Below are 60948 nucleotides of genomic sequence, written 5' to 3' on the forward strand. Positions count from 1 at the left end.
ATATGGCCACACTGAAGCATGGTTGCATGGAATAATAGATGGATGGATGGATGGATGGATGGATGGATGGATGGATGGATGGATGGATGGATGGATGGATGGATGGATTTTATTTGTTCTTTCTTAACGCACTTTAGCACGTTGAGGACCGCTGCCACGCCGTAACAGAAAGATGATGCACTTCTCTCTGATGCGTCGGCAGTCCGTTTTAATGCCCATAAGTTTGGTCCTCCTCTGTCCAAACGCAATTCGGCGCGCATATGGCACTGAGATAGATAGATAGATAGATAGATAGATAGATAGATAGATAGATAGATAGATAGATAGATAGATAGATAGATAGATAGATAGATAGATAGATAGATAGATAGATAGATAGATAGATAGATAGATAGATAGATAGATAGATAGATAGATAGATAGATAGATAGATAGATAGATAGATAGATAGATAGATAGATAGATAGATAGATAGATAGATAGATAGATAGATAGATAGATAGATAGATAGATAGATAGATAGATAGATAGATAGATAGATAGATAGATAGATAGATAGATAGATAAACTGAAAGTGTTTGCCATACGCAAAGAAATGCTAAATTAGGGAGACAGATGGTAGTCAGAATCGATCGCTTTGTGCAATCTACACAAAGAAGAAAGGACCAATACAAGGTTTTGTGACACTAGCGATTACCCCGATTCAAAAAGAATGCTGTAACACTCGTCCAGTCATTGGTAACAGCCCATATTGTAGTGTTTCTCGGCTCCAAAATTGTTTTTGACACATGCACACATCAAAACTCTAGCCTTTATCAGATCCCCTATACAAACAGAACATTCTCTGGAATGAAAATGGAATCGAATGGAAGGAAAATTCTTTTTCTCCTGCTGTCGAGGAGAAGAATTCGAGCTGGCGCAGAACGTGGCGGCCCGCCTTTGTGGTTCTGAGTCTGGTCGATCACTCGTTCCTCAGTCCCAGCGACCTATTCTAGCGTGTTGTGTACGCCAATCTCGAGGAGTTTTTGCTTCGCAGTTGTGATAGCGAGGCCGATGGCTCATTTGACGCCCTTTGGAACAAGTGCATTGAGGGGATCGCGCTCAACATGTGGACATTTGTATATCACGGTGACGTAAATAAAGTGGTATAAAAATAGGTTTTTAAGTTTTTTTAAACCATACTGTGCGCATATGATTCCGATGGTACTGGTAAGATGCCCTGTCCGGCAGAATGTTTTTATTTTACAAATAAAGGCTACGATTTTGCTTAAAAACGAAAAGGAAGTGTCAGTGTATTACGCACTTCTGTCTTCTTTCTCTTGGTTCGGCTACGTGGCTCATCGGGGATCGGCTCTATGTCGAGCGGCAGGATCCTTGTAGCTAAGATTTGGTTTGCTTTTCATTCCTCGTATTTTTTGTTAGTTTCTCTCAAATGAAACGTTGTTGCAGCCCTTTGGAGGTCAGGCGAGTCAGAATATTCTGATGTCTTTCTCATCATTTGGCCAAGGGCACTCCCCTTGGCTGGCCTCACTACCGGTCAAGGATTGGCCGCTCGATATCTTGCTACGCAGTGGAGATAACTACGTCCCTGTGGCTCTGGTTTCTACAAATGGAGGTTTCATCCCAATGAAGAATCCGAAGGTGATACAAGTGGAGCTTCAGAAAGCCTCGTCGCTTTTCCAGAAGATTACGGAGGTCCGCCAGTTCGGCCGAGGGGGTATCTTGTGCTGCTCTGCAGACCAGGATTGCGTCCGAGAGCTTCTCAATTGCTCTGAATTTGCTGCACAGCCGGTGAGCCCGTTTATTCCAGCTCATCTTGCATGTACGAATGGCATAGTCCGGAGGGTGGATACGACTCTGGCACCTCAAGAAATTCTTGACTTATTTGCTGTAGCTGGGGCAGTTTCAGTCTATCGATGAACCCGAACGACTGATAAAAGAAAATCGCCTACTGAATCAGTTATAGTAACTTTTGCAGGAAGAGTGGGCCAACAGAAATTAAGGCATGGCCACTAACCTACAAAGTAGAACCACTTTCCCTGAAACCTTTGCAGTGCTCAAAGTGTTGGCGATTCAGCCACAGCATGAAAGGATGCAGATCACAGGCTAGATGTCGTCTGTGCGGAGAGAGTCATGACAGCTGCGAATGCAAATCCGATGACCAAAAGTGCTGCTTGTGTAATGGAGCGCACCCTGCAGACTCTGCTGAATGTGGCGCAAAAGAAAGAAAAATGGGTGTTCTAGAAATCATAGAACGCAGTCGTTGCTCTAGGAGGGAGGCGGTAGCAGAAATGTATGAAAGATCGAAAGGTTACGCAGGCATAAAATCCTGGCACACAGCGGCAATGGATGCATCGCTCGCAAAGTCGATAACTGAGGCTATTGAAAAGTCCACTGAAAAGGCCATGCAGCATCTGGCAGCTACTCTTTTTGAAGCCTTGGCTTATATGTTAACACAACAGCTGACACAAATCATTGGTACAGTTTCTGTTCAAAATCGGGATTCGCACGCTCTGTTGATTTCAAGGGGTACAGAGGAGGAAAATCAGACAGTCAATCAAAGATCTATCTCTCCGAAAGCAGGACCTTCAAAAAATAGAGTTCAGACTGAGTCAAAACCTGTGACAGATGATTCAGGAGACTTAACAGATATGGACACAGAATCTCTAAGAACTTTGAAATGTAACAGATCTCCCCCTTCTAAAAAGTTTTCTCAGAACCCAAAATCCAAGAAATACTTGTCAAAGAAAGACTTCTTTGAGAACCTTTCAAAAAATGATTTCTTGAAAAAAGATATTCTGGATCAGGCAGTTTCTTCTGCCGGTATAGCATGAAAATAGGTTCCCTAAAATTTATGCAGTGGAACTGCCGGTCTATTTGGTCGGCAACTACAGATTTACAATATATTTCTTCGCAAATTTCTCCCGACATAATTGCCATTCAGGAAACCTGGCTTGGTAACGGTAAAAAATTTTACATGAAAAATTATTGATTAATGCGGCTGGATCGACCGAGTAGAGGTGGTGGTCTGGTTTTCCTAATATCAACTAAATTTAGTCACAGAGCCAAGATATCGTATCAGAGTATGGATACGAATTACAAAATTCTGGTGTTAGACATAACACTACCAGACTGCTCGCCTTTCTCTTTTGCAAATGTATACTTTCCTGCAGGAGTTCAAGACACGAGATGCCTCGATATTATGGTAGCTTCATGCAGAAAAGAAATAGTACTGTGGGGTGATTTAAATTCACACTATGTGTCTTGGGGCTTCAAATCTGATGTATGCGGAAGACGTTTGTGGGAATGGACGCTTGATAATAACTTTTCCTGCTTGAGCTCACACGTTGCTACATTGTTAAGAGGTAACTCTAAATCGACTATAGATTTAACATTTTCCAGTTCCACTTTAAGCATATCCTCGTGGAATATATTAGATTGGGCTACAAACAGCGACCACCTTCTCTTTCCGTTTGAAATCAAGTTCCCGAGGTTTAGTTTGGAAGGGAACGTTGGCTCATTCGTAAATTAGGCTAAACTACAAAAAGACTTAAAATCTACGTTAACGTTTCGCGAGGAAATGCAGGAAGACCTTAGGGCTATAAGTCTATGTGTGGTGTTGAAACGATCACTAAAAAATTCAACGTTTACTGTAAACTCGAACACAGCGGGATCTTTTAGCCCGTGGTGGAATCTAGAATGTGTCAGAGGGTATAGAAAGCGAAAAGCAGCTTGGAAAAAGCTGTTAATTAACCAATGCCCCAAAAATTGGAGTGATTAAAAATTTATGGCCGCCGATTTTGAGCGTCTAGTGCGCAAAGCAAAAGAAGACTATGATACGAATAAATTTAATTATCTAAGTCTGAAATGAAGAAAATGCTTTTCAGGTTTGTACGTGCGAGAAAAATAATTCCACAGACAAAAAGCAGTCATTCCACCATTATGTCTCCTCGCGAACTCTCTGAATTCTTGGAAAATATTGCTAAAGGCTTGCAAACCAGGTTTACCACAATTATGCCAAAGGCCATGATGAAACTAAGAGGGGATTGTGATTTCCAGGAGGTATATTTAGCTGAAGTGGCGGATGTGATGAAGAGCTTACCACCCGCTGCTCCCGGACCTGATGGGGTGACCTCTACAAAGATTAAAGTGCTATACAAAATATCGCCACATGAAATCCGTAATACAGTTAATTATTCACTGAAAAATTCTTGGATTCCGGCTGATTGGAAGCTTTCCAAAATAATTCCGATACTTAAGAAACAGGGAATGGAGCTTACTCTGGATAACATAAAGCCTATTTCATTGACATCTAACCTGGTCAAGCTTGTAGAGAGAGTCTTAAATGCCCGTATAAAAAAATACATCAATGAACATACAATACTAAACCCCAGACAAATTGGCTTCCGATCGGCATACTCCATTTGGTGTGCACATGTGGATTTGAAAAGTCGCATACAGCTGGCTCGGCATCGCCGCGAATACTGTGCACTAGTCTCTCTAGACTTAACTAAAGCGTACGACAAAGTGGAATATCCTATCCTAATCCAGCAGATGCAAGACCATCGCTTTCCAAAATATATAACAGCATGGATTACAGAGTTTGTGAAAGACAGAGAATTTTATTGCTTCTTGGATGAATGCTCTTCTGAAAAATATAAGCAGACGCGAGGTGTACCTCCGGGCTCAGTATTATCCCCGGTGTTATTCAACATATTACTAAGTTCCATTCCAACTCATCAGGATATCCAATTTTACGTATATGCAGATGATATTGCTTTCTTCGCAACAAACAGTGATCAGCACTCATTGTATCAGGCATTACAGAATTACATGAACATGCTAGAAGGATGGCTTGACAATATCCATATGTCATTGAACGTCAAAAAAAATGCGCTTCTGCCATTCTCTTTTAAGGATCCTGTCAACATTTCCCTGATGTATCGTACCGAGCTCATTCCCCAGGTCGATTTCCTGAAATACCTAGGCATCGTATATAATAGGACGCTAAATTGGAAAAGCCATATAGACGAGGTTGGCTGTAAAGCGTCATGTGCCTTGGGGTGGTTACGCAAATTGGGAAACAGAAAAATAGGATTGCATAGGAGTTCATTGATAATGATTTACAAGATGTGTGTACGGCCTATTATGGAATTCGGATGTGTATTATTTTCAGGCAGCGCAGCTTACAAGATGAGACAATTAATATTATTAGAAAGAGAAGCTTTGCGCTTGTGCCTTGGACTCCCAAAATTTGTGGCAAACACTGTTTTGTATGTGTAAGCGCCCCTTACACCTTTGTTAACTCTGTTTAGAATACTTACAGTTCAAACTTTCTTAAAAATATACAATTCACCTCTGCGACAAGCTTCATACGTTTTTATTCAAGAACCAACCGCATTCTTTGGAACCCAATGGTCGAGACTACACTCCCCTCAGATTAGGTTCGTCCACGCGTTGCTAGAGCCTCTCAATGTAAATATTTATCAGATTTGCATCACGAAGACACCAAATTCAAAACTTGAAATTATATTTGATGATATTTTCCCCTCTAATGCGAAACAACTGCCCCTTCAATATTTAAATACTCGGTTAAAAGATTACTTGACTCATCTGTCTATAAACAACGTTATTGCGACGGATGCATCCGTATTGAACGAAAAGGCTGAAATAGGCATATTCTGTACTTCTCTCGACTGGTCTTTCTCAGTTTGATTACCAGATTACACGCCTATATTCATCGCTGAATTATTTGCAAGCGAATCAGAAGCGGTCATACTTACCGATTCTCTCTCAGTATGCACTGCACTATCTACAGCAAAAAATTTCACATTATTGAGTATGATTAGCTGTTGATTACCAGAAAACCTGAAAAAATTTCACTTGCTATGGATACCCTGTCACTGCGGGATTTATCCAATTGAGATGGCAGACTCGTTAGCCAAAGCATCTTTAAGCGGACCACTCTTACCTATTTTACCTGATTTCGCCTACGTGACAGCACTCAGATATAGAAAGGCTTGTTTGCACAAAGAAATAGAAAAATTATCATTGGATAAAATCAGAGACTTCGTACATCTAAGATATTGCTGGAACAAACAGTGGTGTGTATCTCGGCAGTTAGAAATTACAAGTACCAGATTACGATGCAGAATTCCGCACCTAAATTTTTACAACATAAAGCTGGACTAACAGCATCTCCGTAGTGTCTCTTTTGCAAGGAATCGGAATCAATAGATAATTTTTTTTATCCTGTAAACGTTATGCTTATCAAAGGAAAAGATACCTGGTAGAACCAATTGAGAAGCTAGGTTTAAAAATAAACGTGGAACTAATTTTATCATTCGGAGGGATTACATTAGGTGATAGCCACATGGAGGTTTTCTCTTCTGTGTGCGAGTACATAAGGGCAAGAAAGAGCCTATTGTTACTGTTAGCCTATTCTAATTATTTACGGCTACGAGACTACCTGAATGCCTGACTTAGCACACTTAATGATCCTGCCGCCCGGTTTTTGGCCGATCCCCCTTTGTGGGCCAGTGCCAGCAAAGACAAAGGTTCATCATCATCATCATCATTATCATCTTTCTCTGTCACATAATCGCGAGGCATCGAGCTGGTGGGAGTGCCGACTCTGTTTGAAAGCTGACGTTTCTTGGTGCCTGGTTTTCCGTCTCATGGTAGGCAAACCTTTCACACCTTGTTCGTCGGCGCTGTGTTTGGACAGCATCGCAGCGAGGACATGTGGAAAGACGAACTGTCTACCCCCGTGCTTCCCTTCGGGACATCGGACCTACCCAGCTGCTGCCACAGACAGTGGTACTCATGCCGTGGCTTATCGTGCGGCTTCCACTTTTGCACGCTACAGCCTAGCATCCACATCATACAGTTGTCGCTTGACGCAAGTGGACGTAAACTGGCGTATGTGTTTGCGAAGTACCCGTTTTTGAAGATGCCTCCGGTGCCTTCGACCAATCTAATGTTCAACATGCCGATTTTCAAATATGGGTTAAAAGACCGAAGCATGGGCAAGAAGGAAGAGCGAGAACTCCCGGATAACGAGTGCAAGGCCGCCTTCCCACCAGCCTTTCTTGGAGACCGGACCAACCATTCACGTTGCGTCCAGGCCGTCAATAGTCATCTTTGGTCCGACACCACTGTCCAAGCCAGCGCCAGAGTCACAGCTCAATGACGTCAAAACTCTCACCTGGTTTTCGTGGACGTTGGAGGACCTCTTCCAGACTACAGGCATGGTGTCAGTCATACCGGGACGTCACTATTGCAATTAATTGAGCATTATTTATGTAGTGTTGATTGATATAAGTGTCATATCCTCGTAATTTTATGTTTCCTTAGACTGTAATAAACAAATTACGCTCGAAACTTTTGTTTTAGAGTTACCATGCTTTTGCCATACTTCGCAAGAGACATATTCGACATGTACAGGTATGATTATTGAAAATCATCTGCCCTTTTAGGCTGTAATATAACAGATATAGGGAGTCAACAAGTTCTCGCTCAGGTAACCTGTACGTCAAAAGCTGTTAGAAACAGCAAGCTTTGTGGTGCGTGTCCAAATAAACAGAAAAACACATCACGAAGTTTGTTGACACCTAGTACTGCGAGCACTTGTCTAATACGATGAACTCCTGAAGTTGCATTTTCTGCCGTGGTCATTCAGTAGGCTGCTCTATATATGCTGGTCAGTAAACTCATGAGTGTCTCGGCTTCTCGGCGTCACGGGTCTTTACGGTGTGCCATATAAGTGACAGTTCGTCATGAACGAATTTGTCCCGCAGACATCAGATGAACCCCACTACTCGCCACTGATATACCAAAAAAGACTAAAACAACAGTTACCCCACCGAATAACTGATCATTTTATTGCATCTGAAACGCCCCTCTCCACAATGCCGGAAAGAACTGAAACCGGGCATGTATGGAAGAAGAAGACGAACCTTAGGCTAAGCTGCAGCCCGACGCGGTCTTTAGATGGCGTTATAGTTTACCGAAAATGCTCTTCCCTACGTGCTCGGTTTCAGGCTTGACACCCGCAAGTGCCTGATCAAATAAAACTTTCTCGAAACACTGGATGCTTCGCGCCTACATTGGTTTTACATTAGTGGAGCTAAGATACTGTTGCCTATATGCTTCGCCTTCGCCTGTTTTTTTTTTTTTTTTTTGTACACCCTGAAGCTGTCTTGATAATTTTCTGCAAGCGGTTTGACACGGTTTTTTAACTTCGGATAAATAACAGACCACCATTTAGGCGTCATGGATCTTGACTTATGAAACAAAAATTTTTTATGCGATCTTTTGTAACGATCAAGCACGTATAGCGCTACACGTCAGTTTTCAGGCACACCTGTTTTTAAAAGCGTGCCATTTACTTACTACGTTGCACGCACTCAGACGCACAGTGATAATAAGAGCGGTGGAGCTGTTTAAACAAATAATATGGCCACACTGATGCATGGTTGCATGGATTGATAGATGAACGGATGGATGGATGGATGGATGGATGGATGGATTTTATTTGTTCTTTCTGAACGCGCTTCAGCACGTTGATGACCGCTGCCACGACGGAACAGAAAGATCATGCATTTTTCTCTGATGCATGGACAGTCCGTTTGACTGCCCATAACTGTTGTCCTCTGCAGTCCAAACAAAACTCTGCACGTATACGCTAGTGAAATAGATAGATAGATAGATAGATAGATAGATAGATAGATAGATAGATAGATAGATAGATAGATAGATAGATAGATAGATAGATAGATAGATAGATAGATAGATAGATAGATAGATAGATAGATAGATAGATAGATAGATAGATAGATAGATAGATAGATAGATAGATAGATAGATAGATAGATAGATAGATAGATGGATGGATGGATGGATGGATGGATGGATGGATGGATGGATGGATGGATGGATGGATGGATGGATGGATGGATGGATGGATGGATGGATGGATGGATGGATGGATGGATGGATGGATGGATGGATAGATAGATAGATAGATAGATAGATAGATAGATAGATAGATAGATAGATAGATAGATAGATAGATAGATAGATAGATAGATAGATAGATAGATAGATAGATAGATAGATAGATAGATAGATAGATAGATAGATAGATAGATAGATAGATAGATAGATAGATAGATAGATAGATAGATAGATAGATAGATAGATAGACTGTTTGCCGTATGCAAAGAAATGCTAAATTAGGGAGACAGAAGATAGTTAGAATCGACCGCTTGGTGATATCTACACGGGGCAGAAAGGACCTATACAAGGCTTTGTGACACTAGCGATTACCCTGATTCAGAAAGAATGTTGAAACACTCGTCAGCTCAATGGGAACTGCCCCTATCTATAGTGTTTCTCGGCTCCCGAATTGTTTTTAACACATGCACATATCAAAACTCTAGCCTTTGATCAGCTCCCCTATACAAACAGAACATTCTCCGGAATGAAAATGGAATCTAAAAGAAGGGAAATTATTTTTCTCCTGCCGTCGAGGAGAAGAAGCCAAGCTCGCGCAAAACATGGTGGCCCGCCTTTGTGGTCCTGAGTCTGGTCGATCACTCGTTCCTGAGTCGCGGCGACCTATTCTGGCGTGTTGTGTACGCCAATCTCGAGGAGTGTTGGCTTCGGAGTGGTGATAGCGAGGCCGATGGCTCATTTGACGCCCTTTAGAACGAGGACATTGAGGTGATCGCGCTCAACACGTGGTCATTTGTATATCGGGGTGACGTAAATAAAGTGGAATAAAAAAAAGTTTTAAGTTTTTGTTTAAACCATACAGTACGCATATTATTCCGATGGTACTGGTAAGATGGCCTGTCGGGCAGATTTTTTTTTCATTTTGTAAATTAAAGGCTGCGAATTTGTTTAAAAAGTAAAAAGATGGGTCGATGTATCACGCACTATTAGACGAGCGAGACCATGGACTGCTTCGAACGAATACGGCTTATTAGAAGAAGCGAAGTAGCACGTGCTCGCTCCAGGCAGCAGTCTTCTTTCTTCTTCTTCCAGCGTTTGATGATGACATTTGATAGGCTCCCGCCCGCCCAACTTGAAATGGGATAAGCTCTTGTGGGCTAATTGAATCAACCCTCCTTCGTGTATATGTGGTTCACCGATCTTCTTAGAAGTTCTTTTTTGCCTGTGCGAAGGAGACAAGCTCTTGTTATTCCGTCTTGCCCATGGTAGAGTTTTTCAATCTGGCACATTTTCGAAAATGTTCTTGGAGCCTTGTCCTCAACCAACACGGTGTCACCCGGTGAGAGTCGTTTTGTTTGCCGCGTCTTGGCTTTGGCCGTAGCTCCTGTTTCCTTGTTGTATTCTCGATGCCATCTTTTCCACCAAGCGCGCACGAGTTTGCATCTGCTTCGCCATGCGTCTTCAATGTTACCGTTGTATAGTCTTCTTTGTCCGTCTTGAAGCTGTCACCGTCTGCCTATGATATCTATCTGCCTATGATATCTGCCGTCTGCCTATGATATCTTTCCCTGAAAGGAAAGCCCTCGTCCTGGTCTTATAAAAACATTTAAAATAAAATCAGATGATGTAAGGTCACCCTGTTTATCTAAAAGAATTAAAAAATCGTCAACGTACCTAAAAACCTTTAAAACCTCCCGCCCCTTTTAAAAGCATTGTCCAAGTCCCTATCTACATCCACTTAAAAAATATCGCAAAGGACCGGTGCGACACAGGAACCAATGCAGATTCCTTGCCGCTGTAAGCGCCCCTTCAATTTCGTTATTACCAAGCGAACTTCAGTTTATCGCTCTAAGGCTATGATATTGATTAGCTGTACGTTTTGATAATGTATGCTGTTGGCTTTTTTTGGTGTGTGTGCGCACAATGTGTCCTGTGTATATTCAAGCCTTCGAGCTATGAATAAATCAGTTGAAAGTGAGCGCTGTGTGTTTGATGCATGGGTGTGTGCATGTGTGAGTGATCGTGTCAAGTTTTCGCGCTCGAATTAACTTTTCGAAATGCTCTACCAACTAGCCCAACAACAAGTTCTCTTAGAATACATTTCGTGTCCATTAATTTTAAATGATTGAGTGTTTGAATAGGCCTCACCCTTTGTTAGTCTCAGTGATATTTGGCTCTGTCTTATTCAGTATTTCTATGCATTTGTTACTTCTTTCCTGTCAACGGCCCTTTGTGATTTTCCTTTCTTGTTTTGTCTATGAATCTGAACACACATGCTGTCACTCTTACAAGCCGTCCGTATGATGAATACCTTTCGATTTCCAAGATTGGCTGAATTTCGGCTCTTCCCATGCATTGATGACATTGTGTTTTATGCTAGTCTTCAACGTCTGTATTTGTGCCAATTATGCTTACTAAGTTCTTTTCCAGTGATGTTATCTATTCGGAACCATTCCACCACAACTGTGATGATATCAATGCCTTTGCGCTTATTCCTCGTGTAGGAAGATCACGATGAAGCAAAGGAACAATTGAAATGAAAAAAAAAATGACCGCAGTTTCCCGAGTGGTAACACTGGTTAGCATGCGAAGCATATATGTTGAACTGCGATAAATGTGGTTTGTAATTTGCGGCATGCGTTTGTGTTATGAGTGAACACGAGTGAACACGATTGAACAGGCAGGCACGTATGCTGCGAAAGACGATGTTTATTGGTGAGACGCTTTGGGTATTTTGAGCGAGATGGCTTTATGGTCCGTAAAGTGAAGGGTGAGTGGGTGTGGTTGCAGCGGTCGAAGGTCGAAATTTGCAAAGACATGGTCGATGCACGTCCCGCGAACCGTGGTCGGATGATGTTTGCCGTTGTGCGTTGCTCGTTTCAACGAGTGCGTTGCTCGTTTCAGCAAGTGCCGCGACTCCATGTAGTCGACCACCCAATCCTCCTTGATGACGTCGACATTGAAGTCGCCAACAATCACGAAGGGTCGTCGTTGCGGTCGTTTTTTCAGGTATTCTTCCATGGCTTCGTCGACGTACTTCTCCACGGTGGCACGCGATAGGTGGGCGCGAGTTACATCGTCATGACGTCGACTCCACAGACGCTAGCGACGCAGTGCTAGCCGTTGGCGCGTTGTTGAGCGCCGGGCCGCAGTTGGAGGTCTTCGACGGATTCGACGTCGTCACGCTTGACGTAAATTCCCATGCCGCCCGCATGTCGTTGGAACCCGTGCGTGAACGCGGCCGGAGCGTATCCCGCAACGTCGACGTCATCGGTGGCGTTCCACGTCTCGGTGAAGCAAAGCACGTCCACTCTGCGGAGCACGGGGTCTCGCACGACGTCAACCATGTGGGCGACCACACGGTTGACGTCGTGCCGCTCGCTCGCGCTCGGGGGCGGCGTCAACGCTTGCACGCGGCTTCACTGTCCGGAATCTCTTGCCGATGCTTACGTACCGCAGCTGCTTCACGTTGGGGATCCTGCGCTCGACGCTGACGTCTCGCAGCTGCTTCACGTTCTCGGAGCTGGGGATTTTCCACTCGACGCCGACGTTTGCGTTTCGCATGGCGAGCTTTTCTCAGCGCGGCCTTGTCCACGGACGAAGTGTCTTCGGCATTGCTTGCGGTTCCGCCAACACATTGGCTGACGCTATTGGAAGGGACGTCAGTAAGTGTGTTTGCGGATTCGTTAGCATACATTTTCACCAGCGACATCGGATGGGGAGCGACCGCACAAACCAACTGACGAAGGGCGCGACACTCAGTTATTTATAGCGAGCGCCGACCTCTACCTGCGCATGCGCGCGTTAGCATACAGCTGGCGCACGCGGAGGGGAGAAGCGAGCTCAGCGCGCGCTGTGCTGAGAAAAGGAAGGGAGGCCCAGATGGATGGTGGAGGTGGAGGAGAGGCTGCGGACGGCGACGGCGCATGACTAGCCCCAATAAAAAGGGACGCGCAGCACAGTCCCCGCGTAAGCTTCAAGAGCGACCTTTCAGAGCCTCGTCTAAACATTCTTTCGGATGCTACAAGCACACTACTGGGTACTACTACGCCATAAAAAAATGAATTTTCTGTAGTAGTCCAGCATTTACTACACTTATTTTTATAGAAAATACACAAAGGAGTTTTTGTCACGGTTACTTGGCGACGGCTACCCCTTTCCACTTGATTTGTACAAATAAAAAATAATAAAAAAACAATAGCTTATATACATAGGTACAGTCCTACATAGGTGAGAGCAAAAGTTCTCCTATGGGCAGAACAAACACGCAGACGCCACGCTCACTTTTAACTTTTGTCCGCTCAGTAGTCATCCCAAATCTTCGTTTCTTCGAAGAAGTGTTGCAACACTTTCATTTCTTCGCCATTTGTTGTGGATGGTCATGGACCTAGTATTTTGTTCAACACAAATGACCATCCTTCGTCATTCTTTGGAGAAGAGCGGTATCCGCTGCAGACTTGTTAGGAATTTCGTGCAATTTTTTCTGCAGTGGCTGACAACGATGAAGAAATATGCCTGAAACGGGTATGCGCCGTATAGGTGAGAGGTAATCAAGAACAAGTGTTTAATGGGTTGGAAAATTAGACGACCCACTCGTGGGTTGGAAAATTAGACGACCCACTCGTTGCGCAATTCGCATTGTGTGACGCCTGGATGTTCCTTTGATGTTCTGTTCTAAAGTGATTTATTACTCATATCAACGCGATTCCGTTCCCGACATCAAGCCTGCCTAAGGCCAGCTTAGAAACCAGTTACGAGCGCTAGCCTGGCTCAGTGGTCAATGAAGACAAAAACAAAACAACAAAAAGCCTTGCTCATTGGTAGAATACTGGGCTGGCACGCCGCGGACACGGTTTGAATCACATTGTGTCGTTAATGTTTTCCATTTACTGAGTTTTTTTTTTTGTTCAATTTTGGTTACGGACACCGCTGGCGGCGCACAACTACGGCACCGCGCGTGACCCGTGTTTTGTTCTCGTAACAGCTTTCGCTGTAAAAAAGGATATGCTGCTTGGCAGCTGAGTTCCAGTGATGCACCAACATATGGTCACTGGTGTCAAATGGTCAATCATGCACAATTATGTCAGTCCTAACGGCGACTTGTCCGTGATACAAAACATTTTTTAAAATTTTATTTCTATATAGAGCATTTTCTTAATCGTACTGCTCTTCCTAATTCGTAGTGGTCTTCGTAATATAAACATGTTTGGCATCACTGACAAGTCGCAGTTAGGACAAATATATCTGTATGTAATTGACCATTTGGCACCACTGGCCATATTTTGGGGCATAACTGCAACTAAGCTGCCAAGCAGCAGATTTTTCTAAAGACGATGGTCTTTCTTGGGGACCTCCGACGCAAAAATTTTAGTCTGTTTGTCCACCCTTAACGGTACCAGGTACTCTGAACGGCACCACACGATACTCCAAACGTCCGACCCTATCCGCAGCGCCCACCAATGTTGCTCAAGATTCAGCGTTCATACTTGTGTGTTTGTCAATTAAAAAGCATTTTTTGCGCATATATGAGGCCCCGTAACACCACGTATATATTCTGTATGTGCGTCTTGTACCAAAAAAGGCATACATAAGTAATTCTAAAGAACGTAGCGCTTACCACGCTGAGCTGACCATGCAACGCTTGCACGAAAAGGCGAGTGTTTCCAACGCTTTGCTAATGGCAAATCCGACTTGTCGAGCGGGAGCAAGTTTTCTTGCTCCAAAGCTTACAATCCGCGTTTCGGTGGTAGATTCGGAGCAAGTTCGCATTTTCCACTGCAAGATTCGGAGCAATCCACTCCGCAACCGAGCGTCCCACGTGCTCCGTCTTGCAGAGACGGAGTTGGCCGGAACTCCAAGAATGTGTTGCCGTCATTTCCGGTACAGTCGGGCAGCTGGGTTTCCCTCAACGTTTTTTGAGGCGGTCTAGTAACCCTGTGCTCTTGTTTGAATACCTAAAATTGCTTTCCGCGAAAGTGCGAGGTCGAAATGCGTGCTTTGCAGTGGCGACACAGTTGTCATTGAAACGTCGAGAGCAGAAAAGGAAATCGCTTTTGGTACCGGTTTAGTGACGTATGCGTAAAAAATTTCCGGAGCGACCTCACGTTGGGCATTCACGTGTTCCACTCGCAGATCTCGTTTGGCACACTCCGAGTGCTCGCTCCCAGATTTCGGGAGCCACTCCGAATCTACCAGTGGAAATCACCATAAGACGACACGGTGGTGGCACCTACCCGTCACTTCGCGTTCTACACCTTATCACCTCTGAGACGGGCGTGCACGCCTATCTCAGAGCCACGCTTTTTGTTTTCCAAGAAACCTGCGCGATAGAGCTCATGTCTCACGTGCGACGTGACTTGATGCGCTCGTTAGCCTCCGCTGCACGCTCGAGGCACCCTAACGCAGTGCCTCGAGTATACCATTCACTGATTTTCTTGCACATAACATCAAATAAATGTTTCTTTCACTCTCTCCACACGCAAGCATATCGTTTTTCGACGCATTTGCAGATTAACATGTATATACGGGGCCATTTTTCCTCTTTGATTGATCCTTCGCTTCATCGTTATCTCCCTACTTCTAAACATTAGCATATAGGTAGCGGTGTGTCGCACACATCGGTGCCACTGTCCAGTGCTGAGTAAGCATATATATACTATACTCAGGCTGCCAGTGAGCGGTGGCACGTGGCTTAATGCTGTCCAGTAAGGCCCGCGTTTCTCGTTAACTAGGGGTAATAATACCTTGTAAATATACTATATAGGCACAGACAAAACTGATTACGTTGTACAGGTGATCTTTCACGTCCGTGAAACTTGTACTTACAGCTAGGACGCATGTTTACGGCTATAAACACGTCCAAACCCCGAGAGCTGTTACAAAAAAATTCAAAAACATTTTTCTCACTTAAAACAAAAATTAACTTGGTAAAGCTTTCTCTGTGAGTAGCTAATTAGGCTTCCTACCAAATCTGCTATTGCGCATATTTTTAGTATGAATACCTCATGGTTGAATTTACGACCGAAATTGTGCCAAAATGCACATATTTGCGACTTTGTCACCACCTGTAAAATTTATTACACACTGTATGCGCTTGAAACTATTTTTTGGTGTTTAGGAAAACATTTTGGTAATATGCTAATGTCAACTATCCTATTTTGCCAAATTTTGTTTATCTGTGAAAAAATCCCCGATTCGGATCAAATTTTCTTTACTTGAGGTCACATGAAAAATCTACAAAAGCGTAAATACTCGTTAAACTTATAAACAAAACGCCAACCATTGTTCTAAAGGTAAAAATTTGTCTTGACCTAATGTTAAAAGAACGAATTTTTCGGCAACCTGTTTTACGAGCTATGGCTTCGAGGTTTCTGAAAATTTTCAAATAAGGCTTTCGGTGCTCGAAAATTTTTTTCACAAGAATTTTTTGGGGGAAACACTTTTGGACCTAGGTAGGTAATTCTGAATGTTTTTTTCAAGTAAATCGAACATGGTCGAGCGCCAAAGTTGGTGCAGTTTGCATGGAATGGCTCATTTGTATTTCAGTAGCGAAACACATCAACGATCCATCGATTTCATCGCGATACTAGGCAGGACACTGGTATCTCGTTTCATTTCTTCTCTTTTTGTGTGTGTGTGTGTGGAAATGATCTGAGCTGTCTCTTTTATGAAAAGTTCAATTTTGTGTGTGCCAAGACAAGCAAAAAATGCAACGTTACTCTGCAACAAAGGAAGAGCGGCGAGAGTGCAGTGTGCTAGAGCGACTGTTTGCCTTCAGGTACGCATGCATGTCGGCGCTGACCGCAGAAATCGTATCGGCCTCTGGATGACGACGCGGCCCCCGCATCTTCCTTGGCAAATGTTTCGGCACCTAGGTTACCCGTGAAGAGTGATCGCCACGCTGCAGCACAGTTCAACAGTAGGAGAGACACATTTTTTTCTTTTGCAAGTATTTTGTTGAGGCTGAACCGATGCTGCCTAGAAGACCGCAACTGGACTTCCCCTGATAGGCTAGTTCAAATATCGCAGCATTCTTTTGACCGATAGATATCTGACATGTAAAATAAATTTGTACTTTTTGTCACTTCACTGGCGCTTTTTAGTGGTTCGAACGATTCGCTTAAACTATGCTATTTTCATTATGCTATGCATTAGCCCATTTTGTTGTCATCAAGTAAGTCGGTTTCGATGTCAAATGCTGGTTACTCTTGCGGCAAAATAGTGTACTTTTTAATGCAATCGATACATGTAATAATGTTATGATTACAAATTATGTAGTTTGTAACCCCTTCTAGTAGGCTTGTGTATAAGTTAATGAATTATCTGCAAATCTCAGTGGGGTGCAACTTGACTTACGATAACATGATGCCCTTAAAAATGTGTTTGTGCAATATGAGCTTTCCCGAAATTGTGCAGCGGGGGGGGGGGGGGGGGGGGCTGAATTATTTGCTCCTATTTTTTTCGGCACCAAAAAAAAGCCCACGGACAAACAAAGAAAAAGCATCGAGAAAAACAAGAGGGGGTTGGGGTGATAGTGCCTCAATCGCAAGCGCAAACATCAGCAATGCGGTCAGCTTGCAGTGGCCGAACACCCGAAGGTAGGGTTTCACACTAAGGTGAGAATCTCAAAGGATCAACACAACGAGCAGAATTTATTTCCTTCAAAACAGCTCGTGTATGTCTTACTGGGACACACGTGAACGGACGGGACGGCGCAGCTGGCTGCCGCAAAAGCACGGGTCAAAACTTTGCTCCCTACTAGATTCTTTTGAAAGGAATGCCAAAACGTGTCGGGCCCCTTTGTCAGTCTAGGCAGGTTTCTTGCCTTCACCGCCGTCATTCACCATATATGTATAGGTATCTATATATATCAACACTCTATAAAGGTAAAAAAAGGCGCATGCGCTCGGTGCCCAGCTCGTCGCAATGCGCTGACGCGCGCTTATCTCTGACGCGTACTTTGCCCCGCGGATTGGGGGTGGAGGGGTGATGCTTGCGCGCCCGCGCTTATCTTTCGGAGGAAATATTCGTTTGCCTTCGGCGTTCACTGGAACGATTACGTTAGTTGCCGGGCCCACAAAGGCCTCTTCGGTCTATGCACAGGCCCCGTTTGCGAAAGGGCGCGCTTTTCATACACAGCGAGGTATAACTGGGACATTTGTTAGATTGTACTCATCCGTACCTGTGATTATGTATCGAGCATCACTTTTTTTGTTTAAACAGCGCGTTACATGTCGAGCTATAAACGTTGTTTGTTCGCCTTGTGTGTATTGTTTTCGTGCGTCATTTGTGCGTGAGCAGCACGCTGCGTGTTTCGATCTGCTTGCCGTTCTCAGTGTGACATTCCAAGTTGTTGCTGTCGCATTCATTGCTTCGTCTTTGCGACGAAACTGGCTTTTTTTTAACGTATTTACTGCCTCTAGTCTAAAGCCACTGCGTGCCCTCAGAGCTCGTATATCGCCATCTCGCCGCCGCGACCACGATGTTGTGCGCGGCGGTTGCCGCAAATGGCAGTTCCTTTTTCAATCCCCGTGCGCTTGACTCCGCACACGCCTTCAAAACAAAGTCGTTTTACGTCATCTACAATCACATCTGCCACGGTTTTGTCCGCAAGGTTTGCGGAAAGCCGCGTTGCTTTGACTGGTTGAGTGTTCGACGCATGCGCACCTCGGGGACTCTGTCAGTTACGTCGTCGCCATACATGATCGCGTCAAGAGCGACCACGGTTTCATCCACAGCGGTTGTGGCGACGACAATCACACACACTGTAGAAGACAGTGCGTGTGCCGGTCGCACGCGTACTTCCCAAGCTTCGAGTACGCTGCTCTCGGCCTTCGTTTGGCGATTTCCGTACTAAATTTCATATTACCCGCCGCGGTTCGGAAATGTCTTCGAAACATTCGAATTTAGGCCCAATAGACATAGAGGAATTTCGCTGAGGAATTTCACAAATTCGCATCTGTCACTGTTTCGCATCACTGAGATTCTACTGAGCGTTCAGATGAACGCCTCTCGAACTCATTCATATAAAAGGTAGGTTCGAAAAGCCAGGAGCGGATTGAGCTGTTTTTTTTTGTCAAGGCAACCGGATCACGCACAAAAATTTCGATTTCCGGGAGATTTTTATGGCAACCGTACAAACGCAGGAAATGGTCCAAATCCGGTAGACTTGGCAAGTATATATATATATATATATATATATATATATATATATATATATATATATATATATATATATATATATATATATATATATATGGGAAAGAAGTGTATACATAGGGGCTCGTTTTTCCGTGTTTTGACACATTATTAATGAGATCTAACAGTCAATAATGCCAAGGAATGTATAGGGGAATTCATTAGAAGCAGTGTAATGTAAATAAGGAGAAAGAAAAGTGGGTGAAAAAAATAACTTGCCATGAGCAGGAATCAAGCCTACGGCCTTCGATTTACGCGTTCGATGCTCTAACCACTGAGCTATCACGGCGGTGGTTTTCCGAGCCACTTTATTGGGTTTATATGTGAATTTAAACGTGGGAGACTCAGCGCCATGTGTAGCCACAGCGGAAAGTGTGGAACACCCTTTTATGAGCCTGTGTGGCGTCACGTAGCACGTGAACTTATCACGAGTGGGCAGCTGATTAAAAGTCCCTCGTCTCACGTTTAAATTCACATATAAACGGCGGGCAAACTTGAGCGGGTCTGAGCCGCTCAAGTTTGCCCACCGACGCCAGCGCTTGCCCTTCGCCTGCCAGAAAAAGCGCACACTAGTTGCGTGTAGCGACTCTTCTACTGACCCGCTCAAGTTTGCCCGCCGACGCCAGCGCTTGCCCTTCCCCTGCCAGAAAAAGCGCACACTAATAGCATGCAGCGACCCTTCCGCTCCCTTTGGCTCCCACGCATTTGCGAAGCGCGCGCTGCACGTGAAACTCCCCTTGTTCCGCGATGTCACCCCTACAGAAAGGGGCTGCGGCGGCTGCATTTCCGATGGAGGCGGAAATGCTGTAGGCCCGTGTGCTCAGATTTGGGTGCACGTTAAAGAACCCCAGGTGGTCGAAATTTCCGGAGCCTTTCACTACGGCATCTCTCATAATCATATGGTGGTTTTGGGACGTTAAACCCCACAAATCAATCAATCCTACAGAAAGGGGGAAACTATTGCTACACGAAGGCATTGACTCAACCAGTGAAATTCTACCGATTCCCAAGCAGATGATACGAAAAAAGCAGACGGTAGGAAGGGATTAAAGCAGTGCGCCGAGAAAAGTTAAGAAAAAAATTTTTTAAATAAAAATTAGCACGCGCACAACGCATTCAACATAACGGGTGTTAATTCCTGCGTCATCGTTCCTCTTATCTATCGAGTTACTGGGAGATGCACGTCCCCATCTTAAAAGTATAAATTACCATAATACTTTCAACTTCTGTCTTTAGAGCAATGTTAAAAAATTGCGAAGAAATATGTTTATGTTGCTACTATTATACGATATTCCTTGGCTGTAGTAGTTGAAGCTGTGTACACATGTGGTATTGGAGATGTGTGGTTATATATCTTTTATATCTACGCAGCACCGACAGAAGTGTGTGGTTGCCAAAAGCTTGGACAATGATTAGTAGCAGACATTTTGTGGAAAACTGCAAAAGTGAGTCAAGTCTGCACCCATCGTATGTGCCGACGGTGTTTCCAGAGGCTTACAATAAACGGGCACCTCACGCAGAAACGGCGCAGAGTTATTATAGGCACTGAAGCGCATAACTATTTATGCATTTTAAAGCATTTTCTTGGGACTCTTGATTCGTGATTTTAAGCTAAGCGAGGATTCGTTCCGCGTATGCGCAATTATCAACTAAAGCTGAAATAGAAGGGTTTTAATCAAACATGACACTTTCACACCGCCACACTTTAAGGGTAAAATTGGAACGCAGTTAGTAACAAGTACATTGCTTTTTCGATTGTTTTCATACAAAGTAAAAATGATTCAAGCAACATACAATGCAAAATGTTTTATCAATAAGTTTTCATACGTAGCTATCTCCGTGAAGTTCTCCTATGAAATGTTTCTGTGCGCACAGATGGACACAATTGCTAGTTGTTGTTTTTTTATGGGGCATTTTGCCATCGTACATATTTTCATAAGTTTGATTTCATATGCTGTACTTGTTTTATTTTGTGAATGTAAAGCGTTACTAACAGGATCACGGAAAACCACTAAACGTGTACTCATTTTCAGACTTTTTGTACATTTTATACTTCAAGATGATAAAAACATTATTATCTGGCGAACTACAGATATGCTCAATGTTGATCACCCGTACAATATCTGAATAGAAATAAAAAACTCTAACGTATGAACGGGGATGTGAACGGCACGATCCAATCTCTGGCACAACCTTACTTTGCTTAGGTGGAAGCGTCATTTTGTGAGGGCAGCCAGATAAACACAAAATATACGTGGAGCAGACTGTGCCAAAAGGTATTGCTCAAGACGACCCAGCAATGCAAGATGAAGAGAACTCTGTTATCCTCGATGTCTATGACACGCTTTCAAGTGATTTAGAATCACTAGAGAAGCCAGCGATGCAATTACTTTTGCCGCTGGACATGCGAAGCTCCCGCTTGAGTGGACACGACCACGACAACTACGAAAAAAAGAAAAAAATTCATAAGCCGTTGTTGCACGTTCATTGGCAGATACAGTGAACTAGTCGTTACTGAGTGTGCAGGGACAGCCCGAACAACACGGTGCATTTTCGATATAGTGACCAAGATACAATGCCCTTATAGCAATGCGTTCTTCCCCTGCAGATTAGACACACACAAAAAAGTTTCTCTGAAACCTGGGCGCTCATCATGATGGTACGCACGCTGTTCGTGAACTCGAAGTACCCGCGATGAGAACGGTGATAATGCAAGGAAGGACACGCGAGATAGATGTCAATTTCCTTTGTGGGTCAGAAAGAAGCCCAAAATAGGCCATTTATTTGCGAAGTGCTGTGTATATACTGCACGATAACTTGGGTGGGTAAATTAAGGTATCCCAACTAAGGGCCGTTACTCTCTCTCTCTCTCTCTGCCACCCATAGAGAGCGCTCACCCGTCAACCGAAAGAAATGAAAAAAAAGTATGAAATAGGGGTAAATTGGAGCATGCAAGGCGCTGAAAGCCAGAAGAGGAATCTTGTTTTTCACAATTGATGCACAAATTGAACTCAGAATGCATGGGATCCTATTGGGGATTGGGAGAGTGTGCAAACGCGTTTACCGCACAAGTCGAGCGCACGAAGCGAGATAAATACCAACGCACGAAGCGAGAAATGAAGGCCTCTCAAACTCAGTTTAAAGGTGTGTATACATAACTTGCACCTACGTTACACCGCGGAACTCTGAGATATGATCTCGGCATGCGCCGCCATGGCTGAGCACATATATAGCAGCAGACGACACCAAGTCAAACTATGCTGCACTTGCATCCTCGGTACGTCGCAATGCCGGTTAGTGCGGTATTTGGCTGCCACGCGCTAAGCAATTGCAAATCGCACCGCGATGGACCCGACGTGAGAATGTTTGCCGTGCCCAAGGTAATCAAACACCACATGCGACCAAAAGAGCTGTGCGAGGGGCGAAGGATCGAGGACATGGCTAGCGCGCATCAATCGTAAGGACCTCAAAATGGTGAACAACTCGTCTGTGCAGACATCACTTCTTGATTGATGATTGATTTGTGGGGTTTAACGTCCCAAAGCCACCATTTGATTATGAGAGACACCGTAGTGGAGGGCTCCGGAAATTTTGACCACCTGGGGTTCTTTAACGTGCACCCAACAGGCATCACTTCTTAATAGGCAAGTTATGTTCCGGATCTCCTCACATTTTCGCTCAGTGAATCGTAGCGCATCGGTTGGTCAAGCGCGATGTAAATTTTTGTCGAAGGGTGATGCATCGCATTGATCACAGCCCACGCGCTTTGCTCTTCAGGATGGCCCGATTACCTCTTCGATGACACGAACGCTGACTAGGCGCCGGACACGTTGGTAGGCCATGGTTGGTTGGAACAGCCAGCGTCGAAATATTCCCGGTTTGAGTGCCGTAAATTGCGGGCGGCGGCATGCGCGGCTGTAGGCGACTCCTGCGAAGCTGCTTCACCCAGTGCTTTCGACGCCATGGACGCGGCCGACACGGAAGATCCGTGTTCCCCGCCAGCACTGCTACCCCAGGCTGCAGTTACACTGTGTGAAACGCGAAGCGCACTAAAGCTCACCTGACTAAGTACGACGACACTCCGAGAGGGCAGCTCCTTGGTTGTGATGTATACTGTAGTCATCCGCTAGTGAAATAATTGTGAGAGTCTAGTGACTTGTACGCTTTCGTATGGTCAAGCGAAACATAATTCGTCGACAGTGTTAAGTAATTTGTAATGTAGGCGTGGGTGATCTTCGGTAGCAGGCTTGTATTGAGGGCGTCTTGAGCACCAACCCGCTGCTCGTACGGATCTATGCCGTCGCATGGGCTATTTTACCCCTGTATCTGGCCCGCGTTGGCCCGACAAGCTTGTCAAAGTAAGAAATACAGTGTTCTGCGCGATTCTCTATAGCCAGACGGGCAGGGCAAACGATGAAAACAAAGGCACTATGCCAAACGACGCGCCGCGCGGATGAAAACACGGCACGGTGACAGAGACGTATATGCCATGGCGGACGCAACACCGGAAGACAGAAACTGACGTCACGGTCATGAAACTCAAACTTAACAGACAAACTACAACACTTTTCGTTGATTTAGTAGCTTACGAGCTTTTCCTACCCCCCAACAATTCTTGGTAAGTGACATTGCGTATAGTGTCGATGCTATGAAAAAGTTGTTTTTGAAAAAGAATGTTTTCCGCAAGTTGGTGACATCGCCTAACTAAAACACTATAGGAGTTATATATATATATAATCAATAAAAACATTGTGTGCCAAACCGGTACTATATCTTCTGCAAAATAAGGGCGTCACAGAGTTGAAAGAAAATTGATGAGTGTGTTAATTTTTTACACGTAAAACCAGAACCACAAAGGAGGTAATTTTGTGTCATCAATATATAATTGAATGTCGGTCAGGAACGGATAATGTAGCTGTACTTTCGCATTTGAGACAGAGGCCCACGGGACGGCTTTTTGCTCTCCCTTAGTAGAGTACGAAGTACTCAAGATGATTACCCATATTTTCTAACCACTCCCCCACCTCAATTTTGAGCTATGTGTGCTCTTTCGGAGCCCTTTTTTTAATATACCACCTGTGAGGCCAAGGGACGGCTTCCCGCTTCCCATAGTAGAGTACATAGTACTCTAATTCGGTAGCCAGTTTTTTTAAACACACAGTGAATGCAGTACCAGTGCAAATGGCTCCGGGAACGCGAATATAATGAAATATAAAAAGCGCCGTTACGATTGTACGCTCAGCTGCTATTAATCATTGTTCAGTTCGCGATTTGGCGGTGATAGCGGTAGGACCTTCGAAGCAATGCAGAAGCGATGCCTGGAAGGAAATCGAGCCGTCGTGGTAACCATTGCTACCACTCTGCCCAGACTGCGAGGCTTAGGACTAGTCCCGGTCACGCAGTGGACGTGCATAAAGAAATGTAGCTTCAATAGGGAAGCTGTTTTAGACCGGAGAGAGAGAGAGAGAGAGAGAGAGAGAGAGAGAGAGAGAGAGAGATGATCAAACACTTATTTGAATGGTCAGATTAAGCTCGATGTATAGCCAATGTTGTTAAAAGAAAACTCGGTGGGCATGAGTAACAGAAAGCTGGTATGGGCCAAGCATCTAGAAGCATAGCATAACATCGCATAGTATATTAACGCAGTTTTTTTTTCCAGAGAGCACTTGCAATACAATCACGTACTTCTTAAAATCTAATCACCAACACCACTTAAACTGCAATTATCTATCAAATGCATTTCAAATTCAGCTAGAAAAACTGAGGTTTACACAGAAAACTCGCATGCGTGGCATTACTCAGATTGAAATAGGAAATGCGTGGGCATGCAGTATGCTGGATTCTCCTCTTGTAGGTGAAAATCCACATGACATGAGATTCTAGAAATAACTTTTGTGGAATAGCGAGCATATAGAAGGGCGACTTAAGCCTCACTCCCCATTGAAAAAAGAAGTATTCCAATTGCAATTCACCATTAGCCAACGCAACAACGATAACAACACACTTGATACCAAACATGTGCACTAGTGTCAAGTAGACCCGCGAGGCCGAGCATGGTGTTTCACCTAAAGCACAATCGTGCGCGTACGTACAGAAACGTCACAAAGTTGCCGTCGTGAATTTGTCTTCAGTATTCAGCTTTTATAGCCCGTCGTCTCCTAACACGTTGGTCCGAAGAAGGCGGTGACCACTCTTGCCACAAATCAGGTGACGAAGTCTGAGTGGTCCACCCACCGGAAAGGGTGCAGAAATTGGGCCACTCGTGAGAAGAAGAACGTGGGGGAAATACACGATTCTGTTTGTACGCAGATAGGGGCTCAATTTGACTAGCCTGCTAACATTGCCTGTGTAAGGTGTGAATCGTTTAAAGGGATCCTTATGAGAAAAACATGTTTTTATCGTATTTGTAAACTGCTCTTTCACAACCCCAAGATTGCCACACCTGGCAGAAGACGCTCTGCAAAAGAAAATGCCTGGGCAATGTCTCCTTGAAGTTGTTGCACCAATAGCAAGACATCGTAGATTTAACGGCGTTCCTAGCCAGTCACAGTGTAGCTCATTATTATTTGTTGGGGCCCAGAGAGGTTGCATGCGAAGTTTTAGGGCATGTTGTCAAACCCATGTCACCAACAGGGGTGCAACAAATAGAATTTGAAGCAATTTTTGAAACAGCGAAAGTTTCTTTCTGGAGCACTAAAATGCAAATTTGCAGCAGGTTACGGAAAAAAAAGTTTTATATCACAAAAGACCAAACTTGGAGCAATATAAAAAGAGAAGGCTTACATTTAGAAAAAAAAAAACGAGTATGTACAAGCCATTCAACATCACCAGAGTAAAAGAGAGCGCTGCTATTTTAATACAAGTAGTGTTTTTAGCCACCCCACTGTAAAGTCCACATTAGCATTCTCCACATCTTTCAAATACTTTGACAGACTCAGTGAATTCCAATGTGCATCTGTCAAGCTTGCGACCTTGAAAATCGGGGGATTAGTGAGTGAAACTGAGGAACAGGGGTGGGGAAAAAAGCGCACATTTTTTTTAAAGGTGCCAGCAATGTCATACACTGCTCCAAATTCATGCCTGTAACATTTTCAGAAGTCAGCAATAATACTAGTACTTAGAGGTATGCGGTATATACACGCACGAGTAAATGAAGAAAATATGCTGCATCTCGTGACTAGTGCTTAGAGCCCCTTCTGAATTATACGCTTTTCTACAGGACACTAGCGCACTGTGGCGAAGGTGACTTAAGCAATCTGCACAAATTAGAGCAAGACCATAAAATTTTCAAACACCGCTACACCCTCTCCCCTCCTCTTTTTTTCCCGTGATGGAGTTAGGTAAAGGTTGCAACTTTTCAGCTCACTTGAAAGATGCATTCTACTAGATAAAGTAACATGGCACGCACCCATCGATCCAGCAACAGCACCAGATGTTTATCGTCAAGACGATGCAACTAACGGAACTTCAAGACAGAAAAATGTGTTACGTGCCTCAGCTAAGAGCGGCTGCTAGGATGTCCCCCGTGGACATCCTGGCAACTTAAACTCCTCAGTACAATTTAATGAAGTTCTTAACTGACTGCCTCAGCTATGGTGACCAATGTGGTCGTCGACAACACCAGCGTTCGCAGCCCGTCGACTCTGCTCGTGCATGAAAAACGCGGTATGCGCTTCCAGCTTTAACTGCTAACATGCCTTAGCCACGTTTGCTGACTAGGAAGTTCATATTTCCGACGAAGCGTTGGTGACTATGGCAACACATTTTAGTCTAGAAGTTGCGTCGTACCGTTGACAGGTATCCGCTGCGGTCAGCAGACCGACGGGAATGCAGCTTTGTTATTTTAGCTGGTCGACAGCGTCTCGCGAGTGCCCTGACCTATGGGAATATCCGACACCGTGATTTAGGGTTAAGGTCTGTGCGCCTGGATTGAATAATGATGGAAACTGCAGGTGACCAACGTGGCCTCTATTTCTCGCTGAAATTTGCGCACCTAAGAAAATTGAGGATGGTCGGGCATTTTGGCACAGCGTGGCTCAATTTCAGCAAATTTCATGATTTTGATGCAGCTCGGCATAGAAATGGAGATTTGTATCAAATTGGTGCGATAGACACAGCTGTTGCACCAATTATAGAAGCGCATTGTATAGCAAGAGCTGGCAGCACGTGTATTAGCGCCCCTTCTTTGGGTTTATCTGAACATGAAGTGGCCTTCCTTAATCAGGGTAACCGCCTATGAATGTGTGATATGTGACGGTGTGATGTTGCGTGTTATCTTGTCGTTGCGTTAGGGTGGTTTTGTATGCTTCCGCCGGTCTACTTATTTGATGCAATTTGACAATAAAGCTCAGTTGGAAGTTAGCGCTCTGTCCTCTTGTGTCGGTCTGCTCGGCCGTTTCTTCTTCCCCGTAATGCGCTATACCAGTTCAAGCACAGCTGTTGCACCCCTCTATTAAAAAACTAAGAATGCAGTTTGAAATTTACGACGTCACTGTGGATATTTGGTCCAAAATTTAAGAGTAAAAATTGGGCCCCGACTTTCCTTCTAATAATAAGGTGAATAAACTAGTGACAATGAAGCTTTGATAGCATAATTTATCGGCCCAAATGGATTCGTTATTTCCCTTTGGTGTCCCTTTAACCTCCCTATGTTTATTGACACGAGACTTGCAATCTTATTTTCAGCTTCTGCGCTGTGCATCCTGAATGTGCATCGATAGACTAGGCACAATTCCAACCAAGTCCTAACAAAACAATATATTCGGGCATTTTTCAATAATTTTATTTATATAACTAAACTACTAAAAATCAATAAATAACGAACAAACTTGTCTCCTCTGCAACCTAGGCCTTAGGTGCGTCGAGTCCATGTCAGTATTCTTCCTTCAATTGTCTTTACTCCTTGTTTGGTCTTCTTGAAAACTTGTCCATGCTTTCTCCCCTGAATTGACTAGTCCCTGTAAAATTTAAATTGTAAGGAATAAATAAATGTTTGTTGCTAGAGATCATCAAGAGGCTATCAGCACGGGCCAAGACAAACACTCATTGGACATGGCTGTTGTACCCAGGGGGCCCCGTTACAATTTGTTTTTCTTCCGCATTCTCTTGCACTGGAGTGTGTGTTGTGCTGAGCACCGAGAATAACACAAAAAATTAAATTTAGTGCAGTGTAAGTTAAGTTTCAAATTCCAACACACCAGCAGATGAGATCAAACACACTACACTGCCACTGACGTCATAGGCTGGTTCCAATCACCGAGTGTCTCTTATTGAAGCATACTGGTATCATAGTGGCCATTATATAGCGAACATATCGTAGCCTTGCAGCAGTTTTCGAAATTTCTAGTATCTGAGGAAGTATACAAATGTTTTATTTTATAGCTCACTAGCATGATCTGGCTGAGACCACAAATATTACACACAACCTTAGGTCGGTAAAACACACGTAGCTCGCTCATACTCATTTGTTAGATATATTTTACTTTTAGAACTCACTATTACTCTAAATCACTAACTGAACCTCTCCTCAACTAGACTCACTCTGACTTCAATACAATTTTCACTAGCGGGACTCCTTCAGACTTGTGGCTAGACTCGAATGAGCCAACTCACGATTTAGCGTACGATTGAATTATTAAAAGATGGTGTTAGAGCTCTTCAACATCAATATCTCGCATAATCAGAACTCTACTCCGCGACTTCAGATTTTGTACCTTCAAATGTGAGATATCGGCGGTTGCAATCCAGTAAGTGCACATTTTTATTCAAATAGGGGATACTTTTAAAATTTCCGAAAAAGAGTTGTCAGGAGTTGGTGTCGGGATCACACACCCCTTTCCTTTGTAACGCCTGCCAATGATCAATAAATGTTGAGCGGAAGTATAAATGCTGGTGCATTGAAGTAGGTGTGATTCAGCATAAGGATAAGCGTGCGCTTACGTAAGGCTGAAAGCAAGGCTGAGGTTGATTGGGGTGATGCCCCAAATCGCCATATGATTATGAGAGACGCTGTTGTGGAGGGCTCCGGAAATTTTGACCACCAGGGGTTCTTTAACGTGCACCCAAATCAGTAATGCTGAGGTTGAGCAAACAGAACCATAGATGGCAAAGAAGTGTACAGCTCACTCCGACTCTCACAAGAAAAACCTTTGGGGCTTTGGGTTCACTTGCACTCGCATTCACCAAAGCGTTGTTTAACCAGACTCACTCGGACTCAGACTCACTAAACTTTTGTGAACCAAACTCACTCCAACTGAAACTGGCCAAAATATTACACATCTGGACTCGCGGCTCGATCTGAGTTCGAGCGAGTCGACTCGTGAGCGAGTTTGCTGACCTAAGCACACAAAATGCAATGTCAAGCCAATCAATACGCCCAGCCATTGTTGTCGATGCCACACGAAGTAACTCAATTTTCGATTGCGAAAATAGCTGTTGAGCATCGCTCTAGTTTGAAACCAAAGTGGATACCCCACTGACAATAAATTGTAACAACACTGTTCAGCTGAGCATCACCACCTGCACAGCAGTGTCTTAGCATTTTGAAGTTCCACGAGAAACGACAAAAAAGACATCTGTGTTTTTTGTGTCCGAAGGCCCCTTCAAGAACAGCAAATAGAAGCAGAAGGAGGAATCGTACAAACACTTAAATGCCAGCAAATTAATATGCGATCGCCCATGCATATCCTAATGTTCATTTTTAACAAATGAAGAAACACACCGACAAAAGACACCAAAAGATTTAGAAACGTTTCGACAGGACAGAATGTTCCGTCAAGACGTTTCTTCCTTTTACGTCTCGTCTTCGTTGGCTGCTTCAGGCCTAAGAACAAACTGTTGCCAACTGGCCCAACTGAGCTTTACTAAACTTCCTACCCCTATATGATTTAGCATAAGGCAGCCTCCTCAAGGTTTTATGTACTAAATCCTATCTTTCCCCCATCATCACCAAATGATTTATTTCTAGGCAAGTGCATATATAGTAAATATTAGGTTTCACGCATATAGTGATTTGGTTGAATAGTTTCTAATCAAACAGTTCGGATAGCATACATCACATATCGTAAAGAAAAATGAGCGTGCCTGTCATGACTCAAGCAACATGCACAATAATTTTAAAATCAGAACAATCCATTTGTGAACGTCACCTTTTTGGTTTGAAGCAAAATGAAAGCAACTTGGCACAGTAGCAGGATTTGAATTTCTGTGGGATTCAAGTGATATAAGCGATCAAAAATGCTAAGCTTCCGAAATTTACTATACTTGGAGCATGTAAGTTCATATAACAAGCTTGTAAATTTAGGATTGTATGTACATTTAATTTTGAAGTATAGCTTAACGACACAGCAGATTTCTCATGCAAAAGAGCTTCCACGGCATAGCATTCCTACACTGCAGTAAAACCAGCTTTACAAAAAATTGCATGCGGCTTTTTTTTTTTTTTTTTTAAGGACCACTCACAGCGAAGGCTCTGAACGCCACTTTTTTACAGTTTTTACAGTAACTTGTAGCTTTGCGTCTGGTAATGCCAACATTGAATTGTAGTTGCTCTTTTGCATCGTATAATTATTGCAAGCATTGTTAATTCAAAATGATTTTGCATCAGTTCGAAATGCCCACCTAAATACCACGAGAAACTATCACCCAACAGCAGGGCAGCGCCTGAGACTACAAGCACTGAAGCTTCGGTGACGCTGAACGCGCCGTTTTCAAGTAGGGGGACCCACAGGCGATGAAGAATGAAACGATGTGGGTGCTTTGAGCGCGTCCTTTCAGAAAAAATAAAAGCATTCCTCGCGTAAGCAGCCAACAACCGAGAAATAGGGGCGATCAAAACAATAGTTCACACTAGATGCCCGTCGAGCTATTGGGTGCACCCCGCATGTTCCGACACCGACGACACTTGCGAGACCTCTGCAACGTCACGAGAGGCACTCCTGTCTACGTTAATTCACAGAAAATGTCAATTGCACCTGAATACTCGGACGAGCATGCACTCATACTTTGAAACCAAATTAAAATATCTTATAGGTGATGCTCGTCTTTGTCACAATGCTATTTATGCAGCAAGCTCTCATGTAGTTTCATTCACTATGACATAAAAGTCATTAAGAAATCAAAGACGAGACCATTTGTGCCCAAGAAATCCCATCACTAATTCAAAAAACCCAGAACGATAACAAATAACTAACAAAGCTTATATAGTTCTTTGGCCAAAAAATAAGTTCTTGCCAAATGCTTATGAACTTCCTTAAAAGTTCTCTATCCAAATTCGGGCGTTACATCATTGACAGAAATTAAAGAATTGAACAGATTGAACATGAGGGTTGTATCCTGACTAAAGTTGAAAACTGAGCAGATACTTTTAATCGCTTCTTTCAGTCCGTTTTTACAATATACCAGGGCGATAAGATAGGAGCATCCATCAGAAACAGTCCAACAACCACAATGGAACCTGTTATTATCAACCGCGAAGGTGTTTTTCAGTTACTGCTTGAGCTAGATGCGAAGAAAGGAAGTGGTCCGGATAACCTACCAACAGAGTTTCTCAAGAGATACGTAGAATGGGTCTCGTTTTATTTAGAAATAATATTTGTGAAATCGGTTGACACGCGATCACTTCCACAAGACTGGCGCATTGCAGTTGCAATTCCGATTTTTAAAAATGGTAATCGCTCGTTAGTAAACAATTACCGGCCCGTATCCTTGACGTCGGTTTGCTGTAAAGTTCTGGAACATGTATTAGCAAAACATATTCTTAGTTTTCTTAATTCTAACCAGTTACTTTGCGCAAGCCAACATGGGTTTCGGCATGGTATTTTTACAGCTGAAACGCTCCACGATTTCAATAAAAACAGCGATGCCCTTTGATTGATTGATTTTGTGGGGTTTAACGTCCCAAAACCACCATATGATTATGAAAGACGCCGTAGTGGAGGGCTCCGGAAATTTTGACCACCTGGGGTTCTTTAACGTGCACCCAAATCTGAGCACACGGGTCTCGACATTTCCGCCTCCATCGGAAATGCAGCCGCCGCAGCCGGGATTTGAACCCGCGACCTGCGGGTCAGCAGCCGAGTACCTTAGCCACTAGACCACCATGGCGCGGCCAGCGATGCCCTTCTGCAGACTGATGTAATTTGTGTCGATTTTACGAAAGCCTTTGATAAGGTCTCTCATCGTAAATAACTTTTCAAGCTTGAAAGATCAGGAATAAGCGAAGAAGTATTAAAATAGATAGAGGCCTATTTATCCGCACGTCAACAGGCTGTAAAAATTGAAAATTACACTTCAAGACCACTGGCCGTGTACTCGAGCGTTCCCCAAGGACCTGTTTTAGGACCACTTCTTTTTCTGATATTTGTTAATGATCTATGTTCAATAGTTGAGGCTCCCATTAAAACGAAACTTTTTGCACATGACTGCTTGATTTATTCCCCAGTTACTTGCAAAGGTGACAAAATTAATATGAGCAGGTGCTTACAGGCATTAGATCAGTGGTGTATAATATGGGACATGGGAATAAACTATAGCAAGACGACATTTACGCATATTCACTCTAGTGGGCGGGAATTGTCATTCATGTATCACATCGGAAGTCACCCTTTAAATAATGCGGATTGTTTCAAATACCTCGGAGTTAGTATTATGCACACATTGAAATGGCACTCGCATATCGATAACATCTGTTCTAAGGCAAACAAAAAACTGTATTTCTTAAAAAAAAACTGGAACATGCCACACCAGATGTAAAATTAACTGCTTACAAAACATTCATACGTCCTGTCTTAGAGTACGCTAGTATTGTATGGTTGCCTCACCAGAAGGTGTTGTGGGCAAAAATTGAAAGAGTACAAAAATTAGCAGTCCGTTTCATGTGCGGTAGATACCGACGCACACACTCAGTCACAGCTTTGTTAAAGTCCTGTGAGTTTGAGTCTTTGAAATATCGCAGGCGAAAACATCGCCTCCAATTTCTTTTTAACATAATAAGCGGGCAAACAAAGATAAAAATAAGAATTTTTATATTCAGCCCCCTGGAAGGCGGTGTGATCATCTTAATAATAGTAGAGCAATTCAACCTTATTTCACACGCACGAATGCTTTCCACCACTCCTTTTTCCCAGACACAATATAGATGTGGAATAGTTTACCCAATGCGGTTGTGAAATAAACAACATCAGTGGATTTTGAAAATGCATTGGATGGTTTTCTTTGTAGTGATGCGTGCTAAATTCTGTTGTCAGCGTTTATTCGTTGATTTTTATGTGTGTAGTCACTGTTTGTTTCTTATTTTTTATTGTTGGTTATACATCTTGTATTTATAGGTGCTTCTGAATTTTTCTTTTATGTGCGAACGTTATGTACTTTGTGACACCCTCCCTGTAATGACCCCAAGCACGGGGTTGACAGCATCAAATAAATAAATAAAAATAAAAAAAGAACAGAGCATGCAAAGAGAAAGAGGTTAACAAAAACCCAAAAGATTCAAAGAATGCGAGCAGTTCAGAGAAGGCCCATTTTGGAGAAAAGAGCTGTATCACTGTTCAGTATACGCGGCGATTGCAGAGGAGGCGACAGAATCCAGACGTAGATGCATTCGTGCAGCCGAGGATGTCTGGAGATGCGGTCGTGACAGTCGCATCGTTGGCTCAAAGAAGGAAAGCGTCGGACCGGTCAAGTTTAGCGACCTTCGGCAGCTGCCGCTCGGGCACGACGCTGGAGACAAAGGGCTAGTCTGGCCAACGCCAGACAACGAGAAGGAGCTTCATGTTTAGGTGAAAACCCGCAGCGACCATGATGCAGGAATTCTGCCGGCCGTCACTCTCGTGCCCTGGGAACCTTCGCTCGAACAGACAAGCCATGACTGCCTCGCTTCGCTGTTCCCCTGTGGCTGCCATTGTAAATCTCCGTGGAGGCACCTATTGGTCTCAAATGTTCAGGCCCACACGTGCTGCAACCACGCGTCATGTTCCTCATCCTCTTTAGTTTAGGCTGATGTGGTCGCGCATTTTTTGAACGCGCACTTCCCCACCGCAGTCTCGAATAATCAGTCAGAGGTGCCCCACATGCAGGACTATCAAACAACATAAAGATCTCGGGTTCCAAAATTTGGTGTCAGGGGTCCTCTAGCGTATGTCAATTTCGTTCATTTCAAATTATTCACTATTCCGAACAATCTGAATCCACGTGGAAGTGAATTCAAGCGTTGTAACATTTGTTGGAATACTTGAAGTGCTCGAAAATTCCCACAAGCCTATGCAATTCTCTCAGGGTGTCGTGGTAAAGTACCTAGGTAGGCTTTGTAAGGAACATTGCGAGCATTACGGTTCGCTTGCGTTGCTCTAACCCAACAACTCACTTCTCGTGCCGTACCACGTGGCTCGTGCGCCTCAGCACCGCCCGTCAAGGCTTTCAGCACGATTGTGCAGCACACTTGGGTCGTGAAGTCCTCGAGGTATTCCTTAGCTTTTGCAATGAGCTTCTCACCTTCCTCGTCGAGCCCCACAGGAGGCACGCTGGATGGAGGCATCTGCAACAACGCCACAAATTGTCTCGTATCATCATCACTGTTGCTAGCTTACATGTTTCTAAAGCCTTACATGACTTGCCTAATGGGAAAAGCAATCATTAGCCCGTTCTCAACACGATGGCAGGAAAAGCCAAAGCTAAAAAGCAACAGACGCACATTGTAGCTCTATGCATCCCGCAAGATGCCTATTGTCCATCAAAGTGAATAAGGTTGCCACAATGTTGTCACACCACTACAAAATGAAGCAGGAATTGGCAGTGGTTGAAAAATAATTGAGAGCAATCAGGCAGCCCCTAAAGTAACCGACTGACAATAATCAAGAGGTAACTAGATGATTGAGCAACTTCAAATGACGTTAAAATAGTAGTACGGGAGTTAAACTAGTGCACATACAATGGCATGTGCCGTCAAGTCATCTAAACATATGATAACAGACCCTTGGACTTGTTACCCCCTTCAAATCTCACTAAGTGCTATGGCAAGGTTGGGCTTAGAAAGGCGAGAGAAAGCCCACAGCATTCTGAAAAAAACATACACATGACAAGACTGGTTGGATAAAAAATTGCTAATTATTACGTAGGCTCTATACGTAAATGCAAACTATTCCTACTTCACGAATAAGAATTCAATAAGGCTTTATTGCTAATTATTACGTAGGCTCTATACCTAAATGCAATTTATTCCTACTTCACGAATAAGAATTCAATAAGGCTTTACTTATTGACATGAAATGCTAGCTTCAAACCGTCCGATCTACACGCAAAATACTGCAGCACGGGCTGCTTGGAAAGGACGCCTTTACAGATCCTTTTCAACGGGGACAGCCGATGCTCAAACGTCGAGTTTTTTTTTTTATGCATGTGCTACGAAAAAACTCTACATAACTGTCAGCAGGTATTACTTAGCATATGATTGCTGAAAATGAGTACTGCTCTATATAGTGCATTTCATAGCAAAGAGTATTAGTATGTTCCACTTTGTTGTACTCGGCAGAGACAGTAAATGTAGTTCTGCTGAACAAACTGACTCTCTAAGGCATTGACACAGAAAAATGCGGCATCAATGACATACGAGAGTGTTTAGTTCCACGATGTGTTCTTTTTCTCTCATGATGTTATTGTTTTTGAGTATTTTAATTACCGTCAAGCTGCTTGTATCATGCATAGCATTCGAGATTGCCCTGCAATGTTAAATGGTTCTAATTCCTTTTTCGTGTATATTGTAGCCCTTTTTGGGTGCCCTGTACATGGGAGCTTCAGTGCAGCGAATCAATTTTCACTTTGAGCTTGCGCATTCCCGCATTGTGATGATGCAAATCAATTTCAACTTAAAGTTCTATGAAGGTCATTTCTCCTGCTTATGTTGAGGCTATGCTGTACACTCTACGGAGACCCGCGGTTTTTTTTTTCTCATCCGGTACTATCTCTATACAGTGGACTCCCAATAAACAAAACTCATTTAAATGAACATGCGTCACTAACGGAACTAAACGGGCTCATATGGCTGGATTTCTATGTGTTGTGCAGTAAAATTCATCAGTTGATCGAAACAGTGCTTATTGGTCACCTGCGGTTAAACGGCACAAACTCTAAACACAGTATAGACTCGCTCATGCCAAAGGTAGTCTCAACACCATGGCAACACCTCAAGATCGAGACAACCCAATCCAAAAGCCATTCTCGCTTGTAGCTGAGGGAGCCGAGTCGGCGAGTCAATAGTGCGTTAGGCCTACTTGTGCGGCTAAGTGCGATGGATCACGGTGTTATTTCAGGCCGATGGAAAGAAAGCGGCCGCACCATGCACTCTCGCTTGAAAAAAAAAGCTGCAAATTCTTCAGAAGCTTGATCGAAGCGGCCTGCCCAAGACGGAGGTGGCAAAAAATACATCCCGAAATCGACGCTGTCGCGGATCTGGAAAGAGAGAGAAATGGTTGAAGGCACTGTTAAGAACGGGATCTTTACATCTAAACAAACGTGGACGATGCCTAATGAACAACCAGAAAAAGTTCTTTTTCGGTGGTTCAAGCGTGCACGGAGTTCCCATTTGCCCATAAGCGGACCGATCCTCGAGCAGAAAGCTCGAGGAGGTGGAGGAAAAAACCTTTATTGATGCTGGCTGTGCCAGATAGTCCTTATCCCCACCGGGCTGGTTGACATCCCTAGTCCGGGACGTCATTAGTCGAGGCTGCCATCCGAGCCCGCTGCACTAGAGTTCGCTGTTCCTCTAGTGTGGAGCTATTGAGTAGGGTCGTCTCCCAGTCCTCTTTGGTGGGGTTGGGAAAGGGGGTTAATTTTGGGTTCATTTGGCAGGCCCAGACCATATGGTAAGTGTTGGCCACTTCCCCACAGTACTGCCACTGCCCACTTATTTTAGGGTTATAATATTTTAGTATAGCTGGACAGAGCAGCGTATTTGTCTGTAGGCACCGCAGGATGCGCTCCTCCGTTTTCGAGAGTCCCTTCGCTGGTGCGGGGTACAAGCGGCGTTGCTCAATGTAGTATTCTTTGATTTCTCGAAACCGTGTTAAAGGTGTGGGACGTTCAGGTCTATCAGGGGAACGGGGAGTTTCCCGGGAAGTAAGCACACGGGCCGCTGCATGTGCAGCCTCGTTACCCTGTATACCCTGATGTCCCGGAGTCCATATAAGACGTTTTGGGCTAGGATCGCGGTTCCTGATGCTGAATTTTAAAAGTCTATTAGCCAATGAAGAGATTTCTCCTGCAAGATAGCTCTCGCAGGCTCTTCGAGAGTCTGTAACTATTTGTTTTCAGTTTGGATGGGATACTGCCAGTGCAATGGCCACCTCCTCCGCCTTACTTGAGCTTGTGGCATTGAAAGTGAGGCCGTCCACCTGCGTTCCTTGATGTATTACTGCCGCCGTGTTGTATCCCCTAGGTGACGGCCCGGCCACATCGACGTAATAGACCCCATTACGGGAGCCAAGCCGTTGTTCAAGTGCCTCAGCGCGCGCTTGCCTTCTACCCTGGTGCGCCTCCCTGGTCATATTGCGGGGAAGCGGGGACACCCAGAGTTTTGTTCTCCAAAGTTCAGTAATACGCTCCGCGTTTTCGATTTCGCATTCGTGCCGGATCAAGAGGCGGTCCAGTAGGCGCCGCCCGGGGGGCGTCCGCGTAAGACGCGTATATTGATTTGTGAGGTGGGCTTCTTGGAGCTCTTGTATAGAGTTAAAGACTCCCAATGCAGAGAGTTTCTGATTTGAAGTGTTGATGAGTAAATCAAGTGCGCGCTTAATTACTTTCCTAAGAATAGCATCGACTCTGTTCTCTTCGTGTTTAGTCATTCGTAAGTACGGTATTGAATATAGAATCCTGCTAGTTACAAAAGCGTTGGCGAGCCGAATCGCGTCCCTTCCTCGTAGCCCCCCGCGCTTGTTTGACACTCGGCGGATCATGTGCCCTACCTGTTCTCCAATTTTCCGTAGCTTGTCTAGCGTGGTGCTGTTTTTTGTTCTGTTGTGAATCAGAAGGCCAAGGATTCGTAGTTCTGAAACCTTTCGTATTGTTGATCCTGATACCATGAAGTTCCGGGTCGTCTTATCTTTAATGTTTTCTCTGATATGCAGGAATTCAGATTTGACTGGAGCGCACTGCAACCCACACTGGGCCGCATAGTCATCCACAATGGAGGCGGCCTGCTGCAGGCGGTCTTCAATTTCTCCTAAACTGCCCCGATTCGTCCAGATTGTTATATCATCGGCGTATATTGCATGATATATTCCTTCCACTACTGCCAATGCTTGCGGGAGCTTCATCATGGCAATGTTAAATAGCAGCGGAGACAGGACAGCTCCTTGCGGGGTTCCCCGCGTCCCCATTTTGAATGGTCCATGTTCCTCGTTATCTATGCAAATGAACGCCAGTCTTTCAGAGAGGAAGTCTCTGATGTAGGCAAATACTTTCTTACCGCAATGGACACTACTCAAGTTGTTCAGGATGCTTTCATGTTTAACGTTGTCGAATGCGCCTTTAAGGTCGAGTGCAAGGATTGCTCTGTCGTTGTGCGTCGAGGGAATGGGTTGGATAATGTCTCGTTTTAGTTGCAAGAGGATATCTTGCGCAGACAGGTGGGGCCTAAAGCCAAACATGGAATCTGCGAAATGCCCCTTGCTCTCGAGGTACGTGGCGAGACGGTCTCTAACCATTGTTTCCATCAATTTGCCGGCACATGAAGTTAATGATAAAGGTCTGAGGTTGTCCGTGCTGATTTGCTTGCCTGGTTTGGGGATGAATGTGACAACTGCTGTTTTCCATTCAGTTGGCAGTGGTTGGCCATCCTAGATCGCGTTAATGTATTGCAATAGATGCCGATAAGAATCGTCTGACAGATTTGCTAACAGTTTTACCGTGATCAGGTCTCGGCCCGGGGCAGTGCCCCTGCGCATTTTTTTCAGTGCTGCTTTCAGATCGCACATTTCAAAAGGGGCATCGAGCTGACTGTTTTCTCTACCTGCGTATTCATATGCGTTCTTGTTGGGATCCGTGGTGCGACATAAGTATCTAGCACACAAATCATCAGCCAGCTGGGAGTTGGTTCCCTGAAAACTGTGCAGGGCTCGACGGAGCTGCTTTTGCGCTTCTCCTCGGGTTTGGGCGGGGTCCACGAGAGTTCGAAAAAGGCGCCATGCTTTCCTTGTATTCATTTCTTTAGCTATAACATTGCACCGTTCTATCCAATTGGATTCGTTCAGTTGTGCAGCATATTCATCCGCTTGCTTACTAAACTTAGCTATTCTAAGTTTAAGCTTGCGGTTGAATTTGTTTTTCCGCCAACGTTTAGTTAAGCTTCTGTGGGCGTCCCAAAGGTGGAGCAGGTACTTATCGATGGCGGGGGTGTCTTCCGTTGTCTTTATAGTTTTAAGACACTTGGAATTGGCTGCAAGGAGCTGTTTGGCCCATCCCGTATATCCTCCCGCCCCTGGCACAGAGGGGATCACCTGTGAGCGGAAGGCTGTCCAATCTGTCAGCTTAGCTTGGCTCCATGTTCTACGGCCTATGTTGCCGGAGAGTGTGATTCTGAGGAGACAGTGATCACTGCCGAGCGTTTCTTCTAAGTTTTCCCATGTTGCGTAGGAAATTTTCTTAGTCAGTAATGGATCCGGGCAAGTATCTCGGTTTACAGAATTCCCGATTCTAGTGGGTTTCATTGGATCTGTGAGAAGCGATAGACGAAGAGTGGATATGAGTTCTGCCAATTTCCGTCCCTTGGGGACTTCGCGGGTGTAACCCCAATGATAGCTGGGGGCGTTAAAGTCACCCAAAATCACCAGTGGGTTCTAATCTGCTTCCTTAATTGCTTTATAAAACATTTCGTTGAAGACACATTGCCTAGATTTTGGAGAACTGTATACATTTAGAATGTACAAGCTAGGATCTCGTCTTTTATTGGGAAGGACTTTGACCTTTGTGTATTCATGCGCCTCTGACAGATCAAGGTCTATCTGACAAGCGGTATACTCCTTGTGTACGAAAATACAGGTGGACGCACTTCCCTGAAATGAGTAGTAACCAGGCACTTTCGCCTGTAAGCCGGTTTCTTGTAGCGCCATAACTGCAGGGGTAAAATGTTGATTCTGCAGGAAAAGGTTAAGAGTGGCCCTCTTTTTCCTATCTTTAAACCCCCTGCAGTTCCACTGGAAAATATCGAGTTGCTGTTGTTTGGCGCTTTTATTATTATGTTAAGAATTGCCTGCCATCATGAATTTATTATTGAGGAGGTGTCATTTTCGCCACTGCATCCAGCGTGGGAGCCTGGAGAGGCGTGGGGGACTCAGTTTGGTTGGTTAATGACTGGGCTATGTTGTTCTCGGATTCAGAATTTGCCAGGTTACGATGAACAATTTTGCGTCGGGGTTGTTCTGTTGTCTTAATGCTATAGTTTTGAGTTGGTCTAATTGGGGTGTGAGCCAATTTTGAACGGTTTGTACTACACTGACTGTGAGAATTGGCAAAATGCTTTGCTTGAGGTCTTGCATAGCGGCTTGAACTGATAGGTTGAGCTCCTGCGGAATAATGTCTTGTGCTGTAAGCTTGGTTTGTTCTAGGATCATTTTTCTCTGCTCCTCAAGCTTAGCCTCTAGTCTGCTTAGTCGACCTTCTATGTCGTTCGAAGCACCTACTACAGTTTTACACGCACTAGTGTTACCCGATACGTCTGACTGAGTGTCCTGCTCATCGTCCGAGCAGTCGGAGGTGTGCATAGCCGCCGGTTCCGACGGTGGTGGAGGAGTAGCAGCCTGCGACGCCTTCAGCGCCCGATTTTCGCGTTCCAGAGTTTCAATGCGTTTTTTCATGGCTTCCAATTGTTTTAAAATTTCAGAATTGGAGGGGGAGGCAGTCGTGGTGGTGAGAGACTGAGAGGAGACCCCTACCCAATTGCTCACCTGTTTGGGCGGGTTTGCCAGTGACGGGAAATCCTCGGCGCCGAAGGTAGGCGGCCTCGACTTCTGTCCGGCTGGGGCTTTGATCGGCTTGGGCTTGTTATGCATGGGCTTCGCTTTTTCGTCAGTCCTGAGAGTGGCTGAGGGCTCTTCTTGCTTGTTTTTTAGCCCATGTTGCCGCTGTGTTTGAGCGGGCTTCCATGCCTTCCGAAATTTTCCGACGCACTGCGCTGAGCCGGTGAAATGGTTTTCACCGCATATAAGGCACTCGGGTTGGCAGTCGTGCTTCGCTGGGCCCTCCGGGGTGAGTTCCACCTTCGCACCACAGTGAATACACCGCTGATTGTCCGGATTGGGGCACGCATCTGGTCTGTGGCCCACCGTTCCACACCGGTAACATGCCGGAACCGTTTTCTTGTAGTAGCGCACTGGCACGTTTCCAGAGCAGTAGTGAATGAATCTTGGAACGCGGCGTCTTTTGAAGGTCACCACTGCAACGTTGGATGTTCCGAGTTTTCGCACATACAAAATTTCGCCGTCGATTCACTCGAGCTTGCGTCGAAAAGATTCCAAAGTTGCATTGTCTGCGACGGTGACGACACCCTTGCAGGTTTCTTCGGCTGATTTCAAATGTCCTTGAAATGGTACCTGGTGGTCCCCGATCGTCAGCGTGATGTCCCCGATGAACTTCGAGGCCAGGCTTTCCGTTTTCACACCTACAACAACGATGTTTTGGTCCCACACCGGCCACACGGAGATACCAGCGTTCGTGGTGCTGCCGGTGAAGCGTTGCACTGCGGTGCCAATCCCGCCTGGGCCGAACGCAGCGTGCAGATCCATGGTTATTTTTGGTTTAAGCACAATAACCAACTCGTCCGACCGGATTCGAGGCGTGTGCGTTGGCTTCCACGTCGCCAGCTGCCGCGGGGACTCAACGCAAGCTGCGGGTGTTGATCCTGTTTTGCGAGCCTGTGGCTGGGCGGCGGCCGTCGAGCCTCGGGGCTTTGATTTGTGGGGTTTAACATCGGGCCTCGGGGCTTCAGTTTAGCGAGCTTCTCTTGCATTTGGCGAACCATGATCTGAAGATATTCGTCTTCACCTGGTATGGGGTCTCCCCGTGTTTCTGCCACCTCGATGTCAACCCACTGCATCGTGTTGGGGTCGTAGCCTGTCTTCGTGGACGCTGCCATGGCTGGGGAGCCCGGGCGTAAGCCTCGTCGGCGTTAGGCTTAGCCGGGCTCGGGCGTCGCGTGGTGTTGAACCAGTCGTAGATTGGCGGAAAATGGGCCTACCTGGGTAAAATAGCTATCCAGAGGTTCCTGATGGCTTCACCGAAACGCTGAACCTGGTTTCTGGTGGATATTTGCCAAAAGTCCACAACATTCGTCGATTTTCGATGGAGCCGACGTGACATGCGTCTCACGCGCGCGCTGAAACGCCGCGTCCTCAAGCTCGAGAGATTGCCATGCAGATGGGTGTTAAGAACTTTGTCCTAAGCGACGGATGGCTCAGCCGCTTCAAAACACGCCATCGCCTAGTCTTCAAAGATCTCAGGTGAGAGTGGTACACTTGCACCGACTGGCAATGGAAATTTTGATGAGCTTTGAACCACGAGACGTCTTCACCGTCGATGAAATGGGTCTTTTTTATAAGGCACTTCCATCAAAGACTCTCACTTTCAAAGGCAAAGCCTGTAGTGGAGGAAAACGCAGTAAAGATCACATCACTGTGCTGGTGGGTGCAAACATGGCAGGAGGTGATAAATTGAAGCTACTGGTAATAGGAAAATCAAGGTACCCACATTTCAAAGGCATTCAACACCTGCCCGTTGCATACTATGGAAACGGAAGAGCGTGGGTGACCATGGTCATTTTCAGAAACAGGCTTCCGGAGGAAGACGCTAGATTTACGAGGCAAGGCAGGAAGGTTGTCTTCATCGTGGATAATTGCCCAGCCCACGGTCAGGTTCAAGTACTCCAAGCCATCACTCTGGAGTTCTTGCCAGCCAATGCAACAGCAGTGATCCAACCGATGGATCAAGGGGTTATTCAGAACATTAAAGTTCATTACCACAGACAATTGCTCCATCAAATGCTGCTTAGAGCAGGCAGCGGGAAATGCTACAGCACAGATTCATTGGCAGCCATCCACATTTTGGTTTGTGTCTGGGAGCAAGTGAAGGCAACAACAATACGCAGATGCTTTCACCATGCTGGCTTTCAAGCACAAGAAAGCAATACCTGATGATGAAGAAAGCCCTACTGATGCCGGCATTGAGACAGTATTCAGTCAAGTCGTGCCCTCTGCTCTTTCACGCTGCAGCACAACGAATCAATCGATGAAAATGTTCTTACCTGTCGTGAAAGATAACGATCAACCTTCCAGCGATGAATGTGATGGCAATACTGCCAGTGATGTGGTGCCACCAGACCGATCAATTAAAGAGGCTGTTGAACTTTTGCAGCACTATTTTGAGCATGAGGCTTGTCCAGAATTTTTATCTATTTTGTCAGGCATGGGTGCGTACCTTGTGAAAGAACAACTCAAGCATGCCGGACAAAGCACTCCTCACTCATTTTTTTCTTCTACTCATCCTCATGAGTAAGTTGAGGATCTTGCAATTTGAATAAAGGTCTTGGTTCACTAAATAAATGTACTTTGCTTAAATAAAACTTCTGATAAAAGGAAAAGCTTTATGGATAGCCTTCGAGTCCCGTTTAAGAGGAGTCGACTTTAAATCTGTTTCTTCTCTCCTTCCTAAAAAGTGAGGCGTTGTGCCCCTCCAGGTGGCAGTTGCCAGCTTGCTCTCTCCCTCCTTCCTCTGTGCCCTTGTGTATCCATGTATGCAAATCAAATAAATAAATATCTATAAATATCATCATCAGCAGCAGCAGCAGCAGCAGCCTGATCCCGCCCAGTGCAGGGAAAGCACCCGTTGCATGTTCCGTTAATCAACCCAGTCCTGTACTCGGTGTCAGCTCGTTTTACCCGCAAACTTCTTAATCTGATATGCGTGACCAACTTTCAGTCTCCCATCGCGTGTTTGCCTTCTCTTAGAAGTTACTTTTAATGACCAACAGTTATACTGTTTTTGTACTAACACCCTGTCCATGTCCATTTCTTTTTTTCTGTTTCTGCTAATATATTCTTAAAACTGTTCCATGGCTCACTCTGCTCTCTTCTAGCCTCATAACCTAACAGATATAATCTTACATATATAACCCTAGGGACCTTAAGGTCCTTAGGGTTACATGAAAGCTGTGGCACAATCTTTAAAGCGAGAACGAAGAGACCTTCATTCAAGGAACGATGCACCAACTATCCCAACATAGCATATTGCCCTTACAATTACTATGGTTTTCTTTTCAATGGCACACTGCATCGCCCTCTACTAAAAGGGGTACTGACACAAAATTTCGCGGCTGAGATAGCCTGCGGGGTCAATTGCCGTGAACATATGTATATCATCTGCAAAATATCAATAGTGAATATAGCTTGAAAGGTGTTTTAAAATAATTTTGAAGTTTCCACGAGCACTCGACTCCATAGGGCCACTGACACCCTCAAAGGAAACTTTTAGAAGGCCTCTACATCCCTCGCGCCACCACGCTGCAATAAATAAAATATAACTGCCATTTTTGTTTTTGCCGCGTTTGTTTTTACAGTCTATACCTTTCGGCAGTTGGTTGCCAGTGCGTATCCTCGGCGCACACTTTGAAAGTTTTGTGTTTGGCTACACTGCAGTCCCGTTTCCCATTTGAAAGCACTTCCTGATGCGGATTGTGCGAAAGGACTTCTTTCCTATTCGAAAAGACTTCTTAATGCGGACACAGAGAGCTGCCCATCTTAGGTGGTGATAGTTGCACCCTGTGGCTTGTTGTATTTGAAACTGACACTGGCCGGCAATAACGAGCCTGTAATTAATTATATCACACACAGTCCATAAAACGATGTGTCATGTTATCGCTAACAGGTACCCAGCAACACATTGCAGCAGAAAAACGCACGGCCAAAGTTTTTCTGTCAGTGCCCCTTCAAGTAGAACTGCCTGTGTAAGCCAGCAGCTTGCTCTGTAGGAAAGTGCCGGCAAGATGCATCTGTCATAGTCCTTTCTCTAGATAGATAGTGTTCAAGTAGCTTTGGAGAGTTATTCATCATTTGAATATGGACTTAAACAAATATATATTTGACACAACATACCTCCAGCATGGCCTCGTGAGCCTTCATAAGATGTTCGAAAGTTTGATCATAGTATTCACAAAGCGCCACGTCCAGTGGTGGCTTTTCAGGCTCCTGGGATGCTTCCAAGGCAGCTAGCCTTTCCTTGCTGAGCTGGACCCCATTTTCAATCTCCTTAATCTGCACATAAAAAATCACAGAGAAGGCTCAGTGTGTCTACATCATCAGCAACCAAATAGATAAAATATGAGGTTTTATGTCCCAAAACCACCTTATCAATGAAATACTCCATGGCGAAGGGCTCTGGAAATTTCAACCACGGGGTGTTTTATCATGTGCACTGGCACTGCACAGTGTACAACCCTATAGCGTTTCACCTCCATCGAAATGTAACCACCCCAGCAGGGATCGAACCTACAATGTTCAAGACAGTAGCTGGGAACCACAATCAGTGCTCCACTGTGGCAGATATCGGCAACCGAAGTGAGCAGCGGCACCTACCTCTTTAGAGGCAGAACTGGGCATACAATATTTAACTGGCAAAGCAAGCCCAGTTGCAGTGAACAAACAAGATGAGTACTCTTGCAACCCTTCGTTTTCTCTAGCTAAACTGTCATCCGTACTTCAGAGACTCACCCATAAAGACTAAGCATACGCGAACTACTATTTCGAACCTGTCCTCTAACCAAAGAAATAACCTAGGACAGGGACCAATGACAGGGCTTCACAAAAAAAATGTTGCCTCTCATGAGACACACCTATTGAACTGAAACAGAGTTTTCTAAAGTGCACATTTGTGTAGGAAATACTCTGCACGATGTCTTTTGTCTTATATCTCTCGACTGATTTTGCTACGTCACAGGTGGGTGTTACTGCCTTTTCAGTTATGTAGTCCAACGACTACTTATGCTTTAGAATACTGACATATTGTTAACAGTTGAGCAAAGTGTTTTTACACCAAGTTTAAGGGAAGGTGGCAGAGAGCACGTGCACAACACACCAAAATCGTTTCTTGGGTGCCTTTCTTTCTTCTGAAGAGGGGAATATAGTCGCGCAAGAATATTTTCACTGTCGCATGATTGACCATAGTGCATGCGTGAATTTTCCATACCAGACTACTGGAAAGCACGTCTGGCAAAGCAAATGCACCCATTTAACGAATAGGGCTTCTGACACACCTCAACAGGGCCAGCCTCAAGAACCCCAGTTGATGATCGTTGTTGACACGTGAAAGCTCTTCTTGAGACACAGCCAAAAGCATAAAGTAAGCCAATCCTGAAATGCAGAACACTCATTTGTAGCACCCATTGCTTCTTATATCACTCCATGGCTCCACCAGAGTGCAGTCTTCCATAATATAAAAACTCCAGTATCTTTTAGGGTGACATTAGAGGTGCTCAGTACAGTTATCAAGCGACTTAATTTGACAGATGCTCAGTACAGTTATCATGTGACACAATTTTGACTTAATGACTACATTTACCATCCCCATGCATGACATGAGAATTATATAGCATGATTATCAAGGGCTCATAGATAACTCAGCTGACCAGCTATGATGGCCTGGAAAATGAGGTGTTGCACAGCCAAATATGAAGAATATACCAGCCACAGGGCTTAAGAAAAAAGAGTGGACAAAAATATAACTTGCCGTGGGCAGTGACCGAAGTTGCGACCTTCGAATAACACGTCCGACGCTCTACCAACTACCCTACTACGGCAGCTATCCCCCTATATATTTTTTAAAACTAAGACCAGAAGAAATAGAATTGACAGTAGAAAAATACCTACTTTTATTTGGACGAGCATTAAACTTTTTTTTTCTTTGCTCAAAAGTAGACTCCAAGACAGCGTGGTTGGTCATAATGTCCTTGTGTAAGAGGCATGCAAACATTTCAAAGGAGCATCTGTATTTGCATTGTGTCCAATCTGAAGTTCACAAGATCAGCTTTGCAACAGCAATTACTTTAGAAATGGCAAAGCCACGACAGGTTTATAAGACATGACACAGACTATAAAGAAAATTCCGACAACAAGGTATTCATCCAGCACGCATCGCAATTTATTCACAAGGACATGCCTCAAGCATCTGCGACAATATGGCTGCCATAGCTGGGAAGGCAAAACTCGCTCCATCGCTTACCGAAACGCCGTGGGCTCTAAGTCCAGACACAACGGTGCAGCGGCAGTTTTGCAAAACTGCAGACATTCTTACATGGTTGTGACGAGAACCTTCCATATATGTGACAACATTGATAGTTGCCAGACCATTTGGCACTGCCTGTGCCGAGCAGTGGACCGTATTGAGGAAAGAGGTGTGCATGTCAATATAAAAGTGCTTCGTGAATGCACATCTTGAGGTGTACTCACATGAAATTTTTCACTTATTTTTTTGCATCAAATGATAGACCAAGCCCCCAAGATCGTAGAGAAATGTATTGATTGATTGATATGTTGGGTTTAACGTCCCAAAAACCACGATATGATTATGAGAGACGCCATAGTGGAGGGCTCCAGAAATTTTGGCCACCCGGGGTTCTTTAACGTGCACCAAAATCTGAGCACACGGGCCTGCAACATTTCCGCCTCCAGTAGAGAAATGTATCAGTAAGCACGAGTGTGCCCTGAAAAATTATTTACAGCATTCTTTTAAACACTAGTTTCGGTTCCTACTGTACCCCGACGTCACGATATGGTATGAACAGCACTACCAGGGGGAAGTATATGCACACGCAAGTTTTCGGGACGTATCCTCGTCTGTATCTGCTGTGCACCGTACGTGTGGCAACTGCCGCAGCAGGCGGGTACACCGTTGGGATGGCATCACACCTAAAGCGCACGTTCATCGTCAACAATCCAAAGTCCGTCAGCAACTGCAGGATGCGCATGTATGCGCCTGGAGTGAACTGCAGTGCACTGAGTAAATGGCATCCAGTCTCCGCCTTGGACGCGGTGCACGAAGTGGACCCACGCTTGTCTCAGCACCGGATCGAAATCGGCACAACTTACACCTACTGTCTCCAGTTTGAGAAACGCAAGACTATCAGGGCAATGTATTGGAGCCACGGTGACTAATTCAACATCAAACGATTCTTCGGCCTTCTGATAAGGGTATATCTTGTATTTGCTTGCACCTACGCTATTCCAGACTCCCCTTGCTCAACTCATGACCACGCTGGACGACAGTGACCGCACGACCACACAGCACAAGCAGGCGACCGAGAAGGCGATGCACATGCTACCATTTTTTGTGTTTTGGTGCTTGACATTATCACAACTAGCCAGACTGCTGCATGAAATCACCAGGATTAGTACTACAGCCCGGTGTCAAGTTAGTGCTGATGTCGGTAGGTTCGTCGGGAGAAAATTATTTATAATATGAAAACGGAATATCTCATCAGGTTCGGGGCAAGAAAATTAGCTCTAGTATGAAAATAAAGTATCTTATCAGCATTTGCCGAGTATCAAGCTGGCTCAGAGCCATCTCCGTATACAGTAGATTTGTATGGCAGAGTAAACTCGCCTCCAAAAAAAGGGTGTCAGTATTCCTTCAGAGGAGCCCTGCAACACTTTTTGAGCATGGTCAGAAAACGCTACTGATCGGTAGAAGAGGCTCCCGACAACACGCGAGCCAAATATTAAAGCACAGCACGCGGCCTGGAATTCAAAATCAATTATAAAAGTCAGCTAAAGATAGCTCTCTCTTCTCTCGACAAATCGCGGAAAATAAGCCCAGTAAGCCCATCTATCAGCCATTGGCTGATTTGAACATGGCGCGCTTGGTTCTTACAGAGGTCGCCGCGAAAGGCCGTCACTTGTCCACGCCGCTGCGCGCGATCGCACTAAGAAAACACGCATTTGAAGAAAAAAAAAGAAAAAATTTCTCCAGGTCACGAGGGACAAGTAATTTTTTTGTTCGCGCCTCCCATCCCTCCCTGTTCAGCTTCCAGCGCTTTCATCGGGACGAGAGAATGTGATTGCAGCGTGTGACAAATTTTTGTAACTCCGCTCATACCGGAAAGATTCTTAAAATTTTTGCGGCGTTCAATTTCTGAGGTAATACGGTAGTGAACTAATTCTATTTTCACTCAAAAAAGTGTTTTAGGGCCCCTTTCATGGAATATGGTAAGGTGAAAAGGTTATCTCAGTTTCCACTTCATACTCAAGAACTGTACCATAGTTTGTTGTGAAATTTGGCATGCTTAACGAAAGATTTAGTGGCCTTCTGTCTGCAAAATTTTGATCCTGTAGCTTTTTTCATTTGCTTCTAGTGAAGTATTAAACTACCCAAACGTGCACAAAATTTTCTCAAAAATGCAGGGTTCATGCTCGTTTACATCATAAAGATTAAAGGACTTACAAGGCCGAGTGTTCAAACTTTCCGGTCCATTACTGTATGGTTGAAACCCAATTACAGCATCTTCAGAAGAAAATAAAGGCTCGAAATACTTGAATTCATGAAAAAAGGGTATCATCACTGAAGCAGATCTCAAAATTGTGGCTCCAATGACATTTCCTTTCTAGACAACTCTCAATAATAGTTTCTCAAAGTTGCATACGTAATCACTTTCAGCATGACACAAGATTCAAACGTTTATTGAGATAGAAAAATCTAAGGAACAGTTATTATGCAACACCTTGTTGCTTCTTCCGAATTTTAAATCAATATCTGCTGTCTCCAGCTGCTTGGTCATGGCAGTCTTCCTAAAAATGTTTGACGTGATTATGCTTGCCAGGTCGCTAATTGTCTCTGCCCCTTCTGCATACGAGTCTGCTGTAGCTGCTAATACCTTAACAGCAACTTCTAGTTTCTTTTCCTATTTTGCAAGCATTTCCACCTTCTCTTGAATACAACAGTTGTTTGTCTGTTTGTCATCTTCCTGCCTTTTTCTGAGCTTCCAGAAAGGCACAGTGTTGGTTCCGTGCAGAAGCTACTAATGCTCTTAATTCTTTTGGGATGAGCACATTACATATGCCCCCTTCTACAATTACGGCCTCACAAATATTGCACTGTGAAATGTGCGACAATGTTTATAAAAGAAATGCAAACTCAAGGATTTGTGAATATTCCAGCACTTTGAGGCCTTGAAAATGAACTTTTCAAAATTAAAAGTTTTCAAGGACTTTGACCCGCATGAACTCTGAAAACTAATAACAGTATGAGCGAGACACTTGGCACACTTATTCAACATTATATTGGTATTAATCCGAACCTTCAAAAACAGGCTTCTATATTTAACATAGAAAAAAAAATATTGTCCCCACTTGTCGCATGCCCAGAGGGAGATTTTCAATTTATATATTGTTTAACCATTATTCAGACATTATTCAAAAAGGGCTCACAATGTACAGCAACAATTATGCTAAATATGTGTTTTGTTGAGAAATCTTGTGATCAGAAAGAACAAAAATGGTAGGAAAGAAATTAATACTTTCAGCCCATCTGCCCTCAGTTATAAAAAAAAATGCCTACAGACCGGAACAATGTAGAAGTGCTTGAAGATTCGATTAGGAAGCACAGTTTCCGACGCTATTTTAAAAGGCTTGGAGCACTCCAGTGGGCTCGCCAATGCACGATCCTGCTTCTCAAAGTGTGTAATATTTTCTAGTAAGTAAATAATAACATCAACTTTCTCATTTATCTGCCTGACATACCCCCTTCAACTGTTGCGCAACACTGAGACACATACGTCCCACTTTTCCGCCTAGAAAAAAAAAGTTTATTTTACATCAACCATTGCATTTAGCACAGCACTCAGTCATTCATATATTACTCGAGTCTTCATGGTCTCAAAGAAAAATTTTTTTACCACATCTTTGAATGATGGAAGTAGTGCTCAAATGGTGCTGAAGTTCTGTCACTTTTTTCATGACAGCATCTGAATTTTAGGAAACTTTTTGAGATAGATAGAACTGGCCAATCATAATGCCGGATGATTGCCTCTTTTTCTATATTTCCCTGAGAGGTCATTTCAGCTTCGAGTCATCACATGTTTTTGCAAATGCGCACAATAACTTAACCAATAAATTCGTACGAACGATTCCCTGCGGAATCGCCCCGCTCATCCCTCAGCAAAACAGCAGACATTAGTGCATGAAAATATTTTCCTTTATAGCATATACTGTTCGAAAAGTAGGCACATATTCAGGCACAACAGCTGTACTACAGTTTCGATAGCAAAAATGAGGACAGTAAAATAAGCACAAAAGCATAGTATGGCTTTACAGTGAAGTAAGCTTTACATGAACAGAACAGAGCACTCTGGAGGCTCAGAAGAGGCACAACTGCAGGTGGTGTTCTCTTTCTAAAATAAGGACCAGACAACTTTTCTTCTTCACAACTTGAAAAGTGACACTCTGTGCCTACTTCAGCCGTTTCATCCCAACGCGCATTGAAGCAATCAGGGCATGGTGCCTTTATGATTCAGGGGGACAGTGTTTTCCCACTTTTTCAAAACACGCCCATGAGTCAGTGGGAAATATATGTCCTACATTTTTCCACTGAACTACAGGTTTGACTTTTTACGATATTTGTTTCATACTACATCTTTGTAGTTTATATCAATATACCACAGCTGTTTTTTATATCACCGAGTCAAAAACAGAGGTGGCACTACAAAGCATCAAGATGTTTCGTAACACCTTTAGCTCAAAATCTACAACTCCTCACTAAACCAAGATTCTATGGCTCCAGTATCGTTCAACAATTTGAAGGTCAGTTCTATAGGCTCCTTCACGCCAGCAACAAGCACCAGTCACGTGGCCACGCTAAATTCTAAGCAACTGGCTGCAAATGGCCGCAAACGGCTGTCACGCGTCTTCGGCAACAAACTGAACCCATCTGATGTGCTGGAACAGGTCGTCATTTCATTTTGTGGGGCTGTGGTAATGCGAGCAGCATAGGTCGGCAAACTCACTCATGAGATGACTCACTCGTACTCGGATCAAGCCGCGAGTTTGAGTGAGTACGGGACAGGAATATTTTGGAGAGTCCGGTTGCAGACCGTTTTTGTGAGTGCGAGTCCAAGCGAGTTCGTCCCAGGAAAAGTTTTGCGAGTCCGAGTCCAAATAAGTCTAATGCGCAATAATATTTCTTGAGCGAGTTTCACTTTCTTTTGCCAGCTTATCCTCCTATCGACTCCTCTTCAGCATTGCTATCAGCCTTACCTGGATCAAAGTTTATACCAATGTCTATTCACACCTATACCAAAGAGATCTCATGCATACACCAATCTACTATTTATTGATCAGAGGTGTGATTTATGCAGGGGAATGCCTAGACGTCCTGTTTCCCCTCCCCCTGCTACTCTTTCGGGCACATTCTCGGTAAACATTTCTTATGTTGTCATTCCTTTCAAGAAAGTGATCTAAATAGTATGTGAGCACTCGTGACTCGTATTCGAATGTACTATATCAAAGGCGCCAAGAAGAGCACCAACTACGCAAGATATCGGTGTTAGAGGGGCCCTGCGACAATTTTTGAGCATGGTCAGAAAATGCTGCCGATCGATAGTAGAGGCTCCTGAGAACACACGAGCTAAATTTTAAAGTGCACATTGCTCGCCGCCTGAAATTCACAATACATCATTCAATATAGCTAAAGGTGTCTTTCTTTTCTTTTAACAAATGACGGAAAACACGCAAAAATAACTTGTAGAAGGCCATATATCAGGCATTGGCTGATTTGAACATGGCGGGCTCAGTCATTACAGATATCACCACAGGAGGCTGCGACTTGTCTACGCATGCACGCGCGATCACACGTAAAAGTTGCGTACTCGAAGAAAAAAAAGTGCTCAAGGATGTATTTTTGTTTGCCCCTGCCACCCTTCCCTGCTTAGCTTCCAGTGCTTTCATCTGAACGTCAGAAGAGAGAATGCGATTGCAGCGTGTGAGAAATGTTTGTAACTCCCCTCGTACTAGTCGGATTCTTAAATTTTTGCGGCATCGAATTCACGATGCAATAAGTTCTTCTAGTGAATGAATTAAATGGTTATTTGAGAAAGTGTTTCAAGGGCTCTTTAAAGAACATTGACTCATTGGTCGTGAAAGGTAATTCTATGCAAACAGACTGATGCGTTGACTAACTAGATTAAGCCGCGAGCTTGACTGATTCCGGGTGAATAATATTTTGGAGAGTTTGACTGCTAGTGATTTCGGCTGAAAAAGTTTTCATGATTGTGAGGCCGAATTAGTCCAAAGTGCGAAATTATTTCATGGGCGAGTCTGAGTGAGCTCCACGGGTTTTGCCGACCTATGGTGAGCAGACATGAATTCTGGGCGACAAAGGGCGCACGTTGTCTGCAGGTGCAATTTTGAGGACCCTTTGTTGTTGCTCTTTGGTTGCCAGTCTCAAATGTTCACGTGACTGGCACTAGTAGCAGGTGTGAATGAGGCCTGAATGTCTGAGTAGCATACCAAATTGTCCAAATATTCTGTCTCAGCCTCTTGCTTTTCTTCGGCTGTGGACAGGTCGTCGGGATGCCAGAGACGTCTTCCAACCGTTCCTTCGTGCTTCAGGTTAGAAGAAAAAGCTCCGTCTTGCTTAACCTACAAAGAATAAAGTTAAGGGAGTGCTGATATGCATTCTAAATAACACTGTTCTAAATTCTGGAAAAAAGCACTGTGGTGCCTGTGAATGCAATGTCAATATCTTCTACACCACTACCTTAAAAGAAACACTTTTGGTTTCGATATCAAGGGTTGGTTCCCAAGTTGCATTCCATTGCAGTACGAGGTCGTGGGGAGATGGCCACACGCAACGTACTAAAGGCAGATAGATCTATCTGCTTGCGGTGTGCGCAAACAATGATTGGATTATCCTTCAGAAACACTACATTGACACAGCGGTCATGTTGTGTACTCCCTTTACTCTGTATTCGTTTTTTCGGGCTGTTTACCGCAACCAACTATGAATCGTTACCAACTTGCCCAGTGTTCACACTACTACGCCAACAGCATTTTTTTTCTTTTTCTTCTGCTGAATGCAGGCAACATTCATTTCGAATTTGTCGCAAGTCCAGGGCACAATGGAAGCAATGATAAATTTTCTAGCATGGGGTGTCGAAGGAGCTTCTGTTTGGATAAGCTGTCTTGACATCTTCAAGGTTATAGCCTTGAAGACAAACCTGCTGATCGAAACAGCGGCTCTAGTGAGCACAAATTTCTCACCACTTCCCAATTTCATGTCTTTGTGAAGAAAGGCACTCATTTTTCACTGTACATCATGCTCCTAGCATACCCTCTGACTTTGCTGTCAGTAATCGCTAGTGTCGAGCATCTGGTTCACAGACCGCAGGTTTTGCTCCATACCGATGGTCACCCTACTGCCTCGGCTATAGTAGCCATTTACCGAGAGTACACATCCCTAGGCTACTTGTAGTGTATGGTCGACGCATACCCGTCAATGACAACTGCACTAATGCAGCCTCTGCAGAATAGCCTGGCAAAACATGTACAAAGCGCGTACCGACAGGTTCTTTCTATGCTAACGCGGTATTTTTTTCCATGACTCATTACAGCAAATCAGGGGCAGCACCGTAGTCATTGAAACAATTTTTTATGCTCTTTTATCCTAGCACAACCACAATTATTTCTGTTCTGATAAATATACAGAGCATGTCAAAAACAGAATAAATTTCATTTCTGTATTAGATATCCCTGGCCGACTATTCAGTAACTCGGCAGGAAGTAGTGTTCTCGCGTTCAGCGATGATAACTGCTTGTGAGGCCCCGCAGTCATTCGTTTACACGTTGCAGTCTCGAGAGGCGTAGCCAGATGTTTTTTGGCTACGATATGAAGAATAATAAGCGCGTATGCCTGAACAGTCCAGGGCAGCTGTAGCAGGATGGCTAGAATGAGGAGGTGTGAAAAGCGGCCGCTGAAACCGGTCCCCAAAGCGCGCTGATGCCGCTTGGAGCGCTGCACGCGGAGGCGCGGGTACCCTTGCGCAGGCGACATACGAATGAGCGCGCGCTGCTCTCCGCAGAAATCTTTCTCACGCGGTTAGACGCAGGCCCACAGCCGGGGGGGAAGGGGCTAGGGGCCCCTTCCCCCCTAGTTTTCAGCAAGTGCCCCCCACCCCAGAAGAAAAATTCTGGCTACGGGCCTGCTCCCACGCTATATGGTGGTCGCCTATTTTCGGTGAAAACCTTTTTTATTGAGCCAATGTACGACAATACATGGAGCTTAAGCCACGTAATGTCTTACGTCGCTTAAGTATCTCTATATTTTCTCGCCTCTGAAAACAACTGTCGAGAAGGCATACAGCGAGACCCGACACCAACTTTTGTGGATTTCATAATATTGCGGTTATTTACGGCAGAAATGCAGGGGTGTTACAAAACGTTGCAATTACTGGAAGGCTTCATATTACTTAGAGCATGTTAAGTTCCTTCATCCACGAGCAGAAACGTCGCTACAAGAGCCTTGTTTTGCTGCTCCGCCGCGAACGCATAATCTCGTGCGAGTCGCAGCTTAAATTCTCACTTGGCATTCAATTATCGGTTCCCGAACGTAGAAGTTTTAGCAGCCAACAATTGCCCATTAACTTAGATGAGTAACGCTAGAAGAGCGCTAAAACTTGCGTATGCCACGAAGCCTGTGACTCGAGAATTGTCCCCAGCAGCAGAAATAGAGGAGACACTTTTTCAACAAAAACATAACTTTATTTTCATGCATGCCAAGGTATTCATGCTCTGCCACTAGAGTACACATGGCTTAACTCTCTGCCCTTTCTTTTCGTCTTCTTTTTGGTTCATGCCTTTAAAAAAAAGTGAACACGAGTGAGGCAATAAAATCGCACCACACTTTTGGTCAAGAGAGCGCCATGCTTTGGGCAGCCAATTTATTGCGTCTCACCAATCCCCTTCAGCATCTCTATGACCGACTTGGCGTGAAGACGTGCTGAGCTCAAGAAAAGAGTGATTTTGTCCGCAAGGTTTAGGATGAGGGTATAAAGGGAATTCGACGAATACAAAAGTCCGCCGAGATCCCACAGCTTGCTTGCCTGGGCTGGGAGATTTACTGGCACATTTTCTCTCGAGACAAGACAGGCGTTCTTGCACTCATCCCAATTATTGCTAAGAATACACTTTCTCGCAATGTAGCCTGTGACATAATATACAAGGTGGGAGTCACTTCGCTCAGCAGTGTACGATGCATGATCTATCGACACTTCTACAGCATCAGAAGGAAGTCTTTCGTTGTCTTCTTTGCCATCTTCCGTTTCATGCATCATTTCTTCTACAGACAAAAGAGACTCCACCACTCCTTCAGCCACGTTGCCGCTCTTGCGACTCTTCACCAGGCTACAGAAGCTTAGGCATCTATAAATAAACAATGCATAACTTACCCACAACAGCAGTCAAATGTAGTGAGATATGTAACATGTTTATATGACAAGCAACATTACGTGTTAAAATTGATATCAATATACCTCATGATGACAACAAACTGTGCAGGAATGGGGTGATCATTGCCACCGCCTGCCTCCACACAATTCCAAAACAGTCCTCAAGGCAGTCTTGGCTTAGGTGAGCAGTCATAATGTATTTGAAATGAACTTCCTTAGTCAGGTCCTTCAGGAGGTGCTTCGAACTTTGCAAGGTCACACGCAATCCCACTGCGGTACTTTTGCTTACAAAGCCAAGCCCTTTTGCATGAGCTTCCCACAAATCAAGGAACTTGAGTGTCTGGTCTAGCACAGCTTCCTTTTGTCTATGAAGTCTGAAACAAAGTTCACGAAGCGTAGAAAAATTGATGCCTGGCCAAATTATTGACAGGCCAAATATTTCACTCATATCGTAAAGCTTTTGCTGGGAACCTGGACATCATAACCTCGACCAATTCCGCTATGAGACTAATGACGTGTCTTGTTGGCCCAACATTTGCGCATCGAGCCTCGATTTGATCTTTGTAGGAATTCATACATCGAGTAACTTGCGGACTGATAACATGACATGTCAAGTCTACTCGCATTTTCTCGAATCCATTTGGGAAGATATGCGATCGAGTCAGCTTTGGTGCCACTTTCAAAGTGATGGCACCGATGTCAAGCTTCCACATGGTTGACACATGCTCCCAGTGAGCCTGTAAAATTTGCACGTTGCATCAGGAACTGTTAAGCATTAACATTAGCAATGAGCAGTACGTATCACGTATACAAATTCCACAGAATGATCAGAGCAAGCCTACCCGTCCGTTGTGGGTGTTGAAGCCGTGCTTCATCGTTGTGTTTCTCACACATTTCATCAGGTGAAGGAAATCCGAAATAAAGTACAAAAATCTGTGTGTCGCACGGATGAACGACTCTGCACTGAATGTCATTTAGGGCGGCGCGTATTCCAAGGATGTTCCACATGGATCTGTTCCAGGGTGCACCGTCACAGCAAATGTGATCCAAGTAGAGGCCGACTTGCTCGCATAGAATTGTTGCCTCTATTAAAATTTTTGTCAGTAGCCTGGCTTTCACATTGCCGCTTGACGAAAATACACCTGAAGAGAAACACAACATTACAAGATGTTTTGACAAATGTGCTTCGGCAGTACTAGAAATTATTACCAATGAACTGGGTCCATTTCCCCACAAATGGCTGTAACATTATGACCAGCACTTGGTCAGCCTTTTTCTGTCTTTCAGCGGCATCGGTGAACTTGCCAAGGTCTACGAAACCTTCAATATAGGTGGACGATTTCATGTCCAGATGCGCAGAGAGCTTCATTCTCGTCCACTACTATGCCTCCATGCCTCTTCTTTTCGTCCAGGTCTTTAACTTTGGCCTTCAGACAGCTGAGGAGTTTAGTATTAAACCCATAAGCAGCAGTGAATCCTTGTGAACAAAATAACGTTAGGAACAATCTCTACTGCACACCATATACAGTCACATACCTTGATGTATTTTTGGAGGCAAGCACGACTTGGCAGTACAAGAATTTGGTGGGCTCCAAGATGTTCATACAGTCGTGCACTTTTCATTCTGAGGATGATGCACTCAAGCAGCGATTCTTTATTGTAGCAATGTCCCCGCAGTAACCTTCGTTTAGCAGCGTCAAAACAAGCCTGCACCGCAGCTTGTTGCTTTTTTGGAAGAAGTTTCAGCTGAAAGAAAAAGCTATTTGTCATGAATCTATTACAATTGAATGGGAGACTGTACCTTTTCCTCAAACACAGATGCGCTAATTTGTGAAGTCTTTTCTCGCATCTTCTTCAGGGCATCCTGCAAGGTCAGTAGCTTCATTTTCTTTTTTTTTTCAATGTACGAACTGCCCGTTTGAGTCGTTGCGCAGCTGTTCTTGCAAGTGGTCGCTTAATCTTTTTTTTTTCAGGCAGAGAAGACGAGGCTTCAGAAGGTTTCTGCATTTTCTGCAGGCAGTGCAACGTCCGGATGCGCCATCTTTAAAGTGTACCATAATTGGTGAATAAGTCTAGCCAAAGCAGGCGCAGGTATCTTTAAGGTTAGAGCAACAAGGGTATTTAATAATACCTTGTAGTGAGGACGATGCAGACCCATTGCAAGAAAGGGAGAAGACGTGGTTTTGAGACAGCTTTGTCATGCTTTCCAAATTCAACGGTTGGAACTCTCCCGTTTTCCCGATTCCTATGCAGGGTGCCAATGTATCCGCGTACATGAGCAAATTCTGTGCTTGGCTCTGTGTCTGAAAGTCACTTTTTTTTAATAGGAGCCCATTCAGGAAGATGCTGCACCGTGCAGCTGCTCCTACCTCGATTTCAAACAAGATTATGTTGTTGTGTACAACAGGAGGTGTTGCATCCCTATCCAATTTAGCGGTCTGGTAGGACAATGCGTTCGTTTGCTCGAACGTCTGCATCGACCACAGCTCGCTAGGACGGCGAAGCACAGCGCTTAATGAATGCAGCTGTTCGGTCAACATGATGCTCTGTTCTGAAATGATCACGTCATTTGCTTCGGCAGTGTCGTGGTTCACGCTCATTCGTTCATCTGGAACAGCACTTTCAGTCATTTTTTTCCGTCTCTTTCCCTCCTTGGGCAGGGCTTTCGTCAAGTATTTTGGGCAAATTCGGAAAAATCGTCGGCACGGCGTCATTTGTTAAGATCGGTAGAGCGCGTGGCATGTATACGTGTTCCCCGTTTATCTCATGTTTGAACGCCTGCACAATAAACCTATCAAAAAAAAAGACAACAAATCGGTTATGTTGCAATGCAGCATGCGACACGAGGGATGCAAGTAAGCGAAATTGGTCCTCTGTTCAAGAATGCGAACACTAAGCATTCAATGTTTTACACATATCTTGGGTGGAAGTGCTTCTCGCACATGGCGGAGTTCTCGTCAAGCGACTTGTCTGCTCTTGGAATGGCGCACGTCCATTTTTCGAACATCTCCTTACACGTGAGAGCCCGAAAAAGTAAAACCTCTGCTGACGATTTATAATATCCAGTGTTGCACCCAGGCACAAAGCACCAATGCTGGGCCTTCTTTTTTACCATTGACATCCTCGGGCATTTCAGAGGGACCTAGCGCAAACCCTGATTGATGGCATACTTGCAATGTAGCGACCACTTGCGAAGAAAATCCCAGCGCACCTGCAGCAAACACAGAGAAGTGCGCCGCTCCCTACCCACGCCGCTGTCATCAGCGCCCCTTGCGGCATCGGCGCGCCGAGTGACCCTCTCCGACAAGCGAAAACCGCCCAGCTCATCACACCTCCCCATTCTAGCCAACCTAGCTGTTGTTTTCCAGGCTGTTCCGGGAACTGGCGCTTATTGGCTCGGTTGTCGACGCTCACACATTCAAGACAAAAGCTTGGGCGGCTGTACACATGTAGAATTTGAAACTCTCAAGAGGTGAAGGTGTGACCCCCTCCCTCCCTCCGCTGTCTGCCCCAACGGGATATCAGAGATTTTGTTGAGAAACAAGAAAGGGGGTTTCGTGAGCACAATAGCAGCGTCTCCAAGATGACACCTCAAACGGTACACACACGAGGAAAGGGGTTGGACAGATGAGAGGAAAGACGCGGAAGGATGGCTCGCTGGAAGGTAAAGTGCGCCAACGGCAAAAACCACCCACCTGGGGCATGGGCGTGGAGGCAACCGTCGACTTGAACGTCATGGCCGTTGCTTATGAGGCGGTAGAGAACCCCGAAGACTCGTCCTCGGGGGGATTCTGAACAAAATCTGCCGTGCCCAGGAGCAGCTCCCAGATAAGCTTCTGTTCACGGACTGGAGCACTGCCTCTGACGAAAGCGGCAAACTCCTTTACATGACGGTGATTCAAATACGACAGCACTTTTGTCAAGCTCTCCTCTGTGCAGTCGTCGCCGGTGTTCAGTTCACGAGCGGGTTTTCCCGACGGGTCGATGGCGATAAGCACCCAGCGAAGGAGCTCCAGACGCTCAGTTCCAGGTGTGAAAAACAAGATGATAGTTATAGCGCGAGAACAAAACCACGACACAGAGACAAGAAGGACACGAAAGACACTTGTCTCTGTGTCGTCGTTTTGTTTTCGCGCTATAACTATCGTTATGCCATACCAACTAGCCCAAGCTGCCACACTTCTAAGTGAAAAACAAGTCACGGATGTCGTCGTCGCCAACCTCCTGCATGCAGTGCATGTTGAACGCGACCAGCAGCAGGGAGGCATCGTGGCACTTGACGAGGTCGAGTACCGACATTCCACTCATTTTGACGATACCTTTTAGCCCGT

The 60948-nt window shown here is 44.6% G+C and overlaps 1 protein-coding gene across 1 annotated transcript; it reads right to left on the reverse strand.

Annotated features, from left to right (window-relative positions):
* Positions 1-18400: 18400 nt before the first annotated feature.
* LOC142775045 (uncharacterized) lies at positions 18401-60681 on the reverse strand. The gene is made up of 5 exons (XM_075876361.1): positions 60313-60681; positions 53682-53813; positions 45285-45443; positions 34447-34687; positions 18401-18510 (listed from the first exon to the last, which is right to left on the reverse strand). The coding sequence occupies exons 1-5, from the start codon at positions 60352-60354 to the stop codon at positions 18401-18403; spliced, it is 684 nt and encodes a 227-aa protein (XP_075732476.1). The 5' UTR covers positions 60355-60681.
* Positions 60682-60948: the final 267 nt, after the last annotated feature.

This window comes from Rhipicephalus microplus, chromosome X, assembly GCF_043290135.1.
Source record: "Rhipicephalus microplus isolate Deutch F79 chromosome X, USDA_Rmic, whole genome shotgun sequence".
In the NCBI taxonomy this organism is placed as follows: Eukaryota; Metazoa; Arthropoda; class Arachnida; order Ixodida; family Ixodidae; genus Rhipicephalus; species Rhipicephalus microplus.

Coding starts and splice junctions, on each gene's coding strand:
- LOC142775045 (XM_075876361.1), bottom strand. CDS start 60,354: ATGACGTTCAAGTCGACGGTTGCCTCCACGCCCATGCCCCAG. Junction 45,444..53,681: donor CAGAATATTTGGACAATTTG/GTATGCTACTCA, acceptor TTTTATGTGCAG/ATTAAGGAGATTGAAAATGG. Junction 18,511..34,446: donor TCCTTACAAAGCCTACCTAG/GTACTTTACCAC, acceptor TTTGTTTTGAAG/GCGTGTGCGGAGTCAAGCGC.